The 60,948-nt window shown below is 43.4% G+C and overlaps 1 protein-coding gene across 1 annotated transcript; it reads left to right on the top strand.

Moving 5' to 3' along the window:
- The first annotated feature begins 3,688 nt into the window (after positions 1 to 3,688).
- kcnq1.2 (potassium voltage-gated channel, KQT-like subfamily, member 1.2) lies at positions 3,689 to 43,326 on the top strand. Its single transcript, XM_039016854.1, has 12 exons — positions 3,689 to 4,161; positions 23,989 to 24,079; positions 27,212 to 27,338; positions 27,575 to 27,653; positions 27,831 to 27,927; positions 30,474 to 30,614; positions 35,058 to 35,168; positions 35,380 to 35,475; positions 36,867 to 36,995; positions 38,468 to 38,624; positions 41,496 to 41,522; positions 43,142 to 43,326. Exons 1-12 carry the CDS (start codon positions 3,689 to 3,691, stop codon positions 43,258 to 43,260), a joined length of 1,647 nt encoding a protein of 548 aa, XP_038872782.1. The 3' UTR covers positions 43,261 to 43,326.
- Positions 43,327 to 60,948: the final 17,622 nt, after the last annotated feature.

Below are 60,948 nucleotides of genomic sequence, written 5' to 3'. Positions count from 1 at the left end.
CCTATTGGGTCGGTAAGCAAATTGGAGTGGGTCTAGGGTGTCCGGTAGGGTGGAGGTGATATGGTCCTTGACTAGTCTCTCAAAGCACTTCATGATGACGGAAGTGAGTGCTACGGGGCGGTAGTCGTTTAGCTCAGTTACCTTAGCTTTCTTGGGAACAGGAACAATGGTGGCCCTCTTGAAGCATGTGGGAACAGCAGACTGGGATAAGGATTGATTGAATATGTCCGTAAACACACCAGCCAGCTGGTCTGCGCATGCTCTGAGGACGCGGCTGGGAATGCCGTCTGGGCCTGCAGCCTTGCGAGGGTTAACAAGTTTAAATGTTTTACTCACCTCGGCTGCAGTGAAGGAGAGCCCGCAGGTTTTGGTAGCGGGCCGTGTCAGTGGCACTGTATTGTCCTCAAAGCGAGCAAAAAAGTTATTTAGCCTGTCTGGGAGCAAGACATCCTGGTCCGCGACGGGGCTGGTTTTCTTTTTGTAATCCGTGATTGACTGTAGACCCTGCCACATACCTCTTGTGTCTGAGCTGTTGAATTGCGACTCTATTTTGTCTCTATACTGGGACTTAGCTTGTTTGATTGCCTTGCGGAGAGAATAGCTACACTGTTTGTATTCGGTCATGTTTCCGGTCACCTTGCCCTGGTTAAAAGCAGTGGTTCACGCTTTCAGTTTCACGCGAATGCTGCCGTCAATCCACGGTTTCTGGTTTGGGAATGTTTTAATCGTTGCTGTGGGTACGACATCGTCAATGCACTTTCTAATGAACTCGCTCACCGAATCAGCGTATTCGTCAATATTGTTGTTGGACACAATGCGGAACATATTCCAATCCGCGTGATCGAAGCAATCTTGAAGCATGGAATCAGATTGGTCGGACCAGCGTTGAACAGACCTGAGCGAGGGAGCTTGTTGTTTTAGTTTCTGTTTGTAGGCTGGAAGCAACAAAATGGAGTCGTGGTCAGCTTTTCCGAAAGGAGGGCGGGGGAGGGCCTTATATGCGTCGCGGAAGTTAGTATAACAATGATCCAAGGTTTTACCAGCCCTGGTAGCACAATCGATATGCTGATAGAATTTAGGGAGTTTTGTTTTCAGATTAGCCTTGTTAAAATCCCCAGCTACGATGAATGCAGCCTCAGCGTGTGTGGTTTCCAGTTTACAAAGAGTCTGATAAAGTTCGTTCAGGGCCATCGATGTGTCTGCTTGGGGGGGAATATATACGGCTGTGATTATAATCGAAGAGAATTCCCTTGGTAGATAATGCGGTCGACATTTGATTGTGAGGAATTCTAGATCAGGTGAACAGAATGACTTGAGTTCCTGTATGTTGTTATGATCACACCACGTCTCGTTAATCATAAGGTATACACCCCCGCCCCTCTTCTTACCAGAAAGATGTATGTTTCTGTCGGCGCGATGCGTGAAGAAACCAGCTGGCTGCACCGACTCCGTTAGCGTCTCTTGAGTTAGCCATGTTTCCGTGAAGCAGAGAACGTTACAATCTCTGATGTCTCTCTGGAATGTTACCCTTGCTCGGATTTCATCAACCTTATTGTCAAGAGACTGGACATTGGCGAGTAGTATGCTAGGGAGTGGAGCGCGATGTGCCCGTCTCCGAAGCCTGACCAGGAGACCGCTACGTTTGCCCCTTTTACGGCGTCGCATAGGGTCGCCGGCTGGGATCAGATCCATTGTATTGGGTGGAAGGCAAAACACTGGATCCGTTTCGGGAAAGTCATATTCCTGGTCGTAACGATGGTGAGTTGACATTGCTCTTATATTCAGTAGTTCCTCCCGACTGTATGTAATGAAACCTAAGATTACCTGGGGTACCAATGTAAGGAATAACACATAAAAAAACAAAATACTGCATATTTTCCAAGGAACGCGAAGCGAGGCGGCCATCTCGGTCGGCGCCGGAAGTCTACAAGCAGAAGCTCAAAGTACCCGTGACGAGTTATTCCTCTTATCTAGGTGGGTGAGGGCAGTGTGGAGTGCATTTGAGATTGCAGGTACCCTTAGAGTTCTTGTGAACAGGAATGATGGTGGTCACCTTGAGACGTAGGGATAACAGACTGGGACAAGGTTGAAAATGACCGTGAATATGTCTGCCAGCTGTTCTGCGCATGATCTGAGAACACGCCCTGGAATACCGTCCTGCCCTGCGAGTATTGACATGATTAAAAACCTTACTCTCATCGGCCTCGGCGAGCGAGATCACCCTGTCCTCTGGGACGGCGGGGGCCCTCATGCACGACTCGGTGTTGTCTTTGTCGAAGCGTACATTAAATGCATTGAGTTTGTCTGGTAGAGCGTCATCGTTGGGCAGATCACAGCTGGGTCTTTCTTTGTAATCCGTAATGGACTGTAGCCCCTGCCTATGTAATAGGATTCCACCTTGTTCCTATATTGTCCTTTTGCTTGTTTGACGGCTCTGCAGAGGTCGTAGCAGGACTTAATGTACTTGTTTGTGTCCTCAGCCGTAGCCTTGGGGTTGGCTGTGATGACCCTGTGTGCAGTATCCCTGCTCTTTAGCTTAGCGCCAACCTCCGTGTTAAATCAAGCAGCGAACCTTCACTGTGGGGACAACGTCGGTGATACATTTCCTAATGAAGCAGGTGATGGTAGGGGTTAGATCCTTGATGCTATCGGCTGAGTCCCAGAACATTTTCCAGTCAGAGCTAGCAAAGCAGTCCTGTAGCATAGCCTCCGATTTGGAGGACCATTTCTCTATGGCACTCGTCACGGGTACTTTGAGCTTCTGCTTGTAGACAGGAAGCAGGAGTATAGAGTCATGATCTGATTTTCTGAAGGGGGGGACGAGGGAGTCCCTTGTATGCTTGCTTGTGGGTAGAGTAACAGTGGTCTCCTACTTAAGTACAGGCACAAGTCATCAGACTCTTTTAACTAAAGATAGGTTCACTTCACTGCCCTTTGGACAAGAAAATAACATTCTAAGATTGACCTGGAAGTGTTAATGTCTGGTTTCCCATTGTAAATGACAAAAAGCAACGACGCCTATATAGGATGAATACAAGGTAAGAGATGTCATCTGTTAGGCATAGTCTATCATGTCCAAGCTCCTCTACCCCCTATTTCTTCCTCTCCTTCTCTAGCATCATCCAACAGAAAAGTAAAGTGCACTGACTGGTAGAGGTCAATATATTTTTCTTAAGGAAACCGACCCGTGTCTGAAATGTGATGAACAGATCATGGTCACTAAAGCAGTCAGAAACTAGTAATTTTGGTGTTAGGCTGAAAGGTAACACTTGTTACCCTACTCTGGTCAACAACCCTGGTCCTGGAGAGCTACAGGGTGGGGCTGGCTGCTTTTGTTTCAGTGCAGCACTAACACCCTGTTTCATCTAATCCAGGTCTTGATGATTATTTCATTAGTTGGTGTTAAGGGTTTAAGTGGAACCAAAGCCTGCAAAGTGCCAACAGTCTCAGGACCGGGGTTAGTGAATGTACTACGTTACAGGGTTCAACTGTCACTGTGATCACCCTGACCATTTGATCTAACCACTCTGATGTCATCATCTTCTCTACTGCAGGTCTGGTCACACATGTAGCCTGCCTCTGGGGTGGACGTGCCTTCTTAGCTGTTTATCTCCTCCCACCTGGACCTCAGGTCTGAGCTTTGACCCAGCCTCCTCTTCCTCTGATCAGGACCGTTCTCTTTGGCAGTATGGGTGAGAAGCGGGGTAGTCCCTTCCAGCTGCTGAACCGCGTGCACAGAGACTGCGATGGTAGTGGTGGAGGATCCAAGACCTTAGAGCCAAAAGGTCATGACACCACCAGCCTCACCAACCCGGGCCCGAGCACCATGGATAGGAGCCAGGGCCTGGGCACCATGGACAGTGCTGCTGCTGACAGTACACGCTTCTCTCCTGTTTCACTGGAACTGGACCCCACAGCGGTGAATAATGGATCAGACATTCCCTGCAGCCCGCAGACGGACACAAAGGACCCAGCGCTGCAGATCGATAGCCGGCCCACTGCCTGCTGCCCTAACCCTCTTCCTCTCCCTCCAGCTAGCCGGCTGCTCTCCTCCAAGCACTTCCAGAGCCCCTACATTACGAAGACTAGCATGCAGGGGGATGTCTACAACTTCCTAGAGAGACCCACTGGATTGAGATGCTTCCTCTACCACTTCTTGGTGTGAGTACCTCTGCCTTTTCAACCTCTACTGGTCACTTCAACATACCGGTAGCTAAAAGGCTAGACTGCTTCCCTAGATGACCTTCATTTGTGAATATAACATGACATATATCCTTATTAATGACATTAACATTTTTGATTTAGAAGTATTCAGAATTAGTGGCTTTCAAATGTTCCCTAAAAATATACCCCCCCCCCCAAAAAAAAATAACAGTGGATTTGTAAAATGTCATTATTAGACCAAAGGTGAGGACACCACAGTTCACCGGACACAAGACTGAATCCAAACATTTAAAATTTACTGTGTTTTCCACTACCATCGCAGTCTCTGTTGATAACGAAATCTGAAAATCCTCTGGATACATTCAGTAACATGATGAGAATATTCCTGGAAAATGTGGGGTAGTTGCAACATAAAACAAAAAATGACAAGAGTTTGAGTGACAGGACTAACTGGTGTCTCCAAGGAGCCACACCTCTCCAAAGTGTGCACAGTTCCTAAGTCATTTCAATACACTTTTATGACTTAAAGAAGAGTCTTCAACCATAAGGTGTTTTTTTGAGCTCTCCTAACTGTGCCGTTGAGGAACTAGATCAAGCACACTTGTAGGTTTATTTGGAACACAAACGCCATCACAATATGACTGTTGTTCCATTATAAATCGCAATCTGAGTCAGATGGACATAATTTGAAAGCTTGTTCTATTGTTAACATGGCTAGCTAAGTTATAAAATGATATTACAGTTTTAGGCTTTTACAATGCAATTCAGCACAACAGATTATAATTTTGGTGTGCGTAGAAAGTGGTCCTGAGTGCATTCAGGTGCATGTGCTTCGGCAAATGTTCTGCACAATAGACAAACATAGGCTCATTGTGTTCAGAACAACCCATTGTATGATACCATGTCATCTTGTAACTACATAAAACATAGTGATCATAAATGTTGACACAGTATATGACATAAGTTTTATAATATGGAAATGTGAAATGCGTGTTTGGCTTGCTTGTATGACATCAAAACTATTTATTATCTTTGAAAATACATAGAGTCCTCTTAATTTACAGCATTTCTGTCACTCAGGCAACAAAACATTTTCAAGAGTTGCCAAATATTTCGGAGGGATGGGGGCAACTTCTTCAGAAGTTCAGAACGGCTGTCAGTCAAAACCCGTGAAGCGCAGAGCAGAGCATGTTACTGTACAGCCACTACGTTCCAATTTAGGCGTTTATCAGGGCCCAAATATGCAATTTTCAACCCGTATACGGGTACGAGTGTAAATCGCTACTTATAGTTATCGTAGTGGCTGTAAGGAATATGTTCTGATTCCCAGTAACTAAAGGAGAGGTTGTCTGTCACTGTGGCCTGGCTTCTCTGGTTATTTCTCCATGAGACCACAGAGCAGGCAGAAGGATCCTGTCACCCACACCTCTGTTCTTGTCCGACTGCTCTCTTTTCTTACCTACCGTCAACAAATCAACCCTGTTCATGCATGAAACATGGAGCTGCTAGTACTTTTTTATTTGACCTTTTAACTAGGCAAGTCAGTTAAGAACAAATTCTTATTTACAATGATGGCCTACCAGGAAACAGTGGGTTAACTGCCTTGTTCACGGGCAGAATGACAGATTTTTACCTTGTCAACTCAGGGATTTGATCCAGCAACCTTTTGGGTACTGCCCCAAAGTACTGCCCCAAAGCGCTAACCACTAGACTACCGTACCTTTACCTGGCCAGGGAAACACACTGCACTAGAGGCTGTTTAAAACAGACCAATTTAACACTGTTTGACTAACCCTTAGTCTCAGGTTAGGATTAATCTCTACACAATCTGGACAAGTTAACTGAATGTATGGTTCTTGATTTTTAGTGGAGATCAAGAGGCACCCAAATCAAACATTGGTCCCGTGTGGTCCCGTGGTCCCGTGTGGCTCAGTTGGTAGAGCATGGCGCTTGCAACGCCAGGGTTGTGGGTTCAATTCCCACGGGGGGACCAGGGTTCAATTCCCACGGGGGGACCAGGATGAATATGTATGAACTTTCCAATTTGTAAGTCGCTCTGGATAAGAGCGTCTGCTAAATGACTTAAATGTAAATGTAAATGACAATTGACTGTGTCTGATGCAATATTGACCCATTAACTGGGTCATTCTACTAATTAGGTGCCCTTTGAGAAGTTTTCCCATTTTAAGAGGTTAAATAAAAATTTACAATAGTAAGTGCCCAGTAAGTGCCAAATAAAGTAACAGGTTTGACAACTTCATCTTAAAAAAGGGGGAATGGGAGCTTATTGTGTGCTACAGGGAGTGACAGTTGAATGCAAGCTTCACAAAATCCAGCAAAGGATAAGCATCAAACATGTAGAAATCGCTCAGCCCCCAGTCAATTTGACAAGAGATTTGCTGGCCCTAGTCAATTTGACAAGAGACGATCCGTCTTTTGTTGACCAATAAGAAGGCTATACCATTTGTGAGAAAAGATATTGTGAAACACTATAATTTTAAGAAATTACAATGCAAAAATATTACAAACAGCTCGTTTATTCTACAATGTATGTTCTTAACCCTGGGCAGCATGGGCCTGGGAGGCTCACAGGGATATTAGTATCCACAGTCCTCCACCAATTATACATTTAACTCCATCCATACTTCTTGTATTCCCCTTAAAAAATGTTGGCTCATAAATGCACTTTAATTCAAGCTTTAAAACTGAAATGATGTATCTCTGCCTCATGGCAAAATGTGTACAATAGCAGGATTTTTGCTTTAAAGTTGGAACAACAAAAAGTCTCTCTGCCCCAAGTGTGCAAAATTAGCTTAAACTGCAACAACAACAAAAAATCTAACTTTTTGCAAAATATGTCCCTTCCCAAGGCCCAACACTTGTTTCTTCAAGCCATGCTCTGCCATAGTCATAGTCATAGTCATAGTAAATCGTTTTTTTTTTTATCTCACTCAAATTGTGTTCTGATTATGAGGGGGTCCCTACTGAATCCCTGGCCCCGAAAAGTTTGAGAACCCCACCCCATTATTTCTGCAGACAACTTTGAATCTTAAATCTATCAGGTATGAAGGTAAGACCCAGATGCAGACATGTCAAATTAACAATGGTTTAATAATCCAACAGGGGTAGGCAATAGACAGGTCAAGGCAGGCAGGGGTCAGTAAACTAGAGGTGGAACAACGGTACCGGACGGCAGGCCGGCTCAGGGTAGGCAGAGTGGTCAGGCAGGAAAAGGGTGACTATTTGAAGAATTTCAAATATAAAAAATATTTTGATTTGTTTAACCCTTTTTTTGGTTACTACGTGATTCCATATGTGTTATTTCATAGTGTTGATGGCTTCACTATTATTCTACAATGTAGAAAATAGGAAAAATAACGAAACTCTTGAATGAGTAGGTGTTTTAAAACTTTTGACCGGTAGTGTATATCATTCATATATAAGTCCAAATATGGATATAGCAACTGTACATTGCCCCTTTAAACGATGGATGTTGAATTTGAGGTAAAGCGGTTGCAACCATGTATAAAACATGTACTGTAGCTATAGAAATCTATGATGAATGTTTCATTCCATAATCCCAGGATATTTAATGGTATGAGGATGGGGAATGAACGGTTGACTCAATAAGTGACTCGGCATGACCATGTGAATGGAAACGGCGTTGAGTCGTCCAGCTCTTGTTTTCCTCCCCTCTCTGTTTGTTGTGTGTGTGTGGCCTGGCCTCTCTGATGATAATCTTCACCAGCAGTAATTGAGGCTATAATGTTCCCCACTCCCACAGAGAGAACCTGAGAACCCCTGGACTCGTACAAAATTAAACCCTTCTGATTCATCCTCGCTGACGCTCCTTTAAGTAACTCTTACTTGTCAATGGGTATTAATGATTCTGCTGGGCCTCCTCTCCGCTCTGCTCCACTCTGCTCCTCTATATCAGGCCATCCAGGAGAGACCGGAGAGGAGAGACAGGAAGGCTACATCAAGGGCTGTGTGCAGCAGCCATGACGGGCTAAGTGGCCTGCTCTTCATTACGATGACACAGATAGATAGGCAGAGAGGGTTGAGTGGTTGTGTGCCCGGCTGCCAGCGTTTCCAGCCCTATCCGTCACTCCTCTTATCTGGTTGAGGTCAAAGCCAGAGCCAGGCCAGGGACAGTGTCCCGCTGGGGACTACGTACTTCAATGCCTCAGCCAGAAATGGAGGAGAAACAGACTCAACTCACGGCAATTACATCTGTCCCTGGGCCACATACGGCCACACGGACATAGACTCACAGGTCCGCACATAATGACGGGCACAAAGCCATGCATACTCTACACACTCTCTGTCTCTCTCTCAGACACACACACACATATATACATATAGTCCAGTAGGGAAGAAATCCCTCTGGTTACCCACAGCGTACTGGGACAGGTGTCAATAAAGAGTCTTATGCAATGTCGTGCAGTGCAGTCAGCAGGCACTGCAGGCTCAACATAGAACAGACCAGACACTTCAGATCTCTGATGAATATGTCTCTCTGGTGAATAAGGATCCAGTAGATCTCAGTCTTTTCATATGACATTATCTTACACAGGAGATAAGGCATGTGTTACCACAGCCTCACTCGGCCCCTAAAACCGCACACTCCTTTGATCCATGGCTTGCCAAGCTTCTCACTCTCTTCAGATCATCAAGGGCACTGGACTGACTAGTCCCTAACTGATTTTATTTCTGAAGGAAGTGCATATTCAGGGAATAATCTACCATACACAACTGATACAACCACACACAGCAGATTATAGTTTTTGACCTGCATGAGGTTGTATGAGGTTGACTGGCTGTGAACGATGATGCTGTTTATCTTTGATGATCTTTCCATCATCTTCAGCTATAAGTAGATTTATTTCAATTTCTATATATGATGCACAAGATGGGTAAACCAGGATGATTTTTCTGTTGCTGTGGATGCTATCTACTGTATGGGTGATTCAACAGAAGTGATGTAAATTACTTTCCCAAAAAAACAGTTAATTTTCCAAATTTAGGATTTTTTTTTACATCATGATGTGTTTTAATTAAATCCAAGGCAATAACAAACATATTCAGTGCTTTTTATGCCATTAAACTCATTGGGCAGGCCGCCTAAATAATAAAAACATATATACATTTTCGAGATGGAAAAACACTTTCAGTGTTAACTTAAATTACTAAAACCACATCTAAACTATGTAGAAAAGATAATGAACCTATATATATTTTTTGAATATAATATTTGAGAACTAACAATCACCAAAATAAAAACTGGACAGTCGGGGAGAATAAAAAATGCCCAAAACAATGAATTTAGCTATGTTTGAGCAAAATAACACCGCATTAGCAATGGTAACCGTCTAACCACACCCCCTGCCACACCCACCACCCAAGCCCCTTTTTGATTCATGAAAAACTTTGAAATTGTTTAATTAATATAGTACTACAAAGTCATTGTTATTACAACTGTATAACTCTTTTTTTGTAGTTTATTTTTTTAACCCCCTTTTCTCCCCAATTTCATGATTACGATCTTGTCTCAGCGCTGCAACTCCCCAACAGGCCCTGGAGAGGTGAAGGTCGAGTCATGCGTACTCTGAAACATGATCCGCCAAGCCGCGCTTCTTAACACCCGCTTGCTTAACCCGGAAGCCAATGTGTCGGATGAAACACTGTTCATCTGACGACTGAAGTCAGCCTGCAGTCGCCCGGGTCCACCACAAGGAGTCGCTAGAGCATGATGAGCCAAGTAAAGCCCCCCCGGCCAAACCATCCCCAAACATTGTATGCCGCCATATGGGACTCCTGGTCATGGACGGTTGTGACATCGAACCCCAGCCTGTAGTGACGCCGCAACACTGTGATGCAGTGCTTTAGACCGCTGCGCCACGCAGGAGGCCCTATAAACCTATTCCCATTGAGGTGGCTATCCTAAACCTCATGTTTGAAAATAAAGCAATTTTTTAAACACGATTGTTTCAATAGAACATCTTGAGTTGTTCTATTATTACATTGAAAGATACTGATCTTATTAGTAGTTTTGTTTATTTTTAAACATCTTTCTCAAAAAAATGCTGTCTCCACTTTTAATGTCACTTACGGACTGCAAAGGGAAACCCAGTCGCGAGCTGCCCTGTGACAGGCTAAATGCCTTTTTATGCTTGCTTCGAGGCAAGCAACACTGAAGCATGCATGAGAGCACCAGCTGTTCCGGATGACTGTGTGATCACTCTCTCCGTAGCCGATGTGAGCAAGACCTTTATCCAGGTCAACATTCACAAGGCCGCGGAGCCAGATGGATTACCAGGACATGTACTCAGAGCATGCGCGGACCAACTGGCAAGTGTCTTCACTGACATTTTTAACCTCTCCCTGACCGAGTCTGTAATACCTACATGTTTCAAGCAGACCACCATAGTCCCTGGGCCCAAGAAAGCAAAGGTAACCAACCTAAATGACTACCGCCCATAGCACTTTGAAAGGCTGTTCATGGCTCACATCAGCACCATAATCCCAAAAACCCTAGACCCACTCCAATTTACATACCGCCCCAACAGATCCACAGATGATGCAACCTCAATCACACTCCACACTGCCCTTTCCTACCTGGACAAAAAGAACACCTATGTGAAAATGCTTTTCATTGACTACAGTTCAGCATTCAACACCATAGTGTCCACAAAGCTCATCACTAAGCTAAGGGCCGTGTGACTAAATACCTCCCTCTGCAACTGGATCCTGGACTTCCTGATGGGCCACCCCCAGGTGGTAAGGGTAGGTAAAAATACATCTGCCATGCTGATCCTCAACACTGAGGCCCCTCAGGGGTGCGTGCTTAGTCCCCTCCTGTACTCCCTGTTCACCCACGACTGCGTGGCCAAGCACGACTCCAACACCATCATTAAGTTTGCTGACGACACAACAGTGTTAGGCCTGATCCTCGACAATGATGAGAGCCTATAGGGAGGAGGTCAGAGACCTGGCAGTGTGGTGCCAGGACAACAGCCTCTCCCTCAATGTGAGCAAGACAAAGGAGCTGATCGAATATGCCCCCATTCACATCGATAGGGCTGTAGTGGAGCGGGTCGAGAGTTTCAAGTTCCTTGGTGTCCACATCACCAGCAAACTATCATGGTCCAAACACACCAAGACAGTCATGAAGAGGGTACGATAACGCCTTTTCCCCCTAAGGAGACTGAAAATATTTGGCATGGGTCCCCAGATCCTCAAAGTTATACAGCTGCACCATCGAGAGCGTCCTAACTGGTTGCATCACCGCCTGGTATGGCAACTGCTCGGCATCTGACCGTAAAGCGCTACAGAGGGTAGTGCGTACGGCCCAGTACATCACTGGGTCCAAGCTTCCTGCCATCCAGGACCTATATACTAGGCGGTGTATGGCCCATAAAATTGTCAAAGACTCCAGTCACCCAAGTCATAGACTATTCTCTCTGCTACCGCACTGCAAGCGGTACCGGAGCACCAAGTATATGTCCAAAAGGCTCCTTAACATCTACCTCCAAGCCTGCTGAACACTTAATCAAATGGCCACCTGGACTATTTACATTGAAACCCACCCCTTTGTTTTTACACTGCTGCTACTCGTTGTTTATTATCTATACATAGTCAGTTTACCCCTACCTACATGTACAAGTTACCTCGACTAACCTGTACCCCCGCACATTGACTCGGTACCGGTACCACCCGTATATAGCCTCGTTATTGTTATTTTATTTTATTTTTTACTTTAATTTATTTAGTAAATCTTTTCTTAACTCTATTTTCTTAAAACTGCGTTGTTGGTTAAGGCCTTGTAAGTAAGCATTTCATTGTAACCTGTTGTATTTGGCGCATGTGACATAACATTTGATTTAATTTTGATTTGATTTGAAACACACACTATAACAGTGTAGAATGAACGTTCCTTAAGCCACACCCCTACAAATATCACCAGGTGAAGAGATTGCACCCTTCTCCAGCATGGCCACATGGTGGAGTAGTCTGTCTGCAAACATTTAGGAGAACATTTTGTGAACAAGTTGGTAAATCTGAATGTATTTTTAGAAGTTTCACTACCGAACATCTAATATATCAAGAAATATGTAAAGCATGTTTTTGGGACTAAAATATATGTTTACTGGGATGAAGATAATTTATGTCCCAATGAAATATTGCCAGCAATATGTTAGCTATGGGGATTCTTTAAAGTTCAAAATAAGTAAAAATTGTCCAAACCGAAATGGTCACAACCGAAACATTTTACACCATAAAAAATATAAATAGAGGTCTTTGTATCTATGCCATTATGGAGTCTGTGATAGCAAGGGCAGTGCCATTGAGGCTATCTCCCATTTAAAGTAGCATAGCATAGTCCAAACATTGACATCTATTTGGCGAAAACATAGATGTCTATGTGCTCTACTGTACTGTACTGTTCTCTACAGTAGGGGCGGCAGGAAGCCTTGAAGTTGTACCAGTAACTGTCGCTGGTTCGAATACTGAAGCCGAGAAGGTGAAAAATCTGTTGCTGTGCCCTTGACCAAGGTGTGATGTACAATGGTGACCCTGGCTGTGACCCCACTCCCTGCGTGTGTCTCAAGGGGAGTTAGGATATGGTGACCCTGGCTGTGACCCCACTCCCTGCGTGTGTCTCAAGGGGAGTTAGGATATGGTGACCCTGTCTGTGACCCCACTCCCTGCGTGTGTCTCAAGGGGAGTTAGGATATGGTGACCCTGTCTGTGACCCCACTCCCTGCGTGTGTCTCAAGGGGAGTTAGGATATAGTGACCCTGGCTGTGACCCCACTCCCTGCGTGTGTCTCAAGGGGAGTTAGGATATGGTGACCCTGGCTGTGACCCCACTCCCTGCGTGTGTCTCAAGGGGAGTTAGGATATGGTGACCCTGGCTGTGACCCCACTCCCTGCGTGTGTCTCAAGGGGAGTTAGGATATGGTGACCCTGGCTGTGACCCCACTCCCTGCGTGTGTCTCAAGGGGAGTTAGGATATGGTGACCCTGGCTGTGACCCCACTCCCTGCGTGTGTCTCAAGGGGAGTTAGGATATGGTGACCCTGGCTGTGACCCCACTCCCTGCGTGTGTCTCAAGGGGAGTTAGGATATGGTGACCCTGTCTGTGACCCCACTCCCTGCGTGTGTCTCAAGGGGAGTTAGGATATAGTGACCCTGTCTGTGACCCCACTCCCTGCGTGTGTCTCAAGGGGAGTTAGGATATGGTGACCCTGGCTGTGACCCCACTCCCTGCGTGTGTCTCAAGGGGAGTTAGGATATGGTGACCCTGGCTGTGACCCCACTCCCTGCGTGTGTCTCAAGGGGAGTTAGGATATGGTGACCCTGGCTGTGACCCCACTCCCTGCGTGTGTCTCAAGGGGAGTTAGGATATGGTGACCCTGGCTGTGACCCCACTCCCTGCGTGTGTCTCAAGGGGAGTTAGGATATGGTGACCCTGGCTGTGACCCCACTCCCTGCGTGTGTCTCAAGGGGAGTTAGGATATGCAATAAACACATTTCCATTACACTTGTGTGTAACAGGACAAATATCAGCACCCCCCAAATAATAAAATACTCTATTGTACTGTATTCTACTACTGTACATTGTAGTCTACTTTACGCTACTGAAGTCTATTGTACTTGACTGTACTGTGCTCTACTGTACTGTATTGTACTCAAGTTTACTTTACTTGCTTTTCTTACAATTTGAAGGAAGGAAGGACCCATGGACTCTTGATCTAGTGGTCTTGATCTTGAGACCACTCAAGACCGCATAAATTCAGTCTTTAACTTGTCTGGGTCTGGATCTGGATCTGGGTCTGGATCTGGATCTTGGGACCAATGTCCTGGTGTAAATGTTGGTCTTGGCTCTTGGATATTACCGTAGTCTTTGGTTTACAAACCATAGGCCACCCAATTTGAAGAAGACAATGTTCTCTGATCATTGGCTGATCACTCCCAACCCATAGGAATCCCCACCCAGTTGACTACTTTTAAATGTTGGAAGCCCTCAATGGCAATGTCTGTACCAAAACTAATTATTTCCATCAAGAGTCCTCTATTTTTCTCTATGATTGACACTTGACACCAAAACGCCTAATATTTTGCCAAAGTAAAGATAGGTAAAGTGATCATTTAAACATCAAACAACAATGAATTAGATGCATAAGTAATTAAATCAGTCAATAAGTTTCAAATTCATATAATCAACATTAAACATTTTACAGAGAAAAATAGAGATGCTATTTCTCTAAATTAAATGTCAAGGTTTTGAAAATCAGGTAAAAAATCATGTTTTTACTATTTTGTTAATTTAGTATACAATTTTAATAAATACAATGAATATGTAATAGAATATTAATCCAAATGATCACTACTGCATGGTTCTCCTTTTGCTGCATCTTCTTCACTATGTTTAATTAGTGACAAATTTTGTGGGGTGGTAAGGAATTCAGGTAAATATTATTTAAATATGCAATACAAACAAAGTGTGTGAGTAGTATATACAGTTGAAGTCGGAAGTTTACATGCACTTAGGTTAGAGTTATTAAAACTCGTTTTTCAACCACCACACATTTCTTGTTAACAAACTATAGTTTTGGCAAGTCGGTTAGGACATCTACTTTGTGAATGACACAAGTAATTTTTCCAACAGTTGTTTACAGACAGATTATTTCACTTATAATTCACTGTATCACAATTCCAGTTGGTCAGAAGTTTACATACACTAAGTTGACTATGCCTTTAAACAGCTTGGAAAATTCCAAAAATGATGTCATTGCTTTAGAAGCTTCTGATAGGCGAATTGCCATCATTTGAGTCAATTGGAGGTGTACCTGTGGATGTATTTCAAGGCCTACCGTCAAACTCAGTGCCTCTTTGCTTTACATCATGTGAAAATCAAAAGAAATCAGCCAAGACTTCAGAGAAAAAATTGTACTGGTTCGTCCTTGGGAGCAATTTCCAAACGCCTGAAGGTACCACGTTCATCTGTATAAACAATAGCATGCAAGTATAAACACCATGGGACCACGCAGCCGTCATACCGCTCAGGAAGGAGACGCGTTCTGTCTCCTAGAGATGAACGTACTTTGGTGCAAGAAGCACAAATCAATCCCAGAACAACAGCAAAGGACCTTGTGAAGATGCTGGAGGAAACAGGTACAAAAGTATCTATATCCACAGTAAAACGAGTCCTATATCGACATAAGCTGAAAGGCCGCTCAGCAAGGAAGAAGCCACTGCTCCAAAACCGCCATAAAAAAGAGACTACGGTTTGCAACTGCACATGGGGACAAAGATCATACTTTTTTTTGAGAGTGAGAAATGTCCTCTGGTCTGATGAAACAACAAATAAAAGCTGAAATAAATAATTCTCTCTACTATTATTCTGACATTTCACATTCTTAAGTGAAATAATCTCTTTGTAAACAATTGTTGTAGAAATTACTTGTGTCGTGCACAAAGTAGATGTCCTAACCGACTTGCCAAAACTATAGTTTGTTTACAAGAAATTTGTGGGGTGGTTGAAAAACGAGTTTTAATGACTCCAACCTAAGTGTATGTAAACTTCTGACTTCAACAGTACCTGACATATGTTGTTAGACATGTGTGCTGAAAGTTCAGGAGAAATGCATTTTTCCCCCAACCCCAATTTACAACACTTACTGTATATACTGTATTTAAACTCAGCAAAAAAAGAAACGTCCTCTCACTGTCAACTGCATTTATTTTCAGCAAACTTAACGTGTCAATATTTGTATTAACAGAACAAGATTCAACAACTGAGACCATAAACTGAACAAGTTCCACAGACATGTGACTAACATAAATGGAATAATGTGTCCCTGAACAAAGGGGGGGGTCAAACTCAAAAGTAACTGTCAGTATCTGGTGTGGCCACCAGCTGCATTAAGTACTGCAGTGAATATTCTCTCCATGGACTGCACCAGATTTGCCAGTTCTTGCTGTGAGATGTTACCCCACTCTTCCACCAAGGCACCTGCAAGTTCCCGGACATTTCTGGGGGGAATGGCCTTAGCCCCCACCCTCCGATCCAAAAGGTCCCAGACGTGCTCAATGGGATTGAGATCCGGGCTCTTCGCTGGCCATGGCAGAACACTGACATTCCTGTCTTGCAGGAAATCACGCACAGAACGAGCAGTATGGCTGGTGGCATTGTCATGCTGGAGGGTCATGTCAGGATGAGCCTGTAGGAAGGGTACCACATGAGGGAGGAGGATGTCTTCCCTGTAACGCACAGCGTTGAGATTGCCTGCAATGACAACAAGCTCAGTCCGATGATGCTGTGACACACCGCCCCAGACCATGACGGACCCTCCACCTCCAAATCGATCCTGCTCCAGAGTACAGGCCTCGGTGTAATGCTCATTCCTTCGACAATAAACACGAATCCGACCATCACCCCTGGTGAGACAACTGCGGCTCGTCAGTGAAGAGCACTTTTTGCCAGTCCTGTCTGGTCCAGCGACGGTGGGTTTGTGCCCATAGGCCACGTTCTTGCCGGTGATGTCTGGTGAGGCCCTGCCTTACAACAGGCCTACAAGCCCTCTGTCTGCAATAGGCCGAGAGAGACTGGACTGTCTGACCACTGACTGAGGGATTGTGCATTCCTGGTATAACTCGGGCAGTTGTTGTTGCCATCCTGTACCTGTCCAGCAGGTGTGATGTTCAGATGTACCGATCCTGTGCAGGTGTTGTTACACGTGGTCTGCCACTGCGAGGAAGATCAGCTGTCCTTCCTGTCTCCCTGTAGCGCTGTCTTAGGTGTCTCACAATACGGACATTGCAATTTATTGCCGTGGCCACATCTGCAGTCCTCATGCCTCCTTGCAGCATGCCTAAGGCACGTTCACGCAGATGAGCAGGGACCTTGGGCATCTTTCTTTTGGTGTTTTTCAGAGTCAGTAGAAAGTCCTCTTTAGTGTCCAAAGTTTTCATAACTGTGGCCTTAATTGCCTACCGTCTGTAAGATGTTAGTGCCTTAACGACCGTTCCACAGGTGCATGTTCATTAATTGTTTATGGTTCAATGAACAAGCATGGGAAACAGTGTTTAAACCCTTTACAATGAAGATCTGTGAAGTTATTTGGATTTTTACGAATTATCTTTGAAAGATAGGGTCCTGAAAAAGGGACGTTTCTTTTTTTTGCTGAGTTTATATATACTGTATTGTAAGTTTAATCCAGCCTAAATCCAACGTAGGGCGAGGTCCTCTTGCCTCTCAGCACGTCAGCCTGGTCAGATGTTATGATCAGAAGAGGCGTGTCTATTTCATAGTCATCTTGCAGGTTTGAATCTGAGGTCTGGTAAGCCAAACACACCCACATATTCAGGAGAACGTTGTCGTAGTTGAGTAATAACATTGCTCGTAAATTACAGGTAGACTTTATTGAGGAGCCTTTCAAACATGTTTCAATCACTATCTTTACAATAGTATACCCAAACTAATTTTGAATCAAGTACCATGCCAACTAGGTTATTTTGAAATTATACTGTATGGTCACATCTGGAAGATCTCTGTGATCTTGAGCTGTCTAGTCAATTGAAGTGGCGTTAGAAAATAGTGCAAATGTTTCCATCAGATAGTTCTACTTGGAAACAGTAAACATGAATAAGTAATCTTGTGCTGAATTGCCTGGTGATGAGAGAGGACAGCCACAGTCAGAGGTGCTCACAGAATCTCCACTCATGATGCTCTCCAGTGGAGGCTATTGATTACTACCATCAGGTTTTACCCTTGCCTTGGTCATGGTCTTTGGTCGATTTGGAACTTTCACATTATAAACTGTTACTTTTTCTTACAGTTGGTCTATACACGTTGTGATGTGTTAGCACCAGGGCTCTAAAGCAACTGAGGACACATGAGGTTCCATGAGGACACGGACGTTTTGAACGGATCTTGCGTTATCTTATATCGCAGTATATTTGCCGTTACACAGGAGCCGATTCATAATTTGAGTCTTTGATTCAGAAATCCTCATTTGGAAATCGTTTTCATTTCCCAGGGAGATAGCCATTGGTGGATTTCCCTAGATGGACAGTGATAAGCTTTGGCCAAATGGCTCGACTGACTGAAACACTGATTATGACAGACCACCTAGCGTTTTCATTCAGCTCGGCTGTAGGACCAGTGTGACCTTACACTGGGGTCTCCGCGTCTGACACTTGTCAACAAGAACACACACACACACAAATGTTGTTTTTCTCCCGGAGGACCATGAATGGTTCATATTGAAGGAGGAATTTGGACTACACTGTAGTGACTGCTGACTGCTCTCTCTAGTGGGGCATGGGGATATGCAGTTACTGTAATAATTCTGGGTCAACCACCAGCAGATCCCAGGGATTTTGTCCTTCCAATCAGGTTCTCTAATGATTGTGACCTGGTTTGTCCCGACGTTAACACCTCCAGGGGCTTCAGGATGCACACAGAGAGGGTTTAGGTCCTTTAGCATATTACTGTAGGAGGATTACAGAGTACCTTAGTTTTGCTAGCTGCTACTCATATTAGTACACTTATAATGCACTTTTCGTTATACAACAATCACGAAAGGCTACAGTGTGTGCATTTAAAAAATGTAACACATGAAAAACAAATACTAACACATGGTAGTTTATACTGCTTTTTTGGAACTCAAAGATGCTTTATTCAATTGGAGTTTGATTAAAATAGGACTCTGCAGTTTGTCTTATGTAATTGCGATTAAAAAAAAAAAAAAAATGTTTGGCATGGGACCCTGTTCAAGAGGATTTGTCCTCTGTTTTTGCTCCGTCTTAGGATCTTCTGTTTTTGTACTAGGCATGAGTAATTTTAGAGTGTATGAACTCTAGATACACGCAGAGCTTGAAGTCTGGTTTTACTCTGTGTAGTACTTCATATATCATACTCTACATTTATGCTGTTACCAGACACCACTCAGAGGTTTGGAAATACATATTTGGCTCCAGTGGATAAGTGTTATTGATATTGCTGGGGTCAGGGATTGGTCATTCTGTCTTCCGTGTGCTTCAGTCCTCTCAAATTATAACTTTACTAGCTACCTTCATTTTGTTCTTCCAAAAGCTTTAACTTAGCCTGGTCCCAGCTCTGTTTGTGCCTTTGCCTACTTCAATGTCATTGTCAAGCCAAATTACAATGTTTGGCAGGACAATTCCATAAGGAGTTGGCAAGAGAGCAAAAACAGACTAGCACCCAGGCTAGCTTTGACTGGCCTGTCAGATGATGTCTTTATTTGTGTTGTATTGATACTCTTGCAGGTATAACTACACAATGGGAAATGACACACAGTATTCTACAGTGCAACTATTTTGGGGGGAAATCAGAGTGAGGAAACAAGCAAAAATAGAGGCAGTATTTCACACTGCTACGTAACATACTTTTCTCCGGGGAATTGGACACTTGCGTATAACCTAGCCAACAATGTCATCATATTTTCATTACTAAAAATCCAGTTAAGAAACTCCCTTATTATGACAAGAGAAAGGATTAAGGTATTACATGTAATTTGAGTTTAACTGCCCCCTCCAATTTCTTCACTTCTTCTCCTGATGTTAGAAAATGCTCAAATTTAATCAAAATACGTCGGCAGATGAAACAACTACAATGATTTTGTTCACAATATACTCCTACTCAGGACAGGGATTTTCAGATTACAGAAATGCTTCATTCTCTTTTCATGATTCGTCCCATATGTGTGTTTTATTAATCCCAACATGAGTAGGCCTAAATGTTGGAGCCCTACATGTTTGATGATATCCCTCATAACCTAAGTATTGGAATGCTGCTTCCATGTTTTGTATGGACATCTGTTCAGTTCATCGAGGATTTACAATAGCTACAATTCAGCAGGGAATTCAGCATTGCCTTTATACAAATGAGCATTTATCAGTCCTTCTCTCTCGCTCTCTGACCGAGAGCTTGGAATTATAAGGTTCTGTCTGCATTTCTGTCCACAATTTAGTTTTTGACATTACCTTGTTCTGTTCATGTTCTCTACCTATACACTGTAGTACTCTAAAATACCCCAATTCATGTTAAGTTAAAAAGAATACAAGATTAAAATTGCTCTCACCATTCAACCCTATTAGGGTTCAGAACTTTAAAGCCATTTATCTCAGAGGCATCTTTTTACAGATAGAACCTTATAATGCTAAGGACGTGTGATCTTGTTCCACTTTGTTTTCATACTACAACTAACCTGTAGAAACACCTTCTCCAGTTCTGTGTCATGGTCCTTTGAGATGGATTTGACCTGTTGTAGACCATAGATTTTGTGCATTTCAGTGGGTTAAATGTCTTGAGACAGCTGTGGCTTTAGAGTCCAACGAGAGAGTGGTAGTCAGGCATGTGTCAAGACAACAGGCAAACCGTAGTGACAGTTCTCTGGGTTTACAGGCTGATTGTGCTAAATTGAGATTGCGTGAGTCTGAATGGGACTGCAGTAGAGTACAGTGGTACTAATCCAGACCCTCTCCCACTATTTCACCCCACTAATCCTGCCTTCAGCCCAGGGAGGGGGGCTTCCTACTGTCCTACTGATGTTACCTCTCTGTCTGCTCCTGTTTTAGCCCCTCTAGCGTTGAATGATTTGCAGTGAAATAAGTGTTCCCAATTTTCCTTTCAGTAAACTCTTAAAGGCAGCTGTACAATAGATGTTTGGGCTAATTTTAGATGTCCGTTTGCTTTTGAATGGAAACTAACTCAATCATTGTCTGTTATTGTTTGGGTTTGTCTTGCTATCCCTTACCATCTCTCAGACAGGCCTGTTGTAGCTGGATCAGCTGAGTCCTATAGAGTGTGTTATTGTTTGTCTTGCTATCCCTTACCATCTCTCAGACAGGCCTGTTGTAGCTGGATCAGCTGAGTCCTATAGAGTGTGTTATTGTTTGGGGTTGTCTTGCTATCCCTTACCATCTCTCAGACAGGCCTGTTGTAGCTGGATCAGCTGAGTCCTATAGAGTGTGTTATTGTTTGGGGTTGTCTTGCTATCCCTTACCATCTCTCAGACAGGCCTGTTGTAGCTGGATCAGCTGAGTCCTATAGAGTGTGTTATTGTTTGTCTTGCTATCCCTTACCATCTCTCAGACAGGCCTGTTGTAGCTGGATCAGCTGAGTCCTATAGAGTGTGTTATTGTTCTTTGAGGAGGTTTTGGGCTTTAATATGTCTTTCTCAGTCTAGTAGTCAACTCACGTAAGTCCCGTATGCCAAGTGAGTACAATCTACATCTGGGATGTGATGTAACTACAGTCATATTCTCTCTCTCACTCACACTCACACGAAGCACATGGAACATTATCATCACACGTGCGTGTTTATGTGTGTGACAGCCCTTAATCCAGGTGGAGGGAAATCATCCCCCCATCTGGCCCATGTGTCACAGAGTGTGAGGAGAATCCTCCTGGAAACCGTGGTGTGCATGTTTCTCACAGAACACAAATCTCACTTCACCCCTCCCACGGTCAGCGACACTGGACAGGGTTTCAACACCTACTGCTTACAGTACAGTCAGTACTATGTGTCCCCTATTTAGCACCATCTCTGAGAGGGTATTACTGTACACTATACAAGCAGGACGTCTCAAAGAACCATGACTGTGTAATAAAACCATGAAAAGTTGTGCACCTAAACTTAGATCTGATGTTTGGAGAGTGTTTGAATGTAAACCCAATGTAAGTGTTTGAATACACAGAATGTGTATTGAAATGTAAATAAAGTACTCTGAAACACCCAACGTGGTTCTTTATTCTGAATATTGGTGTTTTTAAGAGCGTTATGAAAACCCTTTTTGGGGTTTCAGTACATGTGAAAGGCAGCATAAAACACAAAACCAATGTTTCTCATACAATCAACGGTTTAGAAATGCAAATCGTTTATAGCCTAAATATTGATTTATGATAAGGGCCTATAGAGAATATTTTTTTGTGGACTTCCAGCTTTAATTTTCAATGGTTTATTTAGACAGATTAGAAACAGGAGGGGTAGTAAAATGGTACATTTCGGTGGAATTTCAACCACTCAACCACACAGCCACAATGTAAGAAATTATTCTGGGGTGAATTGACATGGACAAAAAAAAACAATAACAAATACTTATTTGTATTATTATTATTATTATATATTTTTTTATTAAAACAACTCCCATCAGTGGGTGTTATGGTCAGTGGGTGTGCTCACCCCCACCCGCCCCTACACGCCAGTAGGGTGAAGCCCCCTCCCCCGGCTCAAAGGGATTTTCCAAGGGCGGTAAAGACCAAGCCCTGTCCGACGCTCTGGCGGTCATGGAAACCAGCGCACCCATAACCAACATATACTTAATAAAAATAAATGCAAGTCGTGCAGAGCCCGTGCTCTAGCGCTAACTCACCCGGCTTAGACACATCACCCCTCTCCCCACCGAAGACTGGGGTTCAACTCCCCGCTCCAACCCTTCAATCTGTTTCTCCTACCTATCTGTATCCCCTCTGTCATTTCACAACTCTCAATAAAGTGTCAAAATACCCCCCAAACTATTTTTTTTTTTTTAAATGTATGCAAGTCATTTCAATTATTTCTTATTTTCATTTAACCAAAATAATGTAAGAATAAATACCACTTAATATGTTTCTCGAAATGTAATTATCTTTCATGAGGATAACCAAAGAGAGAGAAGTCTTTGGTTTAAATCACTTTGCATTTCTTATCTTGTCACGTGATTCTTTCACACAATGTTGTATCTACTGAAGAAAGAAAAGTATTTTTCACTATAAATATAATGCTTGTTGTACCATGAGGTGTAGTAGATCGGGATGAACAGATATCAAAATCATCAAGCAAAATGACGTTCAATGAGGACAGCACCCATTCCCACAATGTAAGACACAGAAGTGCAGAATCCTCAATTCTTGCTGTTTAACCGCCAGTTATTGCTGGTGGTTTGAACACTCTGCTTGATAATGCCTGCCAAAACAGTATAAAAAGGTAAATTGATCAAATACGTAAAACAATGTTAAACGTTAATACACTTCCGACAAAGTGATCTGATTCTGCACTAGACAGGATTCAAAACATTATAATAGTGTTTAGAAGCTTTATAGAGAGGAAAAGAAACCAACAAAGAAGGTATCTAATTCTGCACTAGATAAGATTCAAAACAGCAACATAGTGTTTTCAAGCCTTTCCAGTAGTGCTCCCAGTTTCCGGCAAGGTGTTGCACAACACTTTATTTAAGTGGTGTTTCAACACACCATGTTATGTTCAAAACATTTCAGGATGATGTGTTTCAATACTCCAGCAAAGTTAAGGTTTTGTCTCCAAGTTGATGGCAGCTCAGTTGCCACACATTTTGGTGTTACAAAGCACTTCAAACACAAAACTTAAGAACAGGAAGCATAGAAATAGTGCACATAGAACGTATCAACCACTTCTTTGACCTGCTTTCAGGTAGAATGATATAACTATAACCCACATTTCTATGTGAATTTGGTTGAGTCGCCCAAAAAGTTACATATTGCCACTTTTGTAGGCTAAGGCCCTCCATAGATAGACTAAAATGTTGCAGAGTAATATCATTATTTAGGACTAGTTTCGCTTGGTTTATTTCAATCATTCCAGACTCAGACTTCCAGACTCGTGGCTGTGGAATTGTTGTGTTGAAGGACCAGCCAGACACCTTACATAACATTGTGTGTGGCTTTATGCACAGCTACTATGTACATGATCAGTTGTCAGGAAAACCACAGGGCTCTAGATACAGTACATCATGTGATAGATAGTAAGAGTGCTGTTTGTTTCTTTCCTCCACAGATTCCTCATGGTCCTAGTGTGCCTCGTCTTCAGTGTCCTGTCCACCATAGAGCACTATGCCGATTTCGCCAGCGGAACTCTCTTCTGGATGGTGAGTGGATTTGTGATGGATTTCCTCTCTTAGTTTTTTGTTGTTGTTGTTGTATTGCAATACCATCCACATCCACATGATGGGAGTAGGACATCTTGGGTGGGAAGCAGACTAACCGCCATCTTAAATTCATCTGATTTCAAGCTCAGTGTTCAACAGTATGATAACAGTAGTGAACCTCAAATGAAATGGAAAGGATATATAAAGGCACATGAAACTCTATGTTTATTAGTCGTCGGCATGCTTCAGGACTTATTGCTGGGGGGGATTTGGTTCATGTAGATTCTATCGGCCACTCTCAGTACTATCAGTCCTACTCTCATAGGTAGACAAATACTGATATGGGTCAGGATAAGGAATTTGCATCACACACACACACACACACACACACACACACACACACACACACACACACACACACACACACACACACACACACACACACACACACACACACACACACACACACACACACACACACACACACACACCTCCCCAGTGTGGGGGGGCAACCAGAGGACAGGAGTGTTCTCTAAACTTTTGACCATCATTGCCCTTTAGAGGATTCACTGGCTGCTGAGTTATTCATTAATTTACACCCTGGAAGAAAAACTCTATTCTCAGCAGCTTGATTAGAACTAAGAAAAAGTGAGTGCAAAGCCCAGTGGGTAGGACAGAAGACCGAGCTGGAACATTTTGAGCTAAAGCAGTAGTTAGACTTAGAGTTTGAGTAACAACACGTGGTTAAAAAGGACATTTGTAACTCAAGACATGAGCGTTACGAAACCTACAAGAGACCGTATTAGAAAAGAAAACAGGCGGCAATGTCCTAAGGATGACATTTGACACTCAACTGTGTAACCCCATTTTATGTGCACCTGCATGTGTGTGTGTATGATGTCATTGTGTTTGTGTATGCCATATGTTGTGTGTTTGTGTCATCATGGTGCGTATTTGTTGTGGAGTGGCTATGCGAGTTCAAGGTTAGCTGATATTCACGAATCAGAGCGTGCTTGTTTTGGATGGCAGAGAGGACATTAGTCCTCGAGGATATTTGGCTTTCAAGGCGACTGCCAAAGTAAAGCTAGCCAGGTTCAGCAGGGCGCACCGACATCCATCACGTGTCACACGCTCTAGTCTCGCTTTCCTTTCCTCTCCTGTTCTCCAGTCTACTCCGGGTCCACTGATGTCACAGCTGTGCGGCACAGTGGCACCATCAAACATCTGATCAGAAACTGGCCTCTACCATCATTCCACCGTTTTAACACAGAGCCCTGTTAAAGAGTTTCACAGCCCAATCCAGCTTCAATCCATCTGATCACATTTAAAACCTCTGGATCAGCTCCATCCTAGTTTTAGGAGATTAGGGAACACTATTAAATGATACCATCAGCTGTTTTCTGTAAACATCTAGTTACCGTTCCATCACACTGAAATCTGGTCGACCCATTTTAGAATTTTGGGGATTTATTGTAATCTTATTTGATTCTCCAAATTCACCAGTTTGTTTTTATGTAGTAATTCAATTATTTGACTGAGAAGAACCAAAACCAGTTAAACACCTGGCTTTTATTCTCAGCCAGCACTGACCCGATCTGGTCATTCATCTATGTTTCACGTTCCTGTTCCACTCTGATTTGGACATACTGTATGTCACGTGTCTTGCTTAGGTTTCTTTAAAATCTCACAACAAGCCAAGGTGACAAACAAATAGACTTATCTCCTAGAGATGCTGGCCACTGGGGAGCAGTCTGAACAGGTGTGGGGAAAATAGCCTTGGCTGGAAGGACACTGACACCTTTAGACACAAATGCCCACAAATATACTGAACAAAAATATAAAACGCAACATGTAAAGTGTTGGTTCTATGTTTCATGAGCTGAAATAAAAGATCCCAGAAATGTTCCATACGCACAAAAAGCGTATTTCTAGCATCTTTGTTAGTGAGCATTTCTCCCAAAGGGAGAATGCACTGTATGCTAAATCTACACAACATTGCTATTTGTTCCTGTAACATCAATCCAATCCACTGCACAGTATAATTTATGAGGAAAGGAAGGGCACCGTCACTGCAGTTGTAGTACGTGCAAATGTCTATAGGGTGAGTGACAGTCAGGGGATTGTTTTTGTGACTATGGAGCTCTGTTGTTGCAGCAGGGCCTTGGAATTAGGTTTCGTAAGGGGGGACTGGTAGGGAAGCCAGTTTAAGCAAGCGATGGGACGGCCACCCACACTGGGACGGCTATTGCTGAGCGTTAGGTGGCACAATATTATGGAGACATGGTGCTAATGAAAAAGATATTGGTTCATTAGGACTTATCAAGACGTGTCACACCTACACAAAATGACACACATTCAAACCTCTAAGATACGTGCTCGCGCACACGCACACACGCATGGATGCTCGCACAAACGCACACATACTCGAATGTTGTTTTTCTCCCGGAGGACCATGAATGGTTCATATTGAAGGAGGAATTTGGACTACACTGCAGTGATTGCTGCAGCCTCTCTCTAGTGGGGCTGGGGGATATATGGTTACTTTAATAATGCTGGATGAACCACCGGCTGTTTTGTTTTAATCACATCCCAGAGTTCTTTTTTCCTTCCAATCAGGTTCTCTAATGGTTCTGACCGTTGTCTTTTAACCACCCAACAGATGTGTAAAGGGCTCCCAACACAACCCAGCTCATTAGGATTTATCCTACCTGCACATCCTGCTGAGGCGCTGTCACAGCCATGACGCTCAAATCAGTGAGCCTTTGACTCTGGCTCAATATGTTCTGTCATCAGAGATGCTATCAAACCTTTTTCTGGGTGGGCCTGTGTGAATGGCTCCCTCACCACCTGACCACCTCGGTCTCTCTCTGTCAGCACACCCTGTCCCACCAAGCTCTTATCACGCCTGAGATCTCAATGCATTGCTTGGCACTGGACATAGAAAAACACACATATCCCTCTCATATGCTGCAGTATGAAATAGTAAATAGACAGTGTGTAGAAGTCGTAGTAAATTGCGGTCGTAAAATGCAGTAGTCTTAATGGACTTTGAATGCTTTGTGTCTTTCCCCTTTTTTCCCCAGCCCTGTTTTCCTGACTGTTGTCTATTACTTCTTATGTTCTGGTCCACAGGAGATTGTCCTGGTGCTGTTCTTTGGGACAGAGTACGTGGTGCGGCTCTGGTCCGCCGGCTGCAGGAGCAAATATGTGGGGATCAAGGGACGACTCCGCTTTATCAGGAAACCCATATCTATCATTGGTGCACCTGGCTTCTACTTTATTAAATCACACACAACTGTGCCACATGCAATCAGACAGACACTGTTGTTACATGGTTTTACCCCTCTTCTTCTAGTACTATTTCTACTGTTACTACTTGTGTTTTTCAATGGCAATTTAAACATTTGAAGATTATGAGCTAAATGTTAATGTGTTGAGGTGCACAGAATGCATTACAGATGGTGTCTGTTTCCTTTGTCCCCCCCCCCCACACAGATCTGATAGTGGTTATTGCCTCAGTCATAGTGCTGAGTGTAGGTTCCAATGGCCAGGTGTTTGCCACATCTGCTATCAGGTAACTGTATGTTACAAATAACAGTGTAATAAAAGTGTAATTTCTTGTGCTGAACTGTAACTGTGTTGTCGTTGCTTAGTAAAACGGGCGGAAGCGAGTAGAGGTATAGGAGGCTCTCTTATTGGTAGAGGCTAAGGTTTGATTGACATCGGTTGCCTTTTGTCTCTGTGGTTACAGGGGGATTCGCTTCCTCCAGATTCTACGCATGCTGCACGTGGATCGTCAAGGAGGAACATGGAGGCTTCTGGGATCTGTAGTCTTCCTCCATCGACAGGTGGAGATCCCTTTACATCCCTTGGGGTCATTTCATCTCGTAATTATGTGCAGTATGTGCTCACATGAAGTTAAATATCGCAAGGTCGTCTGGAGCATAATGCTGTTTTAAGTAGAGTGACTTGATCTACCTTGATCCTACTTGATCTTACTTGATCTACTTTTTTTCCCTTGAGTAGGCTTCTTATAAATTCTGAGTCAATCAAACTGATGAAAATGAAAATGCAAGGTAAATGAGATGCCTTAAGACGAGGTTAGTCATGGCTTTGAAAATGAAAAACAACTAGTGTTGGACATTTCTTAACCAAATAAGGACACACCCTGTGGTCAGATGATGGGTGCACATTGCTGCCATTTCTTCCAGAGGATTAGTGCACTTGTTCTGTTTGAGTTGCCCTTCCTCCTGCCTCCTGCCTAGCCTGTCTGGTTATGGGCAGACATCTATCCATGTTTTTCATGCTACATTACCACCAGTGATTACCACAGAGCCCGGTGCGCAATCACAGATTCCTCTGATACTCTCACTGAGACCCGCAAGGCTTTATAAGGAGAGAGAGGTAGAGAGTCAGGCTCAACAGCTCTTCTTTACACTTTTCTTTATTATTATTATTATCTTGAACTGGAAGATGTGGGTTATTTCTCTGTGATGTGCAATGGGTCTAGCGGTCATCTTTTAGGGTTAGTGTTAGAGTTACATCAATAGTCAAAGGGAGCTGACGTCTTCTCTTTGTGTGAAATGATAGAGAGATATAGTGCATTGGAAAGTATTCAGACCCCTTGACCCTTTTCCACATTTTGTTACGTTGCAGCCTTATTCTAAAATTGATTCAATTGTTTATTTTTGCGAATGTATAAAATAAGAAATATATCACATTTACATAAGTATTCAGAACCTTTACTCAGTACTTTGTTGAAGCACCTTTGGCAGAGATAACAGCCTTAAGTCTTCTTGGGTATGACACTACATGCTTGGCACACCTGTATTTGGGGAGTTTCTCCCATTCTTCTCTGCAGATCCTCTCAAGCTCTGTCAGGTTGGATGGGGAGCGTCGCTGCACAGCTATTTTCAGGTCTCTCCAGAAGTGTTCGATCTGGTTCAAGTCCGGGCTCTGACTGGGCCACCCAAGGACATTCAGAGACTTGTCCCGAAGCCACTCTTGCGTTGTCTTGGCTGTGTGCTTTGGATCGTTGTCCTGTTGGAAGGTGAGCCTTCACCCCAGTCTGAGGTCCTGAGCGATCTGGTTTTCATCAAGGATCTCTCTCTACTTTTCTCCGTTCATCTTTCCCTCGATCCTGACTAGTCTCCCAGTCCCTGAAAAACATCCCCACACCATGCTTCACCATAGGGATGGTGCCAGGTTTTCTCCAGACGTGATGCTTGGCATTCAGGCCAAAGAGTTCAATCTTGGTTTCATCAGACTAGAGCATCTTGTTTCTCATGGTCTGAGAGTCCTTCAGGTGCCTTTTGGCAAACTCCAAGCGGGCTGTCATGTGGCTTTTACTGAGGAGTGGCTTCTGTCTTGCCACTCTACCATAAAGACTTGATTGGTCACTCTACCGTAAAGGCTTGATTGGTCACTCTACCATAAATGCTTGATTGGTCACTCTACCATAAATGCTTGATTGGTGGAGTGCTTCCTTCTGGAAGGTTCTCCCATCGCCACAGAGGAACTCTGGAGCTCTGTCAGAGTGACCATCGGATTCTTGGTCACCTCCCTGACCAAGGCCCTACTCCCCATTTGCTCAGTTTGGCTGGGCAGCCAGCTCTAGGATCTTGGTGATTCCACATTTCTTCCATTTAAGATTGATGGAGGCCACTGTGTTCTTGGGAACCTTCAATGCTGCAGAAATGTTTTGGTACCCTTCCCCAGATCTGTGCCACTACACAATCCTGTCTTGGAGCTCTACGAACATTTCCTTCAACCTCATGGCTTGGTTTTGGCTCTGACATGCACTGTCAACTGTGGGACTGTATATAGACAGGTGTGTTCCATTCCAAATCATGTCCAATCAATTGCATTTCCCACAGGTGGACGCCAATCAAGTTGTAGGAACATCTCAAGGATGATTAATGGAAACAGGATGCACCTGAGCTCAATTTTGAGTCTCATAGCAAACGGTCTGAATACTTATGTAAATAAGGTATTTCTGTTTTTTGTTTTTCAATAATTAGCAAAAATGTCTAAAAACCTGTTTACGCTTTGTCATTATGGGGTATTGTGTATAGATTGATGAGGAACATTTCTTATTTAATCCATTTGAGAATAAAGCTGTAACGTAACAAAATGTGGGAAAAGTCAAGGGGTCTGAATACTTTCCGAATCCACTGTATATGCCTCCTTTTTCTATGTTAAATCATTGCATGCTGTAGCCTTGATCAAACGATGTGTTGTAATGATATATGTTCCGGATGCATTTCATTTTAGTTCGATTCATACCTGCTATGCAAAATGTGCAAATAATGTCAAGAAATGCATTTAACATCAACACATTATCTTCACATTACAACTGACATACTACACTCAGTGTGTATTTCCTCTGTTGTAGGAGCTGATCACCACGCTGTACATCGGCTTCCTGGGGCTGATCTTCTCCTCCTACTTTGTGTACCTGGCGGAGAAGGATGCTGTGGACGAGGAGGGCAAGACTGGCTTCTCCAGCTATGCTGATGCCCTGTGGTGGGGCGTGGTAAGGCATAGTAATAGCATAGCATATGCCATATAGCAGACACTTAAAAAGAAATTCAAGGCCACTTTTAGTGAAATGTGTTGTGTATACATTTGAGCATACAGTTGAAGTCGGAAGTTTACATACACTTAGGTCGGAGTCATTAAAACTTGGTTTTCAACCACTCCATAAATTTCTTGTTAACAAACTATAGTTTTGGCAAGACACAAGTCATTTTTCCAACAATGGTTTACAGACAGATTATTAAACTTATAATTCACTGTATCACAATTCCAGTTTGTCAGAAGTTTACATACACTAAGTTGACTGTGCCTTTAAACAGCTTGGAAAATTACAGAAAATTATGCCATGGCTTTAGAAGTTTCTGACAGGCTAATTGCCATCATTTGCGTCAACTGGAGGTGTACCTGTGGATGTATTTCAAGGCTTACCTTCAAACTCAGTGCCTCTTTGCTTGACATCATGGGAAAATCAAAAGAAATCAGCCAAGACCTCAGAAAAAACATTGTAGACCTCCACAAGTCTGGTTCATCCTTGGGAGCAATTTCCAAACGCCTGAAGGTACCACGTCCGTACTTTGATGTGAAAAGTGAAAATCTATCCCAGAACAACAGCAAATGACCTTGTGAAGATGCTGGAGGAAGCAGGTCCAAAAGTATGTATATTCACAGTAAAATGAGTCCTATATCGATATAACCTGAAAGGCCGCTCAGCAAGGAAGAAGCCACTGCTCCAAAACCGCCATAAAAAAGCCAAACTACGGTTTGCAACTGCACATGGGGACAAAGGTTGTACTTTTTGGAAAAATGTAATCTGGTCTGATGAAACAAAAATAGAACTGTTTGGCGATAATGACCATCGTTATGTTTGGAGGAAAAAGGGGGAGGCTTGCAAGCCATCCCAACAGTGAAGCACGGGGTGGCAGCATCATGTTGTGGGGGTGCTTTGCTGCAGGAGGGACTGGTGCACTTCACAAAATAGATGGCATGTTGAGAAAGAATAATTATGTGGATTTATTGAAGCAACATCTCAAGACAATAGTCAGGAAGTTAATGCTTGGTCGCAAATGAGTCTTCCAAATGGACAATGACCCCAAGCATACTTCCAAAGTTGTGGCAAAATGGCTTAAGGACAACACAGTCAAGGTATTGGAGTGGCCATCACAAAGCCCTGACCTCAATCCCATAGAAAAGTTGTGGGCAGAACTGAAAAAGCATGTGTGAGCAAGGAGGCCTACAAATCTGACTCAGTTACACCAGCTCTGTCAGGAGGAATGGGCCAAAATTCACCCAACTTATTGTGGGAAGCTTGTGAAAGGCTACCCGAAATGTTTGACCCAAGTTAAACAATTTAAAGGCAATGCTAACGAATACTAATTGAGTGTACAGTATGTAAACATCTGATGTGATGAAAGAAATTAAATCTGAAATAAATCATTCTCTCTACTATTATTCTGACATTTCACATTCTTAAAATAAAGTGGTGATCCTAATTGACCTAAGACAGGGAATTTTTACTAGGATTAAATGTCAGGAATTGTGAAAAACTGAGTTTTTCTCACATACATCTGAACTTCCGTCTTCAACTGTATGTGACCCCAGCAGGAATCAAACCCACAGCCTCTATTTCCACATCTGTGGTTGTTTTGTGGTGTGTGTCTGTCAATGTCCCCCTCTACCTCGAGTGGTTCTGGAATACCGTGAAGACACAAGTTCCTAAGCCAGTTTCAGTCACACAAAGCTATTGCTAGCCTCAGAGAAAGATGTTTTGTTTGAGGGAAATAGACAAAAGGTGTCAGGAGTTAAGTAGACGATGAATACAGACATAATCCTAAAGCTTCAATAACACACAGGGGTTCTTATTGGACATTTTGAAGATGCTGCCCACCCTCGTTGGGAACAAAGATTGAACTACACTCAATGACTATTAATTTCTCCATTTGTGGCTGATGCGTGAAGTAGTTGGTGCAATACTCAGTCTATAAGGAGGCAGCTTATGGTGTTGTGCCCATGCTGTTGTGGCTGTTTCCATCCGTGGCGGGTCAAGTTTACAGTTCAGTTCATTAAACTGTTGAATGTAAGGCTGTGGTTAATGAGAAACCTGCGGTAGTCTTGTGCTAGTGGGATCTATACACCACAAAAGACTGTTTAATTAAGATTGTTTAATTAAAACTGTAATTGCAGGATTACTAGCTGTTTTTTGATGAGAGTTAGAACGGTTCAGGTGCCCAATGAAACCAAGAAGAAAAGCTGTTTTTTGATGAGAGTTAGAATGGTTCATGTGCCCAATGAAACCAAGAAGAAAAGCTGTTTTTTGATGAGAGTTAGAATGGTTCATGTGCCCAATGAAACCAAGAAGAAAAGCAGTTTTTTGATGAGAGTTAGAATGGTTCTGGTGCCCAATGAAACCAAGAAGAAAAGCAGTTTTTTGATGAGAGTTGGAATGGTTCTGGTGCCCAATGAAACCAAGAAGAAAAGCTGTATTTTGATGAGAGTTAGAACGGTTCATGTGCCCAATGAAACCAAGAAGAAAAGCTGTTTTTTGATGAGAGTTAGAATGGTTCATGTGCCCAATGAAACCAAGAAGAAAAGCAGTTTTTTGATGAGAGTTAGAATGGTTCTGGTGCCCAATGAAACCAAGAAGAAAAGCAGTTTTTTGATGAGAGTTGGAATGGTTCTGGTGCCCAATGAAACCAAGAAGAAAAGCTGTATTTTGATGAGAGTTAGAACGGTTCAGGTGCCCAATGAAACCAAGAAGAAAAGCTGTTTTTTTGTGTCTCGCAGCCCACAATGAACAAAACAGCCCAATAGGAGCTTTGCTCTCCTTTGTTTTTCACAGACTGTGAACTTGAGACTTGTGATATGCCGTGCCAATAGCGTTGGACACTCAACTCTGGTGTGTGTGTGTGTGTGTGTGTGTGTGTGTGTGTGTGTGTGTGTGTGTGTGTGTGTGTGTGTGTGTGTGTGTGTGTGTGTGTGTGTGTGTGTGTGTGTGTGTGTGTGTGTGTGTGTGTGTGTGTGTGTGTGTGTGTGTGTGTGTGTGTGTGTGTGTGTGTGTCCCAACGTTTTCCCTGTCAGCCTGTTTTCAATTGTGGGATGTGCAGGGCACAGCTGTAGGACGGGCCCAGAGCCCACGGGCCAATGGCATGATTCATATTCCCCGTCTCTTCTCTCATCCGCCTCTCACACTCAGTCCACCCAAGCAGACGGAGGTTGTTCAAGGAAGGGTGTTTGATCCGGAGCTTCACCACCACTCTGCTCAACCTCTGAGAAAAGATATTTGGAGAGAGAGACAGAAAAGTGATTGATTTCCGGAAGGATAGGGGGAGAGAGAGCGAGAGCAGCAGTGTGCCATATACATTAACTTTGTTTATGGTGTGATGCCACACATAGGGTCTGTGGTGTTTACTATGAACCATAGGATGGCCTGTGTGGTATGGCAATGAAACATACTTACACATAGAGAGGGAGAAATAGACCTTGCCCCAGTGAGAACTCAAGATGGTCTGTTTGACCTGTGTGAAGACATGTAGAGGCTTCGCCACACACCTGGATTGCAGCGCTTACACTAGGGCCCAGTTTTTCAAAAGTTACATGTTACATGCATAGAAGTTGCATGCATAGAAATACAATGAATAGAACGGACAAATCATTGACTTGAATGGGGACTTTCATTCTATTTCTATGATAAATACATCCAGATAGATAACTTTTGAAAAACTGGGCCCTGGGGTTTGAATGCGGGGGTGATGTTGAGTGGACTATTCCACACTGGTGTCAGGCCTATTGTTTAGTCATACAAGTTGTAGATGAGGATTAACCACCCCCTCTCTCCCTCCCTCCTACTCGGCTTCTTCCTCTTTACTCCCAAAGCCTTTTAAGTATCTCACCTTACATCACCCTCTTTGTGTCAGCACACAGCACATGGTCACACGGCGCCCCAAAGACACTCCACTGTAAGCCAAGTGCTTCTCTCAATGTGTCACAATTGGCTCAGCTTTCAGAGTGATTGTACATGCAAATGCAGGGGGATTTGTTTTCCTCTCCCGCTCGGCCGAATTCCTCCCTTCACCGTGGATTAGTCCCAGTCAGAATTGTATTCCTATTGAGTGAAGTTCAACTGTTGAATAGTGACAGATATGGAGCGGGGCCAATAAGTCTGATGAACTTTCTCTTCGTGATCTGGCCCTTGTTGTTATCGCCAAGCTGAAGGAGCTGTGAAAGTACTGTGTTCAATGACCTCTTTACAACCAAGCAGCTCATTATTAGAAACGCGTTAAAAACGATTTTAACTTCTTTAGTTGACAGTTAAATGGATATGTAAATGTTATAAATATATACTAGGAAATTATCATGTGAATAAAAATAAAGTCAGTGTGTGGAAATATTGCCTTGTTTTCCCTAACGTGGAGTATCATCCCATCTCTACTGTCTTTGTTCCCAGGTGACGGTGACCACCATTGGCTATGGGGACAAGGTTCCTCAGACGTGGATAGGGAAGGCCATCGCCGCCTGCTTCAGTGTCTTCGCCATCTCCTTCTTCGCTCTTCCTGCAGTAATTACCCCTCCTCTACCTCCTCTTCCTCCTTAACAACCTAAATAGCATTATGTGTACATAATACACAATATTATCTTCCATCAATACTGTGTTGTCTGTTGCCTCAGTGTGCAGCTCCAGGTCCTTTTCACAGTGTTGTGATGTCTCTCTCTCTCTCTCTCTCTCTCTCTCTCTATCTCTATCTCTCTATATCTCTCTATCTCCCCAGGGTATACTGGGCTCGGGCTTTGCTCTGAAGGTACAGCAGAAACAGAGACAGAAACATTTCAACAGACAGATCCCGGCTGCAGCCTCACTAATCCAGGTACTGACTGACTGAGACACACACAGACAGACAGACAGACAGACAGACAGACAGACAGACAGACAGACAGACAGACAGACAGACAGACAGACAGACAGACAGACAGACAGACAGACAGACAGACAGACAGACAGACAGACAGACAGACAGACAGACAGACAGACAGACAGACAGACAGACAGACAGACAGACAGACAGACAGACAGACAGACAGACAGACAGACAGACAGACAGACAGACACCCACCAGTCAATCACTCACTCTGTCCTGTCTGGGATCTTAACAGCCGTGGATAGGAGAGAACATGTATAGTAAAGAGTGTATACTTAGAGCTTAAACAGAGTAATGGCATATGGGACGTACTGTAGACCATTGAACCTCTCTACACTCTTACAAAAAAAGGTGCTATCTAGACACCTAAAAGGGTTCCTCGGCTGTGTCCATAGGAGAACCCTTTGAAGAACCCTTGTTGGTTCCTGGTAGAACCATTTTGGTTCCAATTACAATTGGTTTGGGGTTCCATTGGGAACACTTTCCACAGAGGGTTCTACATGGAACCCAAAATGGTTCTACTTGGTACCAAAAATGGTTCTCCTATGGGGACAGCTTTTTTCTAAGAGCGTAGGAGCTGGGCTTGTCTGGGCCGGTCTGGGCTGACGCACATCATCTTTGATTTAGTGCACTCATGTAGCAACTCCAGGCTAGCAGGTCAGACAGGTTGAATTAAAACATGTCCAAGACCACAAAATCTCCCGAATTCGATCCTTTACAGAACGCATTTGTTCCCTCCAGATCTTGCCAATGTAAAGCTTCAAAAAGCGGTCTAGTACAATTAGAGGAGTAGCAGTGTTTGTAGTCTGCATATTCCTGCCATGTCCTGGAAAAGGTGAGCGGTCCTGTCCCGTTCTCTCCCAGACAGAGACGACAGGCAAATAGCAGCCGGTTTTATTTGCCTAGAGCTGGCCATCACAAGGATCACATTGAACATACACAGAAGCCCACAGCTGCATTTAGAAAGATAATCCTTATTGTGGTGACATTTAGAAACATAGAGACACTGAATAAACATGATGATGACGATGACGAGGATGATGGTGCAGAGCTAAAAAAGGAATGTTTTTTTTCACCAAATAATGCCAGGCTGAGGTTGTGAAACAAGGAAGAGTTGTCTCTGTCAGAGCACGGTGTTGTACTGACAGACTGTAAGCTGTTCGCCACTTATTGGTTAAGGTTTGGAAAGGTCTGATTCCAGATCTGTGCCTAAGGCCAACTTCTACCTAGCGCTGAGAAAATGTCCAGGTGATCAGCTCACCCGCTGGGTTTACCCTGGTCAATGATGTGATTCAAACATTTATCACGCTGGTTCACTGTTTGTCTCCATCCTCCCTCAGACGCTGTGGCGGTGCTATGTAGCAGAGAAACCAGAAGGCTGTCCTGCCACCTGGAAAATGTACGTCCTCACCGGAGACTACATCCCTACCATGAATTCTGAAAACAACAGCCCAAACCTCAGAAACAAGGTAAAAACTGCATTACTTCTTCAGTTATTAAAAATAAAAATACAGTAGGAGTATACACACATTATGTACCTTTAACCCTGTTCAGAGTGAAGCAACAGTTTGCCTCTGTATTCCACCGATGCACTATAGCTGCTTCGTCAATCAACAGCTAATATATCGGGTCAACCCGTCGCTCGGTGCACATGCATCCCATCTCAATTTCCAGAGATGACAGAAAGAAAGCTGCCCTCAGAAAAAAAGATGTTTAGTGGGGATATGAGCCATCCATCTGGCTGACAGACCTAGTATTATCCCCTTCGACAATGTGATTTTTAACATAACTACATTAGCTGTGTGGTGGTGCTTAGGGCATGGAACTGACTGTGAAAGAACAAGTTAAGCACCCCATCCACTCCCTTTCCCCAGTCAGCAGCCCCCACCCACACCACATACCCCCTATCCCTCGAGGCCTGAGCCAGTGAGCCACCAGGATGACTCCAGGCCTTTGTCTCCCCACACAAAGACACAGTCAGTTGAGATGATGTCACCGCTGCCTTTCTCATGGGAGTAAACCTTTGTGTTGGTAGAACAACAACAAAAAAATCTTTGTTTAGCATTGAACCCACACATATTAGGGAGAGTGAAGGCTGCTTCCGTCCCTTTCTGTTTCTGCATGTGACTTTTCTCCTTCTCTCTCACTCTCCTCTATCCCTCTCCCTTCTGTTCCTAATGAGTCATTCAGAATTCAGGCACATTCTGGTATTTGGACAGGACTGTGGGCCAGTCAATGGCAGGAGACTGTGTGTCTGTCACTGAGTAAAAATAATTCCGTTTCTATAAAGCAGTCAGTCTATAAAGCTTGTTCTGGGAGATGGAGTGGAGCACAATGAAGGTCCGGAGGCATTCAGAGACTCAAAGAGCTTTGACCTCAGCTAAACCTGCACAGATTAGAAGACATGGCCTAAGTCACCATGCTATAGTGCAGGTAGCTTTGACCAACAAATTGAAATGTCAGAAATGTATTATTTGAAGAGGTTTTAAGTGTGCACGAATCATTGCTTACAAAGCAAATACTGGGGCATCAGCATTATGAATGGTTATGCAATGCAGCATCAACGTTTACTGGCCAGTACATGCAATGCCAGCATCAACGTTTACTGGCCAGTACATGCAATGCAGCATCAACGTTTACTGGCCAGTACATGCAATGCAGCATCAACGTTTACTGGCCAGTACATGCAATGCCAGCAATAGCAAATGAGGAATAAATGACAAGTGATAGTGCTAAAACAACTCTAAGTGCAGCCAAAAAAACAAGCAACTTGTTTATCATACGGACATAGTGATAGGCCACATGCAACTCTTACCTGTTTATTCCCACAGGACCAGGAGTGACCACATAAACCTGACCAGCGAAACTCCTGGCCCTAATGACCGATGCTGAGTTTGTGTTCAGGACAGTCCTGGTGATGTGTCTCTGTCTCTGTCTTCAGAGCAAGCGCCCCAAGAGGAAACTGAAGATGGTTCGTGACAACGGCTCCCTGACCATCACTGGAGAGAAGAGGATGTATATTCCTCAGATCACCTTCGACCACATTGAGGATGAAGACGAGAAGAAAGAGGTCCCCTTATTTCTGGAAGAACAGCCAGGTAACTGGACAGTACTGGAAGGAACAGGTTTCTTTACAGTTGGTCATCTTAAATGCTCCTAATGTTTGGCTTAAAGTGAAAATAGATTGCACTGGAAACAGATGTAATTTCAACATCTAGTTTTGATTCGCATTTGGTTGAGTTGTCAACTAACATGAATTCGATGTGAAATCAACAAAAAAAAGTCACACGGTCACTGGAAGTAGGTTAAAAGTTGGGTGAAAAAAATATGAAATTCCCTTACGTTGCTGACATTTAGCAAATATAAACCGTTTCCCACGTTAATTCAATGTCATCACATAGATTTTTATTGCTGAAATGATGTGGAAACAACATTGATTCAACCAGTTTTTGCCCAGTTGGATACTGCCATAGGCGATTTTTACATTAATTGCACTATAACAATGAGAAACGGTGCCCACAAACTGTTAGGTCCTACATAAAGCTGTCCCAACAGCAGAGCTTTCTTTTCAGCACCATGCATTGAATCCTTACCACTGTTACACCTGAAAAGGATTTGCCAGTAGATTGCCGACTTGATGCATGACGATGGCTGCTTGTCTAGCTTGCTAGCTAAGAATTTGAAAGTATGATGTTGACATGATCAGTCCAGTCAAAGCTACTGTACATATAACGTGATTTGACGTAATTTAACTGTGGCCAATGACCTTGAGCCTTCTTGGATGGGCACTTCTAATGTAAGTCTATGGCAGCACCCAAGGGGCTTGCATTTTCGAGCTCTGCCCGTAGATTTTGCGGTGACGTAGTGTCCACATGAGTGACCATTGAATCTATCGAACCATTGAATCTATATTTTGACCATGACAGTTTACAATCCAAGGTAACGCCAAGTAATTTAGTCTCTTCAACTTGTTCAACAGACACACCATTCATTACCAGATTCAGCTTTGTACCAAATACAATGCTCTTAGTTTTAGAGATGTTCAGGACCAGTTTATTACTGCAAAACAGACTGCAACTCTTTGTTAAGGGTTTCAGTGACTTCATTAGCTATGGTTGCTGCTGCGTATATGGTTGAATCATCAGCAAAATTCAAACATTTCAGTAAAAAATATATTGTATGCTTTGTGTGTTTACCCTGTTGATTTGACTGGTCAGGGGCCACTGGCGACGAGAGAGAAACATTTGTGTGGCACAGTTGGAGTCCTCTGTTTGAAATTCAAGCAGTGCTATAGAGATATGAGTTGAGGAGTAATTAGCAATTATTCCTTGGTAGTAGAGGATAGTTCAAACCTGAGGATATTATGTGCTTATCCTTAGCTATTTACCATTCAGTTGAATGCTCAAGGTATAAATTGTAAGTAACAGTGAATGTGTTTAAATGTACAGTACAGTATGTCATGTGCGTGGGACACGACACAGTAACGATTTGAAGAATGCTCTGCCTATCGATGGTAAGGTTCTGAGTTGTTGGGTTTGGTGAGTGGTGTGATTCTCTCTCTTCTCCCATAGAGGGAGAGAAGAGGGATGGGGGGAGGTGTTGTGTAGCTGGTACAGGGCTTGAATGTCAGTCAGTCAGTCAGAGAGAGGAACAGGGGCCCTGGGATAGAAAGACAGACACAAGATGGCTGCCACGTGGCTGGGTTAGGCTCCAGCACCAACAGGGCCAGGCCAGATGGAAGTCATTAGAGTCACTGGTGATTAGAGTTCATGTATACTGTACAAGCGCTTTAGTGCTCCACTTGTCCGCATCACTGGCATCAGACACTCACACTTTGATTGATTTTACCTGAAGGAAATGCCAGAAAGTACTTCAAAATAGGTGTTGTGGCAAGAGTCAGTCAGAAAGCTAGTGTTTTGTGTTGAATCAATGGTAACATTCCCGCAGATGTTGCATTCAGTTACTTAGTATTCACCTTACTGATGTTGCTAACTAGACCGTTGCACCATGTAACGGAGGCGGGGGGGGGGACTTTCTGTGTAAACCCCCGCCAAATGAATCGTCCCAGGCTGGAGGTTAATAAGTGTGCTTTAGGAGTTTTTCCTGTCAAAGCACATAATCATAAAAGGAGGGAGAGGGATATTAACACAGAACGTAACCAGCAGAGAAAGGAGATATGGGGGAAATGCTGTCTGGTTTGGTGCTTAATTGGAGGGATGTAACGGTAGATAATGAACAGGAACATATGTCTTACTGCCTTTGAACTTTAGAGGGGAAAAAAGCATATTTGTCAAGTTGCATGTATTTTGAGGCTAGTTAGTGGAGCCAAGGCTTTTGAAAGGCTGTCTGTTGATGTCATAAAGACATTTAAGTAGCCATGCTCACCATACTCTCAACAGCATGTTGTCACTAATGATAATGTTTAAATCCCAGGCAGCATGGTGTGCTTTCTGCAGCTTACAGTGTATAAAAACAGATATCTGCAGATTCAACTGTCTCTGGAGATCGTGGGTGTTTAAAAAGGTTCTTATCTTGCGGAAACAAACTGTTAACAGTTTTCTTGTTGATGAAAAGTGTCGTTGGAACAGCAATGACATTGCACTCGCTTATATTAAGCATCGTATCCTCAAAAGTGGTCTAGTGTTGAGATGAGTCGTATCCCGGGGCGGCAGGTAGCCTAGTGTTTAGAGCGTTGGACTAGTAACCGAAAGGTTGCAAGATTGAATCCCCGAGCTGACAAGGTAAAGAATCTGTCGTTCTGCCCCTGAACAAGGCAGTTAACCCACTGTTCCTAGGCCGTCATTGAATTTGTTCTTAACTGACTTGCCTAGTTAAATAAAGGTAAAAATAATTTTTTAAATCCCATGCCATTGGTTGTGTTGATTTGATTCCTTTATATACAGTATGTCAAATTAAGGCAGGGGTTTTTGAGGACATCATTTTGAGAAGTTCTTTCTTTTCCTCTTCAGTCGTCACCCGGATGCTCAGACAAACAGGTGAGCCCTCACCTCTCTACGCTAAGACACCATCTCCTACTTGACTCCATGACCTCCAGTCTTCGTGATGCACTTCAGTTCCAACTCACGCCGTTTCAGGCTCAATCCTTTGTCCCTTAAAGAGATCCTCTGTGTTAATCATTAGTTGTTTTTTTCCCACGACCTAGACAGTATTTTAATTAGACTGGAGTTTGTCACCAACCGACTCCCTCCTCTCCTCTCTACCAGCCTAGCCTGGGTGTTTTCTTTTCTGGCTGTCCTGCCAACACCAGTCGGGGTGAGGGCTGGGTCAGGGGCCGGGGGACTCACTGGGGAACAGGGGGGACTAGGAGGGAGGTTGGGGTGATAAGCGGACATTGTGGAGCTCCAGTGGTCAGAATTAAACTGGGCATTGTTTGATTTAGTCAACGTCCGGCTTATCACTCCACTTATCTGTCTGGCCCTCTGGCCCGGCTGCCGTCTGTGAGAATCTCAATTTTCAATGGGGCGCTCTCTTTCCAGGCTGTCACTCTCTCTCTCCCTCTCTCGCTCTTTGTCTCTCTTTCTCTCTCTCTCTGTCACTCTGTCTGTCACTCTCTCTGTCTCCCTCTTTCTGCCCACCCCCACCATCTCTCGCTCTCTGGCCCCTGCTTGTTTTCATTCTCTGGTGCTCCTAACCCAGTGTGTTTGCTCTGACAGGGCCAGATATTAATAAGCCTGCAGTGTTTTTGTAGCAGATAAGCCGGCTCGCGTCCCCGGTCCCACTGAATGAGAGCGAAGTGGAGGAGCTGCACAGTACCCCCTGTCCTTAACTTTCCCTCTCTCTCTCTCTCCCTTTCCCTCTCCCCTTCTCTCTCTCTCACTATTTCTCCTTCTGTCTCTATCTGTGTCTCTCTACCTCTCCCCCCTCTCTCTCTGTCTACCGCTCCCTCTCTTTCTCCCTCTCTCTCTTCTCTATCTCTGCCCCCCCCCCTCTCTCGCTCTTCTTTCTGTGTGAGTGGGTCTAAAGTAACAGTGTAGCCGAAGCTTCCGGGCTGAACAATGTTAAACAAACTGATGGTAAAGGTCCAGAGGGTTCAGTTGCCTTTGCTTTGGTTGGAGTGGTCAGCCAGTTCCTGGAACCCCATTTTCTTCCATTCTTTATGAAACTATGCTGACTGTTGGACTGTAGCTAGTTCCCTACAAACCTTCACTGTGCAATGGTTTTTAGCTGCACTAACAAACTGTAGAGGTTCGAAAGAGATGTTACCAATCATCATCTTCACAGACTAAAATAACCTCTTCTTGGTGTGATGATACCATTCAATGACATGCTGACTAGTCAATCAAGTATACAGCATATCTTTTTCCACTGTGTTTGTTCCACCTGTTTCTCACACTCTTTTTCTTTCTTTCTTTCTTTCTTTCTTTCTTTCTTTCTTTCTTTCTTTCTTATTGTTCTTCTTGACTCCAGGCGTTCAGCACTCATGGTCCTCTTTCAATCTGAGCTGTCCTGCCTCTCCAGGTAGACCCTCACACTTCCTTAATGTCTATCCTTTACTTTTTCAATTAACCTATTTTCTTCTTACTTAATAAATCGGAAGCTGCATTGAACTGAATCCTTGAGTATATCATCAATACTCTTGTATTGTCTCCCACAGTTAAGAAAAAACTGGACGGCTCTTCCTTGGACATCTCCCGGACGAGCAGTTCGTGTGATGACATGGCCTATGTCAGCGAGGACATCCCTTTAACCGTGGTGACAGACACAGCACAGTGAGTACCTAACTACCCCTCCATCCGTCACTCACTACAGTACATCTGCCTGCCGTTCATCAACCCTACAGCCATTGTATTGTACCCATGCTCTTGTTCTTATTAATGTATTAATCCATACCATAGACACCTCCCTGCCTTTTACACAGGCCCATCCCTAATCCGTACGGTATAAAGCCTTTTGATAGGCCAAAGAGCCCTCCCTGTCAATGTAGAGCTGCTCTGTTCAACTCACGAGAGGGTTAAATGGCCTCTTGAGTGCTTGAAACCCTGGTTGTTACCGCGGTATAGAAGGGATTAACTCTGAGTTGGAGAAAACAGTCCTGTTTGTTTGTGACATGTTTGTAAGAAAGTATTCACACCCCTTGACTTTTTACTCATTTTGTTATGTTACAAAGTGGGGGGGGGGAAATTAATTGTCATTTTTGTCAACGATCCACTGTGTGTCATACTTTGTAATGTCAAATTGAAAGAAACATATGGTAAAAAAAAACAATTTGGAAAAATATAACACTAATATATCTTCATTAGATAAGTATTCAACCACCTGAGTCAATGCATGTTAGAATCACCTTTGGCAGCGATTCCAGTTTTTGGGTAAGTCTGTAAGAGCTTTGCATACAGTGCCTTCGAGAAAGTATTCATTCCCCTTGACTTATTCCACATGTTGTTATGTTAAACCCTGAATTCAAAATATTTTCTTCTCACCCATCTACACACAGTACCCCATAATGACAAAGTGAAAACATGTTTTTAGAAATGTTGCTAAATTTATTGAAAATTAAATACAGAAATATTTAATTTACGTAAGTATTCACACCCCTGAGTGAATACATCTTAGAATCATCTTTGGCAGTGATTACAGCTGAGTCTTTCTGGGTAAGTCTCTAAGAGCTTTGCACACCTGGATTATACACTATTTGCACATTATTCATTCAATAATTCATTTGTCTCCCAGTGTCTGTTGGAAAGCAGGCTGAACTAGGTTTTCCTCTAGAATGCCTGTGCTTAGCTCTATTCAGTTTCTTTTAATTTAAAAACAACGATCTAGTCCTTGCCGATGACAAGCATACCCATAATATAATGCAGCCATGATTGAAAATATGAATAGTGGTACTCAGTGATGTGCTGTGTTGGATTTGCCCCAAGCATAACACTTTGTATTCAGGACATAAAGTTAATTTCTTTGCCAAATTTTTTGCAGTTTTACTTTAGTGCCTTATTTGAAACAGGATGCATGTTTTAGAATATTTTTTATTCTGTACAAGCTTCCTTCTTTTCACTCTGTTAGTGAAGTTAGTATTGTGGAGTAACTACAATGTTGTTGATCCAGCTTCAGTTTTCTCCCATCATAGCCATTAAACTCTGTAACTGTTTTAAAATCGCCATTGGCCTCATGGTGAAATCCCTGAGCAGTTTCCTTCCTCTCCAGCAACAGAGTTAAGAAGGATGCCTGGATCGTTGTAGTGACTGGGTGTATTGATACACCATCCAAAGTGTAATTAATAAATTCACCATGCTCAAAGGGCTATTCAATGTCTGCTTTTTTACCCATCTACCAATAGATGCTCTTTTTTGCGAGGCATTGGAAAACCTCCCTGGTATTTGTGGTTGAATATGTGTTTGAAATTCACTACTAGACTGACGGACCTTACAGATAATTGTATGTGTGGGTTACAGAGATGAGGTAGTCATTTAAAGTGGAACTGACGGCAATTTAACTATTTTGCAGATATGAAACAAACTCAAATCATAATATCATTCAAAAATATACAATTCACAGTTTGTGCTACAAAACCAACATTATAAGCAGTGGATGCAGTTCAATGCATTATTCATATAATTCCCCAATACATTTCTTAATAGTCCAAAAAGTATTGCCATCAGGTTGTAAATCACAGCTGGCCTGGTACATTATTTGCTGCCTCCATTCGGGATGCACTGTTTCAGTTTCAATTATTCAATATTTTGGACAAAATCTGATTAATGTAACTAAGGCTGGGAATGTCAATACAATCAAACTGGCAAGGGCAATGATCACAAGTCAGTTATAACGTGGCTAATATGCTAGCATATCTATTTATGTCGCAAGCTAAAAACACGGAGCTTAACGTTAGCTAGATAGCTAGCTGCTAGGAGGATGTCATTGGAGGAGTGGGTGAGTGACTGAGTCTTTCCCTCATATCGTTTTTCGGTGGCTACACAGCTAGAAAGGCAGGTGTCATTTGGTTATCTAGCAAGAAATGTGAATCGCTTTGCTAGCTAGCTAGCTATGATGAACTTGAACAACTGTTATCCAGTTAGCATATCTCTTGCGTTTGCAAATTCATTCTGGCTACTGTATGTACTCTGATTTCAGAGCGCAGAATAACTGATGAATTTATGAACGCGCAAGCTAGCCAACTTTAGCCAGTTAGCTTGGGTGCTTGGTTGGGACAAGTATGCATTGGCAGGCAGGCTGCAGAAGGACGAGCAGGCTACTTACTATTCCCCATCGTTTATCCGTGCAATTTTGACAGCCATCTAGCTGAAAAATTGAGAGGGTTAATCTAAATTTCCTTCTTTAGATTTTAGCTCATCTTGCTCTGGCTAGCATTAGCAGTTGATCTTGTTGGTGTGCATATAGAGAAATATAGCCTACCTTTTATGGTTGTTTAATCAATAGGACTGTAAAGTTCTCAAATGTAAGAAGTCTCCTGTAGTGTTTACATATTTGCAGAAATCCATTTAGGTGTATTTTGTGGCTTTTGCCCGAATACGTTCTAATGATCTAAAGTCGCGCTGTTGCAACTAACTGCCTGTAAACACACAGTCCAGTTCAAAGTGAATGATGGCAGGCCCATTTGGCAAATGGCTTGTTTGCATGTAGGCCTACTGTAACTCTGATTGTCTATAGCGCACCGGTCTGTGTAGACTCTGGTCCTGGATGAGACAGATGTTTTTTATTAGGTTTTATTTATTGATTGTCGAAACACACGGCCGCTTTCCCACTCTATATTGCATATTCTTCCTGGGGTGTACAGTATATGAACACATTTGAAAAAGATTTCATGTTGCTAAAATGCTGTCAGTTCCACTTTAAAAATCATGTTAAACACTATTATTGCACACAGTTATTACATGCAAAGTATTATGTGACTTGTTAAGCCAATTGTACTCTTGAACTTATTTAGCCTTGACATAACAAAAGGGTTGAATACTTATTAACTCAAGACATTTCCGCTTAAAAATTGTAATTAATCAAAAAACATAATTCAACTTTGACATTGTGGGGCATTGTGTGTAGGCCAGTGACAAAACAATCTCAATTGAATGCATTTTAAATTCAGGCTGTAACAAAACAAAATGTGAAAAAGTCAAGGGGTGTGAACACATTCTGAAGGCCCTATACCTGGATTTGCCCATTATTCTTTTTAGAATTCTTCAAGCTCTGTCAAGTTGGTTGTTGATCATTGCTAAACAGCCAATTTCAAGTTTTGCTATAGATTTTCCAGCCAATTTAAGTCAAAACTGTAACCACTCAGGAACAATCAATGTTGTCTTGGTAAGCACTTTAGTGCCTTATTGCAAACAGGAAGCATGTTTTGGAATATTTTTTTTCTGTACAGGCTTCCTTCTTTTCACTCTGTTATTTAGGTTAATATTGTGGAGTAACTACAATGTTATTGATCCATCCTTAGTTTTCTCCTATAACAGCCATTCATCTCTGTAACTGTTGGTTTCCTTCCTCTCTGGCAACTAAGTTAGGAAGGACACCTGTATCTTTGTAGTGACTGGGTGTATTGATACACGATCAAAAGCGTAATTGGGATATTCAGTGTCAGCGTTTTTTACCCATCTACCAATAGGTTCCCTTCTTTGCGAGGCAATTGGAAAACCTCCCTGGTCTTTGTGGTTGAATTTGTGCTTGAAATTCATGACTGAGTGACTTTACAGATAATTGAATGTGTGTGCAGTAGTGGTGTGTCGCTAAAATCACCAGGGAAACCATGCCAGGAAAAGAAAGCTATATAGGTTGTGATAATTGCATTGTTAGCTCTATAAACTGTTAGTTCAATCATATGCCTTGACACCGTGATATATAGGCGTAAGGCCGAGACAATAAGAATAGAGCAACATCTGTCTGGGGAAGTCCACAAAACACATTGCATATAAAAAAATAAATAGATGTATGACCTAGCGCACGGTCAAGCAAATCAATGTTTACGACATATTCCAACTACTTAACAACTATTGATTTAGAAGCAAAGAAAACAGGTGCTGCCTCCACTATTCCAGCACCATTTCAACTTCAACATTTAAACATCATCAAATCACCTTTGCTTAGTCTAATACAGTTACTGAAAAACGAAAAGATTCAAAAAACAATTTAGTCCAATAAACGTAAGCTAAATATGATGTGGCTGTCCTTGTACTGATTTCTCTCGTGTGTGTGTTTGTATATATGTGTGTGCATGCGTGCGTGTGCATGTGTGTGTGTGTGGGTATCTGCGTGCATGCTTGCAAGTAGAAAAATACATTTTGACTCACCCTACTTGTAGAGAAAAGCCAATGTCATCCTCTTTCACGTTGCCTAAACGGTCTATGACTCTGTCATACTCTACAGTACATGCTTGAAGTTTTTGTTGTCCTAGGCTACCTGGGTAAAATACTTGCTTGCTAGCCTAACTCTCATTCTGAGGCAACAATGTGCCAGGCCGGCTAGTTAAACATTAGCCTACTACATCTGGCACAATATTTGAATTTATGGTTGGATCAGAATTGCCGTTATAATCATTGGCTAGTTTGGAGAAATAAGTTAAACCACAAGTCCAAATCCCTGTCTCCAGGACAACAACACAACGAGACGCAACAAACAATTCAATGACATTTGGTTTATGATGTAGAGGTGACCAAGAACCCAATGACAACTCTGACAGAATTACAGAGTTCCTTGGCTGAGATGGGAGAACCTCCCAGAAGGACAACAGTCTATACAGCACTTCACCACTTCACCAATCTGTGCTTTATGGGAAGTGACCAGACGGAAGCCACTCCTGAGAAAAAGGCGCATGACAGCACGCCTGGAGTTTGCAAACAGACACGTGGAACACTCTGAGGGTATAAGACAAAATATTCTGTGGTCTGATGAGAGAAAAACATAACTCTTTGGCCTGAATGCTAAGCTCTATGTCTGGAGAAAACCAGGCACAACTCATCACCTGTCTAACACTATCCCGTGAAGCATAGTGGTGGCAGCTTCATGCTATGGGGATGATTTTCAGTGGCAGGGACTGGGATACTGGCAAGGATAGAGGGAACAGTGAATGGAGCCTTAATGAGAATCTGTTTCAGTGTGACCTTAGACTGGGAACTAAGATGTGTGTTCCAACAGGAAAATGACTCCAAGCATACAGCCAAAGCAATGCTGGAATGGCTTCAGAACAAGAATGCGAAAGTCTTTGAGTGGCCCAGCCAAAGCCCAGACTTGAATCCCATTGAACATATGTGGAAAGAATTGAAGATTGCTGTTCACCGCCACTCCCCATCTAACTTAACAGAGCTTGAGAAAATCCGCATGGAAGAATGGGAGAAAATCCACGAATATAAATGTGCAAAGCTGATACAGACATACCCTAGACAACTCAAATCTGTAATTGCTGTCAAAGGTGCTTTTTTTTCAGGGGTGTGAATACTTATGTAAATGAGATTTCTGTATTTCATTTTTTTTTAAATTAGCACTAATTTCTAAAGACATGTTTTAATATGGGGTATTGTGTGTAGATAGGTGAGAAATAATATATTTAATTAATGTTGAATTCAGGCTATAACATAACAAAATGTGGAATAAGTCAAGGGGCATCTACTTTCACTGTCAATGATTGTTCTTTTTGTTGTTTATCGGAGACCGAGGCAAACCTATTTTGCAACTTCACACTGTCAACTGTCACTTGACATATTGACATTGAGTGAGAGAAGAGCTGCAGAGTGGCAAGACCTTGCACTGTCAGAGAGAGTGGGCGGTAGGGTAGCCTAGTGGTTAGAGCGTTGGACTAGTAACCGAAAGGTTGCAAGTTCAAATCCCCGAGCTGACAAGGTACAAATCTGTCGTTCTGCCCCTGAACAGGCAGTTAACCCACTGTTCCTAGGCCGTCATTGAAAATAAGAATTTGTTCTTAACTGACTTGCCTAGTTAAATATATAAAAAAAACGTAAATTTGTAAGTCGCTCTGGATAAGAGCGTCTGCTAAATGACTTAAATGTAGATGTAGAGTGTCAGCATTGCCGTTTGGCCAAAGGTGCTGCTGTGGTGCCATTGTCTCAAATTGGACTGGATCAAATCCTCAAATCATCAACAAGTTTCTATGGGGTTGGCAGTTATTTCTCTACAGGACAGAAGAAGTTGAGTGTCAGACATCTTATCAGTAAGCAAGGCAACCCAGTTTTGGTGATTTCTTGTATTTCATCACAATCAAACAATCACAGCATGTTTTTGGACTAATTTTAGCCGTTTTTACCTGATTAAGTGCAATACCATTGGACATTAATGTTGAAAGTTATATTTATATTCATAAAACTTAAGTTTAAAATGATGCTATTGCTGCTTCCTGTTGACAAGATATTTTGATAACTAGCCCAATGTCCAAACACAGTTTTAACGTGTCCAAATCAATAGCCAATATACAGAAACAGTTTGTGATATATTGAAAACCTAAACATAAATGTCTATCTCCACACACATGTGCAACAATAGTAATCATATTACTTGTATTTTCTTAAACGAGCACCTTATAAACTGCAAACGTACCAAAAACCCTTGGCAAAAAAACTCACTGATAGGGGGGAAATCAGGTTGTACGCACTGTTGAAACTAACACAACTAAAAAAAACACATGGAAACTGGAGATATATTTTTACATCACTGGTTAGAGGACAACCTGCAGAACAGTCAGCTACATTTTGGAGTGATGCATTTTGATTTGGGGGTCGCCAAAACGGAAAGGGAAACGCTACACTTATTTGTCAATCACTCATATCGATATCAGCTTGAAATCAATAGAATGATTTCAAGCTGATATAGGCTGATCGAAGATGGCGTAGCAGTGTAGACGTGTTTGTTTAGTCCTCTCGTGTACGTTTGTATTTTTTGTATTTCTTGTATATATAAAAAAAAAAAATCTATCTCTTTTCGATTTTTAATTCGATTATACCTTCCGGTAACCTACCTCACCCAATGTGATACGGAATCGCTATTATTTTTTAACTTTGGAACACATTCAAGAACCCCCAGTAGCTAACCAGCTAATCAGCTACAAGCTATTTTAGCCATTTTTAGCCGCTGCTAGCAGCTTTTACCTTCTGCACAGACACCAGCCCTGTTATTAGCCTGGATATTACTCACCAATTTACCAGCATCGGACTGTCTCTCGACAACAACGCCGGATTCCTGCCGTAATCCCTGAGCCACTACTTCTGATCCTCACAGCTAGCTTGCAGCTAGCGCAGCTAGCGCAGCTAGCGCCACTGCCACGAAGCTAGCACCAGTTAGCAAACACAATTCTACAATCACAACCTCTCTTTCGCCATCGTCATCCGGCTTGGATTCTCTGTCGACACGACCACGTCTGGTCTGCAGACGAATACCCCATCCGCTGTGCCCTCAACCGGCCTCCGTCTGAGCAGACCCCCTCCGTCTGAGCAGACTACCCCCCGGGCTACTAACTTTAAACGCCGCGTGCTAGCTTAGTGGCGGCTTCCCTGCTCCATCTACGGCTGCCCCCTGGACACTATGATCACTTGGCTACATAGCTGATGCCTGCCGGACTGTCCATTAATTCACGGTACTCCATTCTGTTTATTTGTGTTTTATCTGACGGCTCTGTGTTTTAACTCAGGCTCTGTGTGTAGTTAATCCGACCCTCTCTGCCTAGTCGTCGCCATTTTTACCTGCTGTTGCTGTGTTAGCTGACTAGCTGCTGTTATCTCACCTGTTGTTTTAGCTAGCTCTCCCAATCAAGACCTGCAATCACTTTATGCCTTACTGTATGTCTCTCTCAAATATCAATATGCCTTGTATACTGTTGTTCAGGCTAGTTATCATTGTTTTGGTTTGCAATGGACCCCGTAGTTCCACTCTCCGTACCTCTGATACCTCCTTTGTCCCACCTCCCACACATGCGGTGACCTCACCCATTGAGACCAGCATGTCCAGAGATACAACCTCTCTTATCATCACCCAGTGCCTGGGCTTGCCTCCGCTGTACCCGTGCCCCACCATACCCCTGTCTGCACATTATGCCCAGAATCTATTCTACCACGCCCATAAATCTGCTCCTTTTATTCCTTGTCCCCAACGCTCTAGGCGACCAGTTTTGATAGCCTTTAGCCGCACCCTCATCCTACTACTCCTCTGTTCCTCGGGTGATGTGGAGGTAAACCCAGGCCCTGCATTTCCCCAGGCACCCTCATTTGTTGACTTCTGTGATCGAAAAAGCCTTGGCCTCATGCATGTCAACATCAGAAGCCTCCTCCCTAAGTTTGTCTTACTCACCGCTTTAGCACACTCTGCCAACCCTGATGTCCTTGCCGTGTCTGAATCCTGGCTTAGGAAGGCCACCAAAAATTCTGAGATTTCCATACCCAACTATAACACTTTCCGTCAAGATAGAACTGCCAAAGGGGGAGGAGTTGCAATCTACTGCAGAGATAGCCTGCAAAGTTCTGTCATACTTTCCAGGTCTATGCCCAAACAGTTCGAACTTCTAATTTTAAAAATTAATCTCTCCAGAAATAAGTCTCTCACTGTTGCCGCCTGCTACCGACCCCTCTCAGCTCCCAGCTGTGCCCTGGACACCATCTGTGAATTGATCGCTCCCCATCTAGCTTCAGAGTTTGTTCTGCTAGGTGACCTAAACTGGGATATGCTTAACACCCCGGCAGTCCTACAATCTAAGCTTGATGCCCTCAATCTCACACAAATCATCAAGGAACCCACCAGGTACAACCCTAAATCCGTAAACATGGGCACCCTAATAGACATTATCCTGACCAACTTGCCCTCCAAATACACCTCTGCTGTCTTCAATCAAGATCTCAGCGATCACTGCCTCATTGCCTGTATCCGCTACGGGTCCGCGGTCAAACGACCACCCCTCATCACTGTCAAACGCTCCCTAAAACACTTCTGCGAGCAGGCCTTTCTAATCGACCTGGCCCGGGTACCCTGGAAGGATATTGACCTCATCCCGTCAGTTGAGGATGCCTGGTCATTCTTTAAAAGTTACTTCCTCACCATATTAGACAAGCATGCTCCATTCAAAAAATGCAGAACTAAGAACAGATATAGCCCTTGGTTCACTCCAGACCTGACTGCCCTCGACCAGCACAAAAACATCCTGTGGCGAACTGCAATAGCATCGAAGAGCCCCCGCGATATGCAACTGTTCAGGGAAGTCAGGAACCAATACACGCAGTCAGTCAGGAAAGCAAAGGCCAGCTTTTTCAAGCAGAAATTTGCATCCTGTAGCTCTAACTCCAAAAAGTTCTGGGATACTGTAAAGTCCATGGAGAACAAGAGCACCTCCTCCCAGCTGCCCACTGCACTGAGGCTAGGTAACACGGTCACCACTGATAAATCCGTGATAATCGAAAACTTCAACAAGCATTTCTCAATGGCTGGCCATGCCTTCCTCCTGGCGACTCCAACCTTGGCCAACAGCCCCGCCCCCCCCGCTGCTACTCGCCCAAGCCTCCCCAGCTTCTCCTTTACCCATATCCAGATAGCAGATGTTCTGAAAGAGCTGGAAAACCTGGACCCATACAAATCAGCTGGGCTTGACAATCTGGACCCCCTATTTCTGAAACTGTCCGCCGCCATTGTCGCACCCCCTATTACCAGCCTGTTCAACCTCTCCTTCGTATCATCTGAGATCCCCAAGGATTGGAAAGCTGCCGCGGTCATCCCCCTCTTCAAAGGGGGAGACACCCTGGACCCAAACTGTTACAGACCTATATCCATCCTGCCCTGCCTATCTAAGGTCTTCGAAAGCCAAGTCAACAAACAGATCACTGACCATCTCGAATCCCACCGTACCTTCTCCGCTGTGCAATCCGGTTTCCGAGCCGGTCACGGGTGCACCTCAGCCACGCTCAAGGTACTAAACGATATCATAACCGCCATCGATAAAAGACATTACTGTGCAGCCGTCTTCATCGACCTGGCCAAGGCTTTCGACTCTGTCAATCACCATATTCTTATCGGCAGACTCAGTAGCCTCGGTTTTTCTAATGACTGCCTTGCCTGGTTCACCAACTACTTTGCAGACAGAGTTCAGTGTGTCAAATCGGAGGGCATGTTGTCCGGTCCTCTGGCAGTCTCTATGGGGGTACCACAGGGTTCAATTCTCGGGCCGACTCTTTTCTCTGTATATATCAATGATGTTGCTCTTGCTGCGGGCGATTCCCTGATCCACCTCTACGCAGACGACACCATTCTGTATACTTCTGGCCCTTCCTTGGACACTGTGCTATCTAACCTCCAAACGAGCTTCAATGCCATACAACACTCCTTCCGTGGCCTCCAACTGCTCTTAAACGCTAGTAAAACCAAATGCATGCTTTTCAACCGTTCGCTGCCTGCACCCGCACGCCCGACTAGCATCACCACCCTGGACGGTTCCGACCTAGAATATGTGGACATCTATAAGTACCTAGGTGTCTGGCTAGACTGCAAACTCTCCTTCCAGACTCATATCAAACATCTCCAATCCAAAATCAAATCTAGAGTCGGCTTTCTATTTCGCAACAAAGCCTCCTTCACTCACGCCGCCAAACTTACCCTAGTAAAACTGACTATCCTACCGATCCTCGACTTCGGCGATGTCATCTACAAAATAGCTTCCAATACTCTACTCAGCAAACTGGATGCAGTTTATCACAGTGCCATCCGTTTTGTTACTAAAGCACCTTATACGACCCACCACTGCGACCTGTATGCCCTAGTCGGCTGGCCCTCGCTACATGTTCGTCGTCAGACCCACTGGCTCCAGGTCATCTACAAGGCTATACTAGGTAAAGTGCCGCCTTATCTCAGTTCACTGGTCACGATGGCTACACCCACCCGTAGCACGCGCTCCAGCAGGTGTATCTCACTGATCATCCCTAAAGCCAAAACCTCATTTGGACGCCTTTCCTTCCAGTTCTCTGCTGCCTGCGACTGGAACGAATTGCAAAAATCTCTGAAGTTGGAGACTTTTATCTCCCTCAACAACTTTAAACATCTGCTATCCGAGCAGCTAACCGATCGCTGCAGCTGTACATAGTCCATCGGTATATAGCCCACCCAATTTACCTACCTCACCCCCCATACTGCTTTTATTTATTTACTTTTCTGCTCTTTTGCACACCAGTATCTCTACTTGCACATGATCATCTGATGATTTATCACTCCAGTGTTAATCTGCTAAATTGTAATTATTCGATTTATTGCCTACCTCCTCATGCCTTTTGCACACATTGTATATAGATTCTCTTTTTTCTACCATGTTATTGACTTGTTTATTGTTTACTCCATGTGTAACTCTGTGTTGTTGTCTGTTCACACTGCTATGCTTTATCTTGGCCAGGTCGCAGTTGCAAATGAGAACTTGTTCTCAACTAGCCTACCTGGTTAAATAAAGGTGAAATAAAAAATAAAATAAAAATGAGAGGGGGGAGTCAGGTTGCACGTTCAAAGTTGCACTACTGAAAAACCACATGGAATCTGGGATTATACAGTGGGGAGAGTATTTGATACACTGCCGATTTATCAAGTACTTATGTCATGCAATAAAATGCTAATTAATTACTTAAAAATCATACAATGTGATTTTCTGGATTTTTGTTTTAGATTCCATCTCTCACAGTTGAAGTGTACCTATGATAAAAAATTACAGACCTCTACATGCTTTGTAAGTAGGAAAACCTGCAAAATCGGCAGTGTATCAAATACTTGTTCTCCCCACTGTATGTAACCAGCTACATTTTGGGTTGTTGCATTTTGTTTGAAGTGGGTCGCCAATGCAGAAAGCTAAACACAACACTATTTTCTTAATCACTCATATTGACATCACGCTGAAATCAATAGAAAGGGGGCAAAAATGTGGGTTGTATGCACTGTTTAAACATTTATTATACAAAGACCACACAAACTTGGAATAATCTATATAACTATGTATACTGTCCACATCATGGAAAATCGCGTAATATACATTAATTAGATATGGCAAAATAATTCAATAACTTAATTTAGGATGATGGTAAATGAAGCAAACTCATATTTTTTTCAATAATCACATATATTTCTCCCTAGTTTAACCATTTAGAGCTTTTTTTTCTTTTCCAAAGCACCATTGAACCAGGCGCTCTAGACTAGAGCGTCCGTAGGGTCTGTGCAGCAGGCTGAGCGTTTGACGTCCCTATTAACAGCCTAGGCGTGGTGTGGTGCAGGGTGCATGCACTCAAGGCCTGTCATTTAACTCGGCTACTGTAGGTAGCCATCTGTACTGTATGATTGTGTATCGTGTCCCTTCAGAATAATGCCTGCAGTCATCCCTCAGAATGTGACGGTACATCTGTCTTGGTGCCCTTCATTGGATCAAGTGACCTGGCTGCTAGGCTATATCATGCCTGCTGACTTAAGGCATGGACAGACCGGTACGATTGTCGAGTGTCTGGCGGCAGAGAGTACTTAGCACCTCTGAACACCGTCCCAGCCGTAATTTGCAAACCGATTCTACATGTAGAAATGGGCGAAAATGGCAGCCGTCAGTCGGCCACCAACGGGTGGTCTTTATAACACACCGCACCATCAGCAATGAACGAACGGCACCCTAATATACAGACCGACAATCGGTTTGGTGAGTTTTCTCCTTTAAAGTGTTGATAAACCCAAAGAATGTTCACTTGCTCAGTGACAAACTTACACAAATTTTGTGTGAGACTGAAATAGTTACAGTGCATCATACTATATGTGTTGTAGTTGTGTGGCCATTCTTGACCTTTTGATGAGATGTTAATGAGATGGGGTTTCCTTATTTATGCTGACTGAGGATTTTCCTAAAATAATGTTTTCTTCTCTTCAAATAGTCAACAGTGAAGCATTTGTTGTATTCTTTTCCTCAAGATCCTTCAAATTGGCCACAGGTGTGGCATTGGTCTGCAAATTCTATTTACTTACAATTATATAATTGTTGAACTGAACTGTTTCATTTCTTAACCCTATTACTAGCCATCTATGGCAGAGTTTGTAGAGTGAAGTGTTGGGCATAACCTATTTACACAAATTGGATTCGAAGTACTTATGTTGTCCGGGTTAGGGTTTGGCCGGTGTAGGCCGTCATTGTAAATAAGAATTTGTTCTTAACTCACTTTCCTAGTTAAATAAAAGTTAAATAAATGTTAAAAATAAAAAATGTGGAAGGGGGAGAACATACAATGGACCCGAGTGTACAGAGCAGTGTGTGTGCGTGCATGCATACGTGCTTGTGGGTGTGTGTGTCTCTCAGTGTGTACACACACACCACACAGTAGGCATTCTCCTTTCTCCCCTGAACTCCTTGCCACTCCCCAGCTCAGCTAATCCAATATCACCTCTAACACCCTCCTCATTCTGCATTCCTCTTCAGATTCAATCTCTTTCTCCTCCTCCCTCCCTCCATCCTCCTCCTCTCCTGACAAACCCCCAGCCCAGAATCTTTGTAAAAGGAACACAAATGCTTCTCTTGCAGTCTGTTGACCAGCCCGTTCGTGGCAAAGGTCCAGGACTCCGTCTCAACTCACCACTTGAATTCAAGAAGGTACTGTACTGCCTGCTGGGGTTTTACACTATTATTATTACCCCCCTGTCCCCCAGCACTCCCTTATACCCCGATGTTGTTTACTCCAATGATATACTCCATCCACATGTAAAAAGATCGGCGGAAGTGTGACATCTTATAAAAGCTAATGAACGACTATCCAGATGGTATAGGTCGTCACTAATCTGATATTTCCACCCCTGGAAAGATGATTCAAGTCTATGAAAGTGTTATGGTTTTGATTCACCTGGCAATCTTTTTGTTTTCTTCAACAAAATGAAAATGTTCTCCATTGAAGGTCAAACTAACCGAAGCTCAGCTACAATTACATCTTACCGGAAGTGTGCGGTGACTGTTTCCTATTTCTCCAGCACCTTCACCAATCAACTCTGGGTGTGGGGAAGATTCTGTCTATTGTTACGTTCTCTTAAACAAGGCCATGATTGACAGTATGTAGCCTCCGTCTAGGTGCTTTTGTATATTGTTGTTTGCTGGCCTTGAAAACGATGCGCATGGGAAGGGCATCATAAGAGGTCAGCTGGCTGACCATCATGTGAATAGTTGTTCTCTTGGATCTTTTAGAAGGGCATGTGATGGACGTGTTAAGACGTGTCCAAAGCTCAACTGATCCTTCTCCCTCCCAACAGTAGATGGCCCTCTTCTATTACACACCAGATACTGTACTCATAAAGTACTTCAACATCTAAGTGGGGCGACACTGTACTCAGTTCATTCGTCATGGAGGGTGGAAAACCACTATGTGTAGCTATGTACGCTTTCTTTTGAGGTTGCAAAAACATATCTGATATAATCCAGTTACTGTATGTTTTATTGGTACCGTAGTTATGTAGTTACAGTACTGTTTATGCTCCAGTGTATTGTGTTACACTGTAGTGGTAGGCTACGCCTAAACTATGCTCGGGAGTTGAGTTCTCTGCCTCGTGTTTTGGTAGAATTGAGAAGTGAGTTTTGTTTTCGTGTGTGATATCCTCTGATATGACAGAAAAGGTTTGGCCTACATGCCGATACCTCACTGCACTGTGCTCTAGGTCAACACACACAGTAATTCCCCACACGTCTTTATTCTGATTTGAACAAGATAGCATTTTCCTAAATCAACAGTGAAAATGGCCACTCACCATTTGTGGCTGATAGTGTTATGTGTTATTATAGTAAAACAAACTTTTAGGACTCAGACACACCACGGTTATTGACTGCCGAGAGGTACTTAGCACCTCTGCCCAGAGTGTTGGCAGTTCACTTTAAATACCCCAAGGTAAAGCATTTAGTGTTGTGTGCATTGTGCTGCAATTGCCCCCCCCCCCCCCCCCCCCCATTAGTTTCATATGAAGTGTGTGTGACTCCCTGGCTGAATTAGCAAGCTAACGTTAACTAGCTGAGCTAGTGCACATTATCAAATTGAACAAACAAATCCTTTTTTAAGCACCATACTCCTTAGCTAGATGAAAAATATATATTATGCAGATTTTGTTTTAGAACAATTCTGATGAAAAGGTGGTGGATTACACCGGGAAAAGTGCCAACTTTTATCCTTTTCTTGTCATTCCTGTCGGCTCCCCCACGTGGAGGTTCGTGCTCTTTGATTGGCTCGAAGTCAAGTCGTTGGCCACTAACGAGCATTGCAATTCTACAAATAGAAATGTCAGATTCGTTGGTACACAACAGGTACCGCTTTTGATTTTGTAAAAATATTTTACCTTTATTTAACTAGGCAAGTCAGTTGGTCCCGTGTAGCTCAGTTGGTAGAGCATGGCGCTTGCAACGCCAGGGTTGTGGGTTTGTTTCCCACGGGGGGCCAGTACAAAAAAAGTATGAATGTATGTACTTGTAAGTCGCTCTGGATAAGAGCGTCTGCTAAATGACTTAAATGTAAGAACAAATTCTTATTTTCGATGATGGCCTAGGAACAGTGGGTTTAACTGCCTTGTTCAGGGGCAGAACGACAGATTTTTACCTTGTCAGCTCAGGGATTCAATCTTGTAACCTTTCGGTTACTAGTCCAACACTCTAACCACTAGGCTACCCTGTTCTAACCACTAGGCTACCCTGTTCTAACCACTAGGCTACCCTGTTCTCACCACTAGGCTACCCTGTTCTAACCACTAGCCTACCCTGTTCTAACCACTAGGCTACCTTGTTCTAACCACTAGGCTACTCTGTTCTAACCACTAGGCTACTCTGTTCTAACCACTAGGCTACCCTGTTCTAACCACTAGGCTACCCTGTTCTAACCACTAGGCTACTCTGTTCTAACCACTAGGCTACCCTGTTCTAACCACTAGGCTACCCTGTTCTAACCACTAGGCTACTCTGTTCTAACCACTAGGCTACCCTGTTCTAGCAAGAGAACGGCCTCCTACTGGGATAAGTATCTATCGGCCGACAGTTTTCTCTGTGTGTCTGACCTCTTAGTCTATCTTTTTGTCAATGAATTCAGTATGTTCACAGTCTGGAAGATTAATTGATTCAAGCATTTCTGAGATGATTATGGTTTATTACTCAGAGTGTATATGGTGGTGAGGAGCAGATGTTGAGATAATTACCATCAGTGGGACGCTATGAGCGTATGCTAGTGTGTTTGTGTCATGGAACACTGTCATGTCCATATCTCTGCTCTACGGGGGTAAAGCTGAGCCAGAGGCTCTAACAGATTTGGGAAGGGGGCACTCCCATAACAGCTGCTTTGTTTTCACTTAGTGTCACGGCATGGAAGACAGCAGCACTGTCATTTGTCTTCATTGTCTGCTACGCTTGTAGACAACCACCAGACCCACCCTGCCTGCCCCATGCACGCACGCACGCACGCACGCACGCACACACACACACACACACACACACACACACACACACACACACACACACACACACACACACACACACACACACACACACACACACACACACACACACACACACACACACACACACACACAACAACAATATCATAACTACTCTCCAGTCTCCATAGTGTTAGCTCCATATGGACCACATGCTCCTGCAGCGACCAGCAGCACGGTGTTTCTCCGTTTGTTTAGTTTTTTTGTGTTTTACCAGTTTTATATCACTGTTTTAATTCACTGAATGCAATGATCTAGTAGATCAATTAAATTGAAAGGGCGTGTTGAACTCTTCCCCTAACTGCTTTCGGGAACATGGAGTTAACAGCCTTTTTTTTTATTGTGGATGGCATTTCACAAAGTTTGCAAGATCTTCCCCATTCACAATCAACACGGACCCCGTACAGCAGGGAGTTTCTTCTCCAATGGAATAATCCCCCAAATGCCAATCCTCCCTCGGATCTAATCTACCCAAACCTCGATGCATTTGATCATAATAATGTTCAAAGGGACTCTAGCAGGATACACCGCAAGGTGAAAAAGCGGGGAAAGGGGTGGATATCATGAAAGGGCGAAGCGTCAGTCTCTGTCACGAATTCCCCTGTCTATCATTCTAGCAAATGCCCAGTCTCTTCGTAACAAAACTGATGAACTGCAAGCCCATGTTCGTTTGCAACATGAATTCAGAGATGCCTGTATTCTGGCTCTCACGGAGACATGGCTTAACGATAGGGACTTGCACTCTGAGCTGGTGATTCACAGGTTTGGGGCGTCTATACACTTGGACCGAGATGTCTCTGTGAATGAGCGCTGGTGCAAAACTGTACTGGTTAGGGAAGGACACGAAGGATGTTGAACTGCTATCTGTGTCATTGCGCCCCCCAATATCTGCCCATGGAATTTCCTAAAATATTTGTCACCGTGGTTTACATCCACCCAAAGTCAAATTAGAGTAATACCGCGGAGTTAATACTCCAGACGACGGCAAAATTGCAAACTATATCTCCAGATTCCCAGAAC

Source organism: Salvelinus namaycush, chromosome 21 (genome assembly GCF_016432855.1).
Source record: "Salvelinus namaycush isolate Seneca chromosome 21, SaNama_1.0, whole genome shotgun sequence".
Lineage (NCBI taxonomy): Eukaryota > Metazoa > Chordata > Actinopteri > Salmoniformes > Salmonidae > Salvelinus > Salvelinus namaycush.
Note: the sequence above shows the minus strand (reverse complement) of the source record. Positions and strands in the feature narration are given on the sequence as shown.

What these genes read in the sequence shown, in the direction of transcription:
- kcnq1.2 (XM_039016854.1), top strand. Translation starts at nt 3,689, where the DNA reads ATGGGTGAGAAGCGGGGTAGTCCCTTCCAGCTGCTGAACCGCGTGCAC. An exon ending in TTCCTCTACCACTTCTTGGT is followed by an intron (nt 4,162 to 23,988) that starts GTGAGTACCTCT and finishes TTTCCTCCACAG; the next exon opens with ATTCCTCATGGTCCTAGTGT. An exon ending in ATTTCTGGAAGAACAGCCAG is followed by an intron (nt 38,625 to 41,495) that starts GTAACTGGACAG and finishes TTTCCTCTTCAG; the next exon opens with TCGTCACCCGGATGCTCAGA.